The sequence below is a fragment of the Pleurodeles waltl genome, unplaced genomic scaffold (assembly GCF_031143425.1).
Source record: "Pleurodeles waltl isolate 20211129_DDA unplaced genomic scaffold, aPleWal1.hap1.20221129 scaffold_37, whole genome shotgun sequence".
NCBI lineage: Eukaryota > Metazoa > Chordata > Amphibia > Caudata > Salamandridae > Pleurodeles > Pleurodeles waltl.
Genome location: NW_027150076.1, coordinates 2,059,977 through 2,131,447, shown reverse-complemented (window position 1 = coordinate 2,131,447; position 71,471 = coordinate 2,059,977).

Sequence of the window (71,471 nt, the reverse complement as noted above, 5' to 3'; positions counted from 1 at the left end):
TGCACCGTGAGAGCTCCGCAGGTGTCTCACAATAGAGACAGTGAAGCAGAGTGTAGTTCAGGAATAAGGATGCATCTTGGCAGCTCTGCAGATGTCTCACAATAGAGACAGTGAGGCAGAGTGTAGTTCAGGAATAAGGATGCACTGTGAGAGCTCCGCAGGTGTCTCACAAGAGAGAGAGTGAGGCAGAGTGTATCAGCAATAAGGTGCAACGTGAGAGCTCTGCAGGTGTCTCACAATAGAGACAGTGAGGCAGAGTGTAGTTCAGGAATAAGGATGCACCGTGAGAGCTCCGCAGGTGTCTCACAAGAGAGACAGTGAGACAGAGTGTAGATCTGGAATAAGGATGCACCGTGAGAGCTCCGCAGGTGTCTCACAAGAGAGACAGTGAGACAGAGTGTAGATCAGGAATAAGGATGCATCTTGCAAGCTCTGCAGAAGGCTCACAATAGAGACAGTGAGACAGAGTGTAGATCAGGAATAAGGATGCATCTTGGGAGCTCTGCAGATGTCTCACAATAGAGACAGTGAGGTAGAGTGTAGTTCAGGAATAAGATTGCACCGTGAGAGCTCCGCAGGTGTCTCACAAGAGAGACTATGGGGCAGAGTGTAGTTCAGGTATATGGATGCACCGTGAGAGCTCCGCAGGTGTCTCACAAGAGAGACAGTGAGGCAGAGTGTAGTTGAGGAATAAGATTGCACCGTGAGAGCTCCACAGGTGTCTCACAAGAGAGACAGTGAGGCAGAGTGTAGTTCAGGAAGAAGGATGCACTGTGAGAGCTCCGCAGGTGTCTCACAAGAGAGAGAGTGAGGCAGAGTGTAGTTCAGGAATAAGGTGCAACGTGAGTGCTCTGCAGGTGTCTCACAATAGAGACAGTGAGGCATAGTGTAGTTCAGGAATAAGGATGCACCGTGAGAGCCCCGCAGGTGTCTCACAATAGAGACAGTGAAGCAGAGTGTAGTTCAGGAATAAGGATGCACCGTGAGAGCTCCGCAGGTGTCTCACAACAGAGACAGTGAGGCATAGTGTAGTTCAGGAATAAGGATGCACCGTGAGAGCTCCGCAGGTGTCTAACAATAGAGACAGTGAAGCAGAGTGTAGTTCAGGAATAAGGATGCACCGTGAGAGCTCCGCAGGTGTCTCACAAGAGAGACAGTGAGACAGAGTGTAGATCTGGAATAAGGATGCACCGTGAGAGCTCCGCAGGTGTCTCACAAGAGAGACAGTGAGACAGAGTGTAGATCAGGAATAGGGATGCACCTTGGGAGCTCCGCAGATGTCTCACAATAGAGAAAGTGAGACAGAGTGTAGATCAGGAATAAGGATGCATCTTGGGAGCTCTGCAGATGTCTCACAATAGAGACAGTGAGGTAGAGTGTAGTTCAGGAATAAGATTGCACCGTGAGAGCTCTGCAGGTGTCTCACAATAGAGACAGTGAGGCAGAGTGTAGTTCAGGAATAAGGATGCACCGTGAGAGCTCCGCCAGTGTCTCACAAGAGAGACAGTGAGGCAGAGTGTAGTTCAGGAATAAGGATGCACCGTGAGAGCTCCACAGGTGTCTTACAAGAAAGACAGTCAGGCAGAGTGTAGTTCAGGAATGAGGATGCACATTGAGAGCTCCGCAGGTGTCTCACAATAGAGACAGTGAGGCAGAGTGTAGTTCAGGAATAAGATGCATCTTGGGAGCTCTGCAGATGTCTCACAAGAGAGACAGTGAGGCAGATTGTGGTTCAGGAATAAGGATGCACCGTGAGAGCTCCGCAGGTGTCTCACAATAGAGACAGTCAGACAGAGTGTAGTTCAGGAATAAGGATGCACCGTGAGAGCTCCGCCGGTGTCTCACAATAGAGACAGTGAGGCTGAGTGTAGTTCAGGAATAAGGATGCACCGTGAGAGCTCCGCAGGTGTCTCACAAGAGAGACAGTGAGGCTGAGTGTAGATCAGGAATAAGGATGCACCGTGAGAGCTCTGCCGGGGTCTCACAATAGAGACAGTGAGGCAGAGTGTAGTTCAGGAATAAGAATGCACTGTGAGAGCTCCGCCGGTGTCTCACAATTTAGACAGTGAGGCAGAGTGTAGTTCAGGAATAAGGATGCACCGTGAGAGCTCCGCAGGTGTCTCACAATAGAGACAGTGAAGCAGAGTGTAGTTCAGGAATAAGGATGCATCTTGGCAGCTCTGCAGATGTCTCACAATAGAGACAGTGAGGCAGAGTGTAGTTCAGGAATAAGGATGCACTGTGAGAGCTCCGCAGGTGTCTCACAAGAGAGAGAGTGAGGCAGAGTGTATCAGCAATAAGGTGCAACGTGAGAGCTCTGCAGGTGTCTCACAATAGAGACAGTGAGGCAGAGTGTAGTTCAGGAATAAGGATGCACCGTGAGAGCTCCGCAGGTGTCTCACAAGAGAGACAGTGAGACAGAGTGTAGATCTGGAATAAGGATGCACCGTGAGAGCTCCGCAGGTGTCTCACAAGAGAGACAGTGAGACAGAGTGTAGATCAGGAATAAGGATGCATCTTGCGAGCTCTGCAGAAGGCTCACAATAGAGACAGTGAGACAGAGTGTAGATCAGGAATAAGGATGCATCTTGGGAGCTCTGCAGATGTCTCACAATAGAGACAGTGAGGTAGAGTGTAGTTCAGGAATAAGATTGCACCGTGAGAGCTCCGCAGGTGTCTCACAAGAGAGACTATGGGGCAGAGTGTAGTTCAGGTATATGGATGCACCGTGAGAGCTCCGCAGGTGTCTCACAAGAGAGACAGTGAGGCAGAGTGTAGTTGAGGAATAAGATTGCACCGTGAGAGCTCCACAGGTGTCTCACAAGAGAGACAGTGAGGCAGAGTGTAGTTCAGGAAGAAGGATGCACTGTGAGAGCTCCGCATGTGTCTCACAAGAGAGAGAGTGAGGCAGAGTGTAGTTCAGGAATAAGGTGCAACGTGAGTGCTCTGCAGGTGTCTCACAATAGAGACAGTGAGGCATAGTGTAGTTCAGGAATAAGGATGCACCGTGAGAGCCCCGCAGGTGTCTCACAATAGAGACAGTGAAGCAGAGTGTAGTTCAGGAATAAGGATGCACCGTGAGAGCTCCGCAGGTGTCTCACAATAGAGACAGTGAAGCAGAGTGTAGTTCAGGAATAAGGATGCAACTTGGCAGCTCTGCAGATGTCTCACAATAGAGACAGTGAAGCAGAGTGTAGTTCAGGAATAAGGATGCACTGTGAGAGCTCCGCAGGTGTCTCACAAGAGAGAGAGTGAGGCAGAGTGTATCAGCAATAAGGTGCAACGTGAGAGCTCTGCAGGTGTCTTACAATAGAGACAGTGAGGCAGAGTGTAGTTCAGGAATAAGGATGCACCGTGAGAGCTCCGCAGGTATCTCACAAGAGAGACAGTGAGACAGAGTGTAGATCTGGAATAAGGATGCACCGTGAGAGCTCCGCAGGTGTCTCACAAGAGAGACAGTGAGACAGAGTGTAGATCAGGAATAAGGATGCATCTTGGGAGCTCTGCAGATGTCTCACAATAGAGACAGTGAGACAGAGTGTAGATCAGGAATAAGGATGCATCTTGGGAGCTCTGCAGATGTCTCACAATAGAGACAGTGAGGTAGAGTGTAGTTCAGGAATAAGATTGCACCGTGAGAGCTCCGCAGGTGTCTCACAAGAGAGACTATGGGGCAGAGTGTAGTTCAGGTATATGGATGCACCGTGAGAGCTCCGCAGGTGTCTCACAAGAGAGACAGTGAGGCAGAGTGTAGTTGAGGAATAAGATTGCACCGTGAGAGCTCCACAGGTGTCTCACAAGAGAGACAGTGAGGCAGAGTGTAGTTCAGGAAGAAGGATGCACTGTGAGAGCTCCGCAGGTGTCTCACAAGAGAGAGAGTGAGGCAGAGTGTAGTTCAGGAATAAGGTGCAACGTGAGTGCTCTGCAGGTGTCTCACAATAGAGACAGTGAGGCAGAGTGTAGTTCAGGAATAAGGATGCACCGTGAGAGCTCCGCAGGTGTCTCACACGAGAGACAGTGAGACAGAGTGTAGATCAGGAATAAGAATGCATCTTGGGAGCTCTGCAGATGTCTCACAATAGAGACTGTGAGGCAGAGTGTACTTCAGGAAAAAGGATGCACCGTGAGAGCTCCGCAGGTGTCTCACATAGAGACTGTGAGGCGGAGTGTAGTTCAGGAATAAGGATGCACATTGAGAGCTCCGCAGGTGTCTCACAAGAGAGACAGTGAGGTAGAGTGTAGTTCAGGAATAAGGATGCCCTGTGAGAGCTCCGCAGGTGTCTCACAATAGAGACAGTGAGGCAGAGTGTAGATCAGGAATAAAGATGCACCGTGAGAGCTCCGCAGGAGTCTCACAAGAGAGACAGTGAGGCAGAGTGTAGTTCAGGAATAAGGATGCACCGTGAGAGCTCCGCCGGTGTCTCACAATAGAGACAGTGAGGCTGTGTGTAGTTCAGGAATAAGGATTCACCGTGAGAGCTCCGCCGGTGTCTCACAAGAGAGACAGTGAGGCAGAGTGCAGTTCAGGAATAAGGATGCACCGTGAAAGCTCCGCAGGTGACTCACAAGAGAGACAGTGAGCCAGAGTGCAGTTCAGGAATAAGAATGCACTGTGAGAGCTCTGCAGGTGTCTCACAATAGAGACAGTGAGGTAGAGTGTAGTTCAGGAATAAGGATGCACTTTGAGAGCTCCGCAGGTGTCTCACAATAGAGACAATGAGGCAGAGTGTAGTTCAGGAATAAGAATGCACTGTGAGATATCCGCAGGCGTCTCACAAGAGAGACAGTGATGCAGAGTGTAGTTCAGGAATAAGGATGCCCTGTGAGAGCTCCGCAGGTGTCTCACAAAAGAGACTGTGAGGCAGAGTGTAGTTCAGGAATAAGATTGCACCGTGAGAGCTCCGCAGGTGTCTCACAAGAGAGACAGTGAGACAGAGTGTAGTTCATGAATAAGAATGCATCTTGGAAGCTCTGCAGGTGTCTCACAATAGAGACAGTGAGGTAGAGTGTAGTTCAGGAATAAGGATGCACTTTGAGAGCTCCGCAGGTGTCTCACAATAGAGACAATGAGGCAGAGTGTAGTTCAGGAATAAGAATGCACTGTGAGATATCCGCAGGCGTCTCACAAGAGAGACGGTGATGCAGAGTATAGTTCAGGAATAAGGATGCCCTGTGAGAGCTCCGCAGGCGTCTCACAAGAGAGACGGTGAGGCTGAGTGTAATTCAGGAATAATAATGCACTGTGAGAGCTCCGCAGGTGTCTCACAAAAGAGACAGTGAGGCAGAGTGTAGTTCAGGAATAGGGATGCAACGTGAGAGCTCCACCGGTGTCTCATAAGAGAGACAGTGAGGCAGAGTGTAGTACAGGAATAAAGATGCGCCGTGAGAGCTTTGCAGGTGTCTCACAAGGGAGACAGTGAGGCAGAGTGTAGTTCAGGAATAAGGATGCACCGTGAGAGCTCTGCAGGTGTCAAACAATAGAGACAGTGAGGCAGAGTGTAGTTCAGGAATAAGGATGCACCGTGAGAGCTCCGCAGTTGTCTCACAAGAGAGACAGTGAGGCAGAGTGTAGTTCAGGAATAAGGATGCACCGTGAGAGCTCCGCAGGTGTTTCACAAGAGAGACAGTGAGGCAGAGTGTAGTTCAGGAATAAGGATGCACCGTGAGAGCTCCGCAGGTGTCTCACAATAGAGACAGTGAGGCAGAGTGTAGTTCAGTAATAAGAATGCACTGTGAGATATCCTCAGGCGTCTCACAAGAGAGAAAGTGAGGCAGAGTGTACTTCAGGAATAAAGTGCACCGTGAGAGCTCCGCCGGTGTCTCACAAGAGAGACAGTGAGGCAGACTGTCGTTCAAGAATAAGGATGCACTGTGAGAGCTCCGCAGGTGTCTCACAAGAGAGACAGTGAGGCAGAGTGTAGATCAGGAATAAGGATGCACTTGGGAGTTCTGCAGATGTCTCACAATAGAGACAGTGAGGCAGACTGTAGATCAGGAATAAGGATGCATCTTGGGAGCTCTGCAGATGTCTCACAATAGAGACAGTGAGGCAGAGTGTAGTTCAGGAATAAGGATGCACCGTGAGAGCTCCGCCGGTGTCTCACAAGAGAGACAGTGAGACAGAGTGTAGTTCAGGAACAAGGATGCACCGTGAGAGCTCCGCAGGTGTCTCACAAAAGAGACAGTGAGGCAGAGTGCAGTTCAGGAATAAGGATGCACCGTGAGAGCTCCTCAGGTGACTCACAAGAGAGTAGAGTGCAGTTCAGGAATAAGGATGCACCGTGAGAGCTCCGCAGGTGACTCACAATAGAGACGGTGAGGCAGAGTGTAGTTCAGGAATAAGGATGCACCGTGAGAGCTCTGCAGGTGTCTCACAATAGAGACAGTGAGGCAGAGTGTAGTTCAGGAATAAGGATGCACCGTGAGAGCTCTGCAGGTGTCTCATAAGAGACACAGTGAGTCAGAGTGTAGATCAGGAATAAGGATGAATCTTGGGTGCTCTGCAGATGTCTCACAATAGAGACAGTGAGGCAGAGTGTAGTTCAGGAATAAGGATGCACCGTGAGAGCTCCGCAGGTGTCTCACAATAGAGACTGTGAGAAAGAGTGTAGTTCAGGAATAAGGATGCACCGTGAGAGCTCCCCAGGTGTCTCACAACAGAGACAGTGAGGCATAGTGTAGTTCAGGAATAAGGATGCACCGTGAGAGCTCCGCAGGTGTCTCACAATAGAGACAGTGAAGCAGAGTGTAGTTCAGGAATAAGGATGCACCGTGAGAGCTCCGCAGGTGTCTCACAAGAGAGACAGTGAGGCAGAGTGTAGTTCAGGAATAAGGATGCACTGTGAGAGCTCCGCAGGTGTCTCACAAGAGAGAGAGTGAGGCAGAGTGTATCAGCAATTAGGTGCAACGTGAGAGCTCTGCAGGTGTCTCACAATAGAGACAGTGAGGCAGAGTGTAGTTCAGGAATAAGGATGCACTGTGAGAGCTCCGCAGGTGTCTCAAAAGAGAGACAGTGAGACAGAGTGTAGATCTGGAATAAGGATGCACCGTGAGAGCTCCGCAGGTGTCTCACAAGAGAGACAGTGAAACAGAGTGTAGATAAGGAATAAGGATGCATCTTGGGAGCTCCGCAGATGTCTCACAATAGAGAAAGTGAGACAGAGTGTAGATCAGGAATAAGGATGCATCTTGGGAGCTCTGCAGATGTCTCACAATAGAGACAGTGAGGTAGAGTGTAGTTCAGGAATAATATTGCACCGTGAGAGCTCTGCAGGTGTCTCACAATAGAGACAGTGAGGCAGAGTGTAGTTCAGGAATAAGGATGCACCGTGAGAGCTCCGCCGGTGTCTCACAATAGAGACAGTGAGGCAGAGTGTAGTTCAGGAATAAGGATGCACCGTGAGAGCTCCGCCGGTGTCTCACAAGAGAGACAGTGAGGCAGAGTGTAGTTCAGGAATAAGGATGCACCGTGAGAGCTCCACAGGTGTCTTACAAGAAAGACAGTCAGGCAGAGTGTAGTTCAGGAATGAGGATGCACATTGAGAGCTCCGCAGGTGTCTCACAATACAGAAAGTGAGACAGAGTGTAGATCAGGAATAAGGATGCATCTTGGGAGCTCTGCAGATGTCTCACAATAGAGACAGTGAGGTAGAGTGTAGTTCAGGAATAATATTGCACCGTGAGAGCTCTGCAGGTGTCTCACAATAGAGACAGTGAGGCAGAGTGTAGTTCAGGAATAAGGATGCACCGTGAGAGCTCCGCCGGTGTCTCACAAGAGAGACAGTGAGGCAGAGTGTAGTTCAGGAATAAGGATGCACCGTGAGAGCTCCACAGGTGTCTTACAAGAAAGACAGTCAGGCAGAGTGTAGTTCAGGAATGAGGATGCACATTGAGAGCTCCGCAGGTGTCTCACAAGAGAGACAGTGAGGCAGATTGTGGTTCAGGAATAAGGATGCACCGTGAGAGCTCCGCAGGTGTCTCACAATAGAGACAGTCAGGCAGAGTGTAGTTCAGGAATAAGGATGCACCGTGAGAGCTCCGCCGGTGTCTCACAATAGAGACAGTGAGGCTGAGTGTAGTTCAGGAATAAGGATGCACCGTGAGAGCTCCGCAGGTGTCTCACAAGAGAGACAGTGAGGCTGAGTGTAGATCAGGAATAAGGATGCACCGTGAGAGCTCCGCCGGGGTCTCACAATAGAGACAGTGAGGCAGAGTGTAGTTCAGGAATAAGAATGCACCGTGAGAGCTCCGCCGGTGTCTCACAATTTAGACAGTGAGGCAGAGTGTAGTTCAGGAATAAGGATGCACCGTGAGAGCTCCGCAGGTGTCTCACAATAGAGACAGTGAGGCATAGTGTAGTTCAGGAATAAGAATGCACCGTGAGAGCCCCTCAGGTGTCTCACAATAGAGACAGTGAAGCAGAGTGTAGTTCAGGAATAAGGATGCACCGTGAGAGCTCCGCAGGTGTCTCACAATAGAGACAGTGAAGCAGAGTGTAGTTCAGGAAAAGGTTGCATCTTGGCAGCTCTGTAGATGTCTCACAATAGAGACAGTGAGGCAGAGTGTAGTTCAGGAATAAGGATGCACTGTGAGAGCTCCGCAGGTGTCTCACAAGAGAGAGAGTGAGGCAGAGTGTATCAGCAATCAGGTGCAACGTGAGAGCTCTGCAGGTGTCTCACAATAGAGACAGTGAGGCAGAGTGCAGTTCAGGAATAAGGATGCACCGTGAGAGCTCCGCAGGTGTCTCACAAGAGAGACAGTGAGACAGAGTGTAGGTCTGGAATAAGGATGCACAGTGAGAGCTCCGCAGGTGTCTCACAAGAGAGACAGTGAGACAGAGTGTAGATCAGGAATAAGGATGCATCTTGGGAGCTCTGCAGAAGGCTCACAATAGAGACAGTGAGACAGAGTGTAGATCAGGAATAAGGATGCATCTTGGGAGCTCTGCAGATGTCTCACAATAGAGACAGTGAGGTAGAGTGTAGTTCAGGAATAAGATTGCACCGTGAGAGCTCCGCAGGTGTCTCACAAGAGAGACTATGGGGCAGAGTGTAGTTCAGGTATATGGATGCACCGTGAGAGCTCCGCAGGTGTCTCACAAGAGAGACAGTGAGGCAGAGTGTAGTTGAGGAATAAGATTGCACCGTGAGAGCTCCACAGGTGTCTCACAAGAGAGACAGTGAGGCAGAGTGTAGTTCAGGAAGAAGGATGCACTGTGAGAGCTCCGCAGGTGTCTCACAAGAGAGAGAGTGAGGCAGAGTGTAGTTCAGGAATAAGGTGCAACGTGAGTGCTCTGCAGGTGTCTCACAATAGAGACAGTGAGGCAGAGTGTAGTTCAGGAATAAGGATGCACTGTGAGAGCTCCGCAGGTGTCTCACACGAGAGACAGTGAGACAGAGTGTAGATCAGGAATAAGAATGCATCTTGGGAGCTCTGCAGATGTCTCACAATAGAGACTGTGAGGCAGAGTGTACTTCAGGAATAACGATGCACCGTGAGAGCTCCGCAGGTGTCTCACAATAGAGACTGTGAGGCAGAGTGTAGTTCAGGAATAAGGATGCACATTGAGAGCTCCGCAGGTGTCTCACAAGAGAGACAGTGAGGTAGAGTGTAGTTCAGGAATAAGGATGCCCTGTGAGAGCTCCGCAGGTGTCTCACAATAGAGACAGTGAGGCAGAGTGTAGATCAGGAATAAAGATGCAACGTGAGAGCTCCACCGGTGTCTCACAAGAGAGACAGTGAGGCAGAGTGTAGTACAGGAATAAGGATGCACCGTGAGAGCTCCGCAGGTGTTTCACAAGAGAGACAGTGAGGCAGAGTGTAGTTCAGGAATAAGGATGCACCGTGAGAGCTCCGCAGGTGTCTCACAATAGAGACAGTGAGGCAGAGTGTAGTTCAGGAATAAGGTGCACCGTGAGAGCTCCGCCGGTGTCTCACAAGAGAGACAGTGAGGCAGAGTGTAGATCAGGAATAAGGATGCACTGTGAGAGCTCCGCAGGTGTCTAACAAGAGAGACAGTGAGGCAGAGTGTAGATCAGGAATAAGGATGCACTTGGGTGCTCTGCAGATGTCTCACAATAGAGACTGTCAGGCAGAGTGTAGTTCAGGAATAAGGATGCACTGTGAGAGCTCTGCCGGCGTCTCACAAGAGAGACAGTGAGGCAGAGTGTTGTTCAAGAATAAGGATACATCTTGGGAGTTCTGCAGATGTCTCACAATAGAGACAGTGAGGCAGACTGTAGATCAGGAATAAGGATGCATCTTGGGAGCTCTGCAGATGTCTCACAATAGAGACAGTGAGGCAGAGTGTAGTTCAGGAATAAGGATGCACTGTGAGAGCTCCGCAGGTGTCTCACAAGAGAGAGAGTGAGCTAGAGTGTAGTTCAGGAATAAGGTGCAACGTGAGTGCTCTGCAGGTGTCTCACAATAGAGACAGTGAGGCAGAGTGTAGTTCACGAATAAGGATGCACCGTGAGAGCTCCGCAGGTGTCTCACACGAGAGACAGTGAGACAGAGTGTAGATCAGGAATAAGAATGCATCTTGGGAGCTCTGCAGATGTCTCACAATAGAGACTGTGAGGCAAAGTGTACTTCAGGAATAAGGATGGACCGTGAGAGCTCCGCAGGTGTCTCACAATAGAGACTGTGAGGCAGAGTGTAGTTCAGGAAAAAGGATGCACTGTGAGAGCTTTGCCGGTGTCTCACTAGAGAGGCAGTGAGGCAGAGTGCAGTTCAGGAATAAGGATGCACCGTGAGAGCTCCGCCGGTGTCTCACAAGAGAGACAGTGAGGCAGAGTGTAGATCAGGAATAAGATGCACAATGAGAGCTCCGCCGGTGTCTCACAAGAGAGACAGTCAGGCAGAGTGTAGTTCAGGAATAAGGATGCACTGTGAGAGCTTTGCCGGTGTCTCACTAGAGAGACAGTGAGGCAGAGTGCAGTTCAGGAATAAGGATGCACCGTGAGAGCTCCGCAGGTGACTCACAACAGAGACGGTGAGGCAGAGTGTAGTTCAGGAATAAGGATGCACCGTGAGAGCTCTGCAGTTGTCTCACAATAGAGACAGTGAGGCAGAGTGTAGTTCAGGAATAAGGATGCACCGTGAGAGCTCTGCAGGTGTCTCATAAGAGACACAGTGAGTCAGAGTGTAGATCAGGAATAAGGATGAATCTTGGGTGCTCTGCAGATGTCTCACAATAGAGACAGTGAGGCAGAGTGTAGTTCAGGAATAAGGATGCACCGTGAGAGCTCCGCAGGTGTCTCACAATAGAGACTGTGAGGCAGAGTGTAGTTCAGGAATAAGGATGCACCGTGAGCGCTCCCCAGGTGTCTCACAACAGAGACAGTGAGGCATAGTGTAGTTCAGGAATAAGGATGCACCGTGAGAGCTCCGCAGGTGTCTCACAATAGAGACAGTGAAGCAGAGTGTAGTTCAGGAATAAGGATGCACCGTGAGAGCTCGGCAGGTGTCTCACAAGAGAGACAGTGAGGCAGAGTGTAGTTCAGGAATAAGGATGCACTGTGAGAGCTCCGCAGGTGTCTCACAAGAGAGAGAGTGAGGCAGAGTGTATCAGCAATAAGGATGCACCGTGAGAGCTCCGCAGGTGTCTCACAAGAGAGACAGTGAGACAGAGTGTAGATCTGGAATAAGGATGCACCGTGAGAGCTCCGCAGGTGTCTCACAAGAGAGACAGTGAGACAGAGTGTAGATCAGGAATAAGGATGCATCTTGGGAGCTCTGCAGATGTCTCACAATAGAGAAAGTGAGACAGAGTGTAGATCAGGAATAAGGATGCATCTTGAGAGCTCTGCAGATGTCTCACAATAGAGACAGTGAGGTAGAGTGTAGTTCAGGAATAAGATTGCACCGTGAGAGCTCTGCAGGTGTCTCACAATAGAGACAGTGAGGCAGAGTGTAGTTCAGGAATAAGGATGCACCGTGAGAGCTCCACAGGTGTCTTACAAGAAAGACAGTCAGGCAGAGTGTAGTTCAGGAATGAGGATGCACATTGAGAGCTCCGCAGGGGTCTCACAATAGAGACAGTGAGGCAGAGTGTAGTTCAGGAATAAGATGCATCTTGGGAGCTCTGCAGATGTCTCACAAGAGAGACGGTGAGGCAGATTGTGGTTCAGGAATAAGGATGCACCGTGAGAGCTCCGCAGGTGTCTCACAATAGAGACAGTCAGGCAGAGTGTAGTTCAGGAATAAGGATGCACCGTGAGAGTTCCGCCGGTGTCTCACAATAGAGACAGTGAGGCTGAGTGTAGTTCAGGAATAAGGATGCACCGTGAGAGCTCCACAGGTGTCTCATAAGAGAGACAGTGAGGCTGAGTGTAGATCAGGAATAAGGATGCACCGTGAGAGCTCCGCCAGGGTCTCACAATAGAGACAGTGTGGCAGAGTGTAGTTCAGGAATAAGAATGCGCCGTGAGAGCTCCGCCGGTGTCTCACAATTTAGACAGTGAGGCAGAGTGTAGTTCAGGAATAAGGATGCGCCGTGAGAGCTCCGCCGGTGTCTCACAAGAGAGACAGTGAGGCAGAGTGTCGTTCATGAATAAGAATGCGCCGTGAGAGCTCCGCCGGTGTCTCACAAGAGAGACAGTGAGGCAGAGTGTAGTTCAGGAATAAGATGCATCTTGGGAGCTCTGCAGATGTCTCACAAGAGAGACGGTGAGGCAGATTGTGGTTCAGGAATAAGGATGCACCGTGAGAGCTCCGCAGGTGTCTCACAATAGAGACAGTCAGGCAGAGTGTAGTTCAGGAATAAGGATGCACCGTGAGAGTTCCGCCGGTGTCTCACAATAGAGACAGTGAGGCTGAGTGTAGTTCAGGAATAAGGATGCACCGTGAGAGCTCCACAGGTGTCTCATAAGAGAGACAGTGAGGCTGAGTGTAGATCAGGAATAAGGATGCACCGTGAGAGCTCCGCCAGGGTCTCACAATAGAGACAGTGTGGCAGAGTGTAGTTCAGGAATAAGAATGCGCCGTGAGAGCTCCGCCGGTGTCTCACAATTTAGACAGTGAGGCAGAGTGTAGTTCAGGAATAAGGATGCGCCGTGAGAGTTCCGCCGGTGTCTCACAAGAGAGACAGTGAGGCAGAGTGTCGTTCATGAATAAGAATGCGCCGTGAGAGCTCCGCCGGTGTCTCACAAGAGAGACAGTGAGGCAGAGTGTAGATCAGGAATAAGGATGCACCGTGAGAGCTCCGCAGGTGTCTCACAAGAGAGACAGTGAGGCAGAGTGTAGATCAGGAATAAGGATGCACCGTGAGAGCTCCGCCGGTGTCTCACAATAGAGACAGTGAGTCTGAGTGTAGTTCAGGAATAAGGATGCACCGTGAGAGCTCCGCAGGTGTCTCACAAGAGAGACAGTGAGGCTGAGTGTAGATCAGGAATAAGGATGCACCGTGAGAGCTCCGCCGGTGTCTCACAATAGAGACAGTGAGGCAGAGTGTAGTTCAGGAATAATGATGCACCGTGAGATCTCCGCCGGTGTCTCACAAGAGAGACAGTGAGGCAGTGTGTAGTTCAGGAATAAGGATGCACCGTGAGACCTCCGCCGGTGTCTCACAATAGAGACAGTGAGGCAGTGTGTAGTTCAGGAATAAGGATGCACCTTGAGAGCTCCACAGGTGTCTCACAATAGAGACAGTGAGGTTGAGTGTAGTTCAGGAATAAGGATGCACTGTGAGAGCTCCGCAGGTGACTCACAAGAGAGACAGTGAGGCAGAGTGTAGTTCAGGAATAAGGATGCATCTTGGAAGCTCTGCCGATGTCTCACAATGGAGACTGTCAGGCAGAGTGTAGTTCAGGAATAAGAATGCACCGTGAGAGCTCCGCCGGTGTCTCACAAGAGAGACAGTGAGGCAGAGTGTAGATCAGGAATAAGGATGAATCTTGGGTGCTCTGCAGATGTCTCACAATAGAGACAGTGAGGCAGAGTGTAGTTCAGGAATAAGGATGCACCGTGAGAGCTCCGCAGGTGTCTCACAATAGAGACTGTGAGGCAGAGTGTAGTTCAGGAATAAGGATGCACCGTGAGAGCTCCCCAGGTGTCTCACAACAGAGACAGTGAGGCATAGTGTAGTTCAGGAATAAGGATGCACCGTGAGAGCTCCGCAGGTGTCTCACAATAGAGACAGTGAAGCAGAGTGTAGTTCAGGAATAAGGATGCACCGTGAGAGCTCCGCAGGTGTCTCACAAGAGAGACAGTGAGGCAGAGTGTAGTTCAGGAATAAGGATGCACTGTGAGAGCTCCGCAGGTGTCTCACAAGAGAGAGAGTGAGGCAGAGTGTATCAGCAATAAGGATGCACCGTGAGAGCTCCGCAGGTGTCTCACAAGAGAGACAGTGAGACAGAGTGTAGATCTGGAATAAGGATGCACCGTGAGAGCTCCGCAGGTGTCTCACAAGAGAGACAGTGAGACAGAGTGTAGATCAGGAATAAGGATGCATCTTGGGAGCTCTGCAGATGTCTCACAATAGAGAAAGTGAGACAGAGTGTAGATCAGGAATAAGGATGCATCTTGAGAGCTCTGCAGATGTCTCACAATAGAGACAGTGAGGTAGAGTGTAGTTCAGGAATAAGATTGCACCGTGAGAGCTCTGCAGGTGTCTCACAATAGAGACAGTGAGGCAGAGTGTAGTTCAGGAATAAGGATGCACCGTGAGAGCTCCACAGGTGTCTTACAAGAAAGACAGTCAGGCAGAGTGTAGTTCAGCAATGAGGATGCACATTGAGAGCTCCGCAGGGGTCTCACAATAGAGACAGTGAGGCAGAGTGTAGTTCAGGAATAAGATGCATCTTGGGATCTCTGCAGATGTCTCACAAGAGAGACAGTGAGGCAGATTGTGGTTCAGGAATAAGGATGCACTGTGAGAGCTCCGCAGGTGTCTCACAATAGAGACAGTCAGGCAGAGTGTAGTTCAGGAATAAGGATGCACCGTGAGAGCTCCGCCGGTGTCTCACAATAGAGACAGTGAGGCTGAGTGTAGTTCAGGAATAAGGATGCACCGTGAGAGCTCCGCAGGTGTCTCACAAGAGAGACAGTGAGGCTGAGTGTAGATCAGGAATAAGGATGCACCGTGAGAGCTCCGCCGGGGTCTCACAAGAGAGACAGTGAGGCAGAGTGTAGTTCAGGAATAAGAATGCACCGTGAGAGCTCCGCCGGTGTCTCACAATTTAGACAGTGAGGCAGAGTGTAGTTCAGGAATAAGGATACACCGTGAGAGCTCCGCCGGTGTCTCACAAGAGAGACAGTGAGGCAGAGTGTCGTTCGTGAATAAGAATGCGCCGTGAGAGCTCCGCCGGTGTCTCACAAGAGAGACAGTGAGGCAGAGTGTAGATCAGGAATAAGGATGCACCGTGAGAGCTCCGCAGGTGTATCACAAGAGAGACAGTGAGGCAGAGTGTAGATCAGGAATAAGGATGCACCGTGAGAGCTCCGCCGGTGTCTCACAATAGAGACAGTGAGGCTGAGTGTAGTTCAGGAATAAGGATGCACCGTGGGAGCTCCGCAGGTGTCTCACAAGAGAGACAGTGAGGCTGAGTGTAGATCAGGAATAAGGATGCACCGAGAGAGCTCCGCCGGTGTCTCACAATAGAGACAGTGAGGCAGAGTGTAGTTCAGGAATAATGATGCACCGTGAGATCTCCGCCGGTGTCTCACAAGAGAGACAGTGAGGCAGTGTGTAGTTCAGGAATAAGGATGCACCGTGAGAGCTCCGCCGGTGTCTCACAATAGAGACAGTGAGGCAGTGTGTAGTTCAGGAATAAGGATGCACCTTGAGAGCTCCACAGGTGTCTCACAATAGAGACAGTGAGGTTGAGTGTAGTTCAGGAATAAGGATGCACTGTGAGAGCTCCGCAGGTGACTCACAAGAGAGACAGTGAGGCAGAGTGTAGTTCAGGAATAAGGATGCATCTTGGAAGCTCTGCCGATGTCTCACAATGGAGACTGTCAGGCAGAGTGTAGTTCAGGAATAAGAATGCACCATGAGAGCTCCGCCGGTGTCTCACAAGAGAGACAGTGAGGCAGAGTGTAGATCAGGAATAAGGATGCACCGTGAGAGCTCTGCAGGTGTCTCACAAGAGAGACAGTGAGGCAGAGTGTAGTTCAGGAATAAGGATGCACCGTGAGAGCTCCACAGGTGTCTCACAAGAGAGACAGTGAGGCTGAGTGTATATCAGGAACAAGGATGCACCGTCAGAGCTCCGCCGGTGTGTCACAAGAGAGATAGTGAGGCAGAGTGTAGTTCAGGAATAAGGATGCACCGTGAGAGCTCCGCAGGTGTCTCACAAGAGAGACAGTGAGGCAGAGTGTAGTTCAGGAATAAGGATGCACTGTGAGAGCTCCGCAGGTGTCTCACAAGAGAGAGAGTGAGGCAGAGTGTATCAGCAATAAGGATGCACCGTGAGAGCTCCGCAGGTGTCTCACAAGAGAGACAGTGAGACAGAGTGTAGATCTGGAATAAGGATGCACCGTGAGAGCTCCGCAGGTGTCTCACAAGAGAGACAGTGAGACAGAGTGTAGATCAGGAATAAGGATGCATCTTGGGAGCTCTGCAGATGTCTCACAATAGAGAAAGTGAGACAGAGTGTAGATCAGGAATAAGGATGCATCTTGAGAGCTCTGCAGATGTCTCACAATAGAGACAGTGAGGTAGAGTGTAGTTCAGGAATAAGATTGCACCGTGAGAGCTCTGCAGGTGTCTCACAATAGAGACAGTGAGGCAGAGTGTATTTCAGGAATAAGGATGCACCGTGAGAGCTCCACAGGTGTCTTACAAGAAAGACAGTCAGGCAGAGTGTAGTTCAGGAATGGGGATGCACATTGAGAGCTCCGCAGGTGTCTCACAAGAGAGACAGTGAGGCTGAGTGTAGATCAGGAATAAGGATGCACCGTGAGAGCTCCGCCGGGGTCTCACAATAGAGACAGTGAGGCAGAGTGTAGTTCAGGAATAAGAATGCACCGTGAGAGCTCCGCCGGTGTCTCACAAGAGAGACAGTCAGGCAGAGTGTAGTTCAGGAATAAGGATGCACTGTGAGAGCTTTGCCGGTGTCTCACTAGAGAGACAGTGAGGCAGAGTGCAGTTCAGGAATAAGGATGCACCGTGAGAGCTCCGCAGGTGACTCACAACAGAGACGGTGAGGCAGAGTGTAGTTCAGGAATAAGGATGCACCGTGAGAGCTCTGCAGTTGTCTCACAATAGAGACAGTGAGGCAGAGTGTAGTTCAGGAATAAGGATGCACCGTGAGAGCTCTGCAGGTGTCTCATAAGAGACACAGTGAGTCAGAGTGTAGATCAGGAATAAGATGCATCTTGGGATCTCTGCAGATGTCTCACAAGAGAGACAGTGAGGCAGATTGTGGTTCAGGAATAAGGATGCACTGTGAGAGCTCCGCAGGTGTCTCACAATAGAGACAGTCAGGCAGAGTGTAGTTCAGGAATAAGGATGCACCGTGAGAGCTCCGCCGGTGTCTCACAATAGAGACAGTGAGGCTGAGTGTAGTTCAGGAATAAGGATGCACCGTGAGAGCTCCGCAGGTGTCTCACAAGAGAGACAGTGAGGCTGAGTGTAGATCAGGAATAAGGATGCACCGTGAGAGCTCCGCCGGGGTCTCACAATAGAGACAGTGAGGCAGAGTGTAGCTCAGGAATAAGATGCATCTTGGGATCTCTGCAGATGTCTCACAAGAGAGACAGTGAGGCAGATTGTGGTTCAGGAATAAGGATGCACTGTGAGAGCTCCGCAGGTGTCTCACAATAGAGACAGTCAGGCAGAGTGTAGTTCAGGAATAAGGATGCACCGTGAGAGCTCCGCCGGTGTCTCACAATAGAGACAGTGAGGCTGAGTGTAGTTCAGGAATAAGGATGCACCGTGAGAGCTCCGCAGGTGTCTCACAAGAGAGACAGTGAGGCTGAGTGTAGATCAGGAATAAGGATGCACCGTGAGAGCTCCGCCGGGGTCTCACAATAGAGACAGTGAGGCAGAGTGTAGCTCAGGAATAAGATGCATCTTGGGATCTCTGCAGATGTCTCACAAGAGAGACAGTGAGGCAGATTGTGGTTCAGGAATAAGGATGCACTGTGAGAGCTCCGCAGGTGTCTCACAATAGAGACAGTCAGGCAGAGTGTAGTTCAGGAATAAGGATGCACCGTGAGAGCTCCGCCGGTGTCTCACAATAGAGACAGTGAGGCTGAGTGTAGTTCAGGAATAAGGATGCACCGTGAGAGCTCCGCAGGTGTCTCACAAGAGAGACAGTGAGGCTGAGTGTAGATCAGGAATAAGGATGCACCGTGAGAGCTCCGCCGGTGTCTCACAATAGAGACAGTGAGGCTGAGTGTAGTTCAGGAATAAGGATGCACCGTGGGAGCTCCGCAGGTGTCTCACAAGAGAGACAGTGAGGCTGAGTGTAGATCAGGAATAAGGATGCACCGAGAGAGCTCCGCCGGTGTCTCACAATAGAGACAGTGAGGCAGAGTGTAGTTCAGGAATAATGATGCACCGTGAGATCTCCGCCGGTGTCTCACAAGAGAGACAGTGAGGCAGTGTGTAGTTCAGGAATAAGGATGCACCGTGAGAGCTCCGCCGGTGTCTCACAATAGAGACAGTGAGGCAGTGTGTAGTTCAGGAATAAGGATGCACCTTGAGAGCTCCACAGGTGTCTCACAATAGAGACAGTGAGGTTGAGTGTAGTTCAGGAATAAGGATGCACTGTGAGAGCTCCGCAGGTGACTCACAAGAGAGACAGTGAGGCAGAGTGTAGTTCAGGAATAAGGATGCATCTTGGAAGCTCTGCCGATGTCTCACAATGGAGACTGTCAGGCAGAGTGTAGTTCAGGAATAAGAATGCACCATGAGAGCTCCGCCGGTGTCTCACAAGAGAGACAGTGAGGCAGAGTGTAGATCAGGAATAAGGATGCACCGTGAGAGCTCTGCAGGTGTCTCACAAGAGAGACAGTGAGGCAGAGTGTAGTTCAGGAATAAGGATGCACCGTGAGAGCTCCACAGGTGTCTCACAAGAGAGACAGTGAGGCTGAGTGTATATCAGGAACAAGGATGCACCGTCAGAGCTCCGCCGGTGTGTCACAAGAGAGATAGTGAGGCAGAGTGTAGTTCAGGAATAAGGATGCACCGTGAGAGCTCCGCAGGTGTCTCACAAGAGAGACAGTGAGGCAGAGTGTAGTTCAGGAATAAGGATGCACTGTGAGAGCTCCGCAGGTGTCTCACAAGAGAGAGAGTGAGGCAGAGTGTATCAGCAATAAGGATGCACCGTGAGAGCTCCGCAGGTGTCTCACAAGAGAGACAGTGAGACAGAGTGTAGATCTGGAATAAGGATGCACCGTGAGAGCTCCGCAGGTGTCTCACAAGAGAGACAGTGAGACAGAGTGTAGATCAGGAATAAGGATGCATCTTGGGAGCTCTGCAGATGTCTCACAATAGAGAAAGTGAGACAGAGTGTAGATCAGGAATAAGGATGCATCTTGAGAGCTCTGCAGATGTCTCACAATAGAGACAGTGAGGTAGAGTGTAGTTCAGGAATAAGATTGCACCGTGAGAGCTCTGCAGGTGTCTCACAATAGAGACAGTGAGGCAGAGTGTATTTCAGGAATAAGGATGCACCGTGAGAGCTCCACAGGTGTCTTACAAGAAAGACAGTCAGGCAGAGTGTAGTTCAGGAATGGGGATGCACATTGAGAGCTCCGCAGGTGTCTCACAAGAGAGACAGTGAGGCTGAGTGTAGATCAGGAATAAGGATGCACCGTGAGAGCTCCGCCGGGGTCTCACAATAGAGACAGTGAGGCAGAGTGTAGTTCAGGAATAAGAATGCACCGTGAGAGCTCCGCCGGTGTCTCACAAGAGAGACAGTCAGGCAGAGTGTAGTTCAGGAATAAGGATGCACTGTGAGAGCTTTGCCGGTGTCTCACTAGAGAGACAGTGAGGCAGAGTGCAGTTCAGGAATAAGGATGCACCGTGAGAGCTCCGCAGGTGACTCACAACAGAGACGGTGAGGCAGAGTGTAGTTCAGGAATAAGGATGCACCGTGAGAGCTCTGCAGTTGTCTCACAATAGAGACAGTGAGGCAGAGTGTAGTTCAGGAATAAGGATGCACCGTGAGAGCTCTGCAGGTGTCTCATAAGAGACACAGTGAGTCAGAGTGTAGATCAGGAATAAGATGCATCTTGGGATCTCTGCAGATGTCTCACAAGAGAGACAGTGAGGCAGATTGTGGTTCAGGAATAAGGATGCACTGTGAGAGCTCCGCAGGTGTCTCACAATAGAGACAGTCAGGCAGAGTGTAGTTCAGGAATAAGGATGCACCGTGAGAGCTCCGCCGGTGTCTCACAATAGAGACAGTGAGGCTGAGTGTAGTTCAGGAATAAGGATGCACCGTGAGAGCTCCGCAGGTGTCTCACAAGAGAGACAGTGAGGCTGAGTGTAGATCAGGAATAAGGATGCACCGTGAGAGCTCCGCCGGGGTCTCACAATAGAGACAGTGAGGCAGAGTGTAGCTCAGGAATAAGATGCATCTTGGGATCTCTGCAGATGTCTCACAAGAGAGACAGTGAGGCAGATTGTGGTTCAGGAATAAGGATGCACTGTGAGAGCTCCGCAGGTGTCTCACAATAGAGACAGTCAGGCAGAGTGTAGTTCAGGAATAAGGATGCACCGTGAGAGCTCCGCCGGTGTCTCACAATAGAGACAGTGAGGCTGAGTGTAGTTCAGGATTAAGGATGCACCGTGAGAGCTCCGCAGGTGTCTCACAAGAGAGACAGTGAGGCTGAGTGTAGATCAGGAATAAGGATGCACCGTGAGAGCTCCGCCGGGGTCTCACAATAGAGACAGTGAGGCAGAGTGTAGTTCAGGAATAAGAATGCACCGTGAGAGCTCCGCCGGTGTCTCACAATTTAGACAGTGAGGCAGAGTGTAGTTCAGGAATAAGGATACACCGTGAGAGCTCCGCCGGTGTCTCACAAGAGAGACAGTGAGGCAGAGTGTCGTTCATGAATAAGAATGCGCCGTGAGAGCTCCGCCGGTGTCTCACAAGAGAGACAGTGAGGCAGAGTGTAGATCAGGAATAAGGATGCACCGTGAGAGCTCCGCAGGTGTCTCACAAGAGAGACAGTGAGGCAGAGTGTAGATCAGGAATAAGGATGCACCGTGAGAGCTCCGCCGGTGTCTCACAATAGAGACAGTGAGGCTGAGTGTAGTTCAGGAATAAGGATGCACCGTGGGAGCTCCGCAGGTGTCTCACAAGAGAGACAGTGAGGCTGAGTGTAGATCAGGAATAAGGATGCACCGAGAGAGCTCCGCCGGTGTCTCACAATAGAGACAGTGAGGCAGAGTGTAGTTCAGGAATAATAATGCACCGTGAGATCTCCGCCGGTGTCTCACAAGAGAGACAGTGAGGCAGTGTGTAGTTCAGGAATAAGGATGCACCGTGAGAGCTCCGCCGGTGTCTCACAATAGAGACAGTGAGGCAGTGTGTAGTTCAGGAATAAGGATGCACCTTGAGAGCTCCACAGGTGTCTCACAATAGAGACAGTGAGGTTGAGTGTAGTTCAGGAATAAGGATGCACTGTGAGAGCTCCGCAGGTGACTCACAAGAGAGACAGTGAGGCAGAGTGTAGTTCAGGAATAAGGATGCATCTTGGAAGCTCTGCCGATGTCTCACAATGGAGACTGTCAGGCAGAGTGTAGTTCAGGAATAAGAATGCACCATGAGAGCTCCGCCGGTGTCTCACAAGAGAGACAGTGAGGCAGAGTGTAGATCAGGAATAAGGATGCACCGTGAGAGCTCTGCAGGTGTCTCACAAGAGAGACAGTGAGGCAGAGTGTAGTTCAGGAATAAGGATGCACCGTGAGAGCTCCACAGGTGTCTCACAAGAGAGACAGTGAGGCTGAGTGTATATCAGGAACAAGGATGCACCGTCAGAGCTCCGCCGGTGTGTCACAAGAGAGATAGTGAGGCAGAGTGTAGTTCAGGAATAAGAATGCACCGTTAGAGCTCCGCCGGTGTCTCACAAGAGAGACAGTGAGGCAGAGTGTAGATCAGGAATAAGGATGCACTGTGAGTGCTCTGCAGGTGTCTCACAATAGAGACAGTGAGACAGAGTGTAGATCAGGAATAAGGATGCACCGTGAGAGCTCCGCAGGTGTCTCACAATAGAGACAGTGAGGCAGAGTGTAGTTCAGGAATAAGGATGCATCTTGGGAGCTCTGCAGATTTCTCACAATAGAGACTGTCAGGCAGAGTGTAGTTCAGGAATAAGAATGCATTGTGTGAGCTCCGCCGGTGTCTCACAAGAGAGACAGTGAGGCAGAGTGTCGTTCAAGAATAAGGATGTACTGTGAGAGCTCCGCAGGTGTCTCACAAGAGAGACAGTAAGGCAGAGTGTAGATCAGGAATAAGGATGCACCGTGAGAGCTCTGCAGATGTCTCACAATAGGACAGTGAGGCAGAGTGTAGCTCAGGAATGAGGATGCACTGTGAGAGCTCCGCAGGTGTCTCACAAGAGAGACAGTGAGGACGAGTGTAGTTCAAGAATAAGGATTCACAGTGAGAGCTCCGCCGGTGTCTCACTAGAGAGACAGTGAGGTAGAGTGTAGTTCAGGAATGAGGTGCAACGTGAGAGCACCGCCGGTGTCTCACAATAGAGACAGTGAGACAGAGTGTAGTTCAGGAATAAGGATTCATCTTGGGAGCTCTGCAGATGTCTCACAATAGAGACTGTCAGAAAGAGTGTAGTTCAGGAATAAGGATGCATTGTGAGAGCTCCACCGGTGTCTCACAAGAGAGACAGTGAGGCAGAGTGTAGATCAGGAATAAGGATGCACCGTGAGAGCTCAGCAGGTGTCTCACAAGAGAGACAGTGAGGTTGCGTGTAGTTCAGGAATAAGGATGCACCGTGAGAGTTCCGCAGGTGTCTCACAAGAGAGACAGTGAGGTTGAGTGTAGTTCAGGAATAAGGATGCACCGTGAGAGCTCCGCAGATGTTTCACAATAGAGACAGTGAGGCTGAGTGTAGTTCAGGAATAAGAATGCACGGTGAGAGCTCCGCAGGTGTCTCACAAGAGAGACAGTGAGGCAGAGTGTAGTTCAGGAATGAGGATGCACTGTGAGAGCTCCGCAGGTGTCTCACAAGAGAGACAGTGATGCAGAGTGTAGTTCAGGAATAAGGATGCACCGTGAGAGCTCCGCAGGTGTCTCACAAAAGAGACAATGAGGCAGAGTGTAGTTCAGGAATAAGGATGCACCGTGAGAGCTCCGCAGGTGTCTCACAAAAGAGACATTGAGGCAGAGTGTAGTTCAGGAATAAGGATGCACCGTGAGAGCTCCGCAGGTGTCTCACAAGAGAGACAGTGAATCAGAGTGTAGTTCATGAATAAGGATGCACCGTGAGAGCTCTGCAGGTGTCTCACAATAGAGACAGTGAGGTAGAGTGTAGTTCAGGAATAAGGATGCTCATTGAGAGCCCCGCTGGTGTCTCACAAGAGAGACAGTGAGGCAGAGTGTTGTTCAAGAATAAGGATGCACTGTGAGAGCTCTGCAAGTGTCTCACAAGAGAGACAGTGAGGCAGAGTGTAGATCAGGAATAAGGATGTATCTTGGGAGCTCTGCAGATGTCTCACAATAGAGACAGTTAGGCAGAGTGTAGTTGAGGAATAAGGATGCACCGTGAGAGCTCCGCAGGTGTCTCACAAGAGAGACAGTGAGGCAGAGTGTAGTTCAGGAATAAGGTGCAACGTGAGAGCTCCGCAGGTGTCTCACAATAGAGACAGTGAGGCAGAGTGTAGTTTAGGAATAAGGATGCCCTGTGAGAGATCCGCAGGTGTCTCACAAGAGAGACTGTCAGGCAGAGTGTAGTTCAGGAATAAGGATGCACAGTGAGAGCTCTGCAGGTGTCTCACAATAGAGACAGTGAGGCAGAGTGTAGTTCAGGAATAAGGATGCACTGTGAGAGCTCCGCAGGTGTCTCACAAGAGAGATATTGAGGCAGAGTGTCGTTCAAGTATAAGGATGCACCGTGAGAGCTCCGCCGGTGTCTCACAAGAGAGACAGTGAGGTAGAGTGTAGTTTAGGAATGAGGTGCAACGTGAGAGCTCCGCAGGTGTCTCACAAGAGAGACAGTGAGGCAGAGTGTAGTTCAGGAATAATGATTCATCTTGGGAGCTCTGCAGATGTCTCACAATAGAGACTGTCAGAGTGTAGTTCAGGAATAAGGATGCATTGTGAGAGCTCCGCCGGTGTCTCACAAGAGAGACAGTGAGGCAGAGTGTAGATCAGGAATAAGGATGCACCGTGAGAGCTCCGCAGGTGTCTCACAAGAGAGACAGTGAGGTTGAGTGTAGTTCAGGAATAAGGATGCACCGTGAGAGCTCCGCAGGTGTTTCACAAGAGAGACAGTGAGGTTGAGTGTAGTTCAGGAATAAGGTTGTACCATGAGAGCTCCGAGTCTGCCAACCCCTCAGACAGGTTTCTGCCCTCCTGGGGTCCAGCCAGGCTTGGCCCAGGAAGGCAGAACAAAGGACTTCCTCAGAGAGAGGGTGTTACTCCATCTCCCTTTGGAAAATGGTGACAGGGCTGGGGAGGAGTAGCCTCCCCCAGCTTCTGGAAATGCTTTGATGAGCACAGATGGTGCCCATCTCTGCATAAGCCAGTCTACACCAGATCAGGGATCCCCCAGCCCTGCTCTGGCGCGAAACTAGACAAAGGAAAGGGGAGTGACCACTCCCCTGACATGCACCTCCCAGGGGAGGTGCCCAGAGCTCCTACAGCGTGCCCCAGACCTCTGCCATCTTGGATTCAGAGGTGTGCTGGCACACTGGACTGCTCTGAGTGGCCAGGGCCAGCAGGTGACGTCAGAGACTCCTTCTGATAGGCTCTTATCTGTCTTACAAGCCTATCCTCCTTCCTAGGTAGCCAAACCTCCTTTTCTGGCTATTTAGGGTCTCTGCTTTGGGGGATTCTTCAGATACTGAATGCAAGAGCTCACCAGAGTTCCTCTGCATCTCCCTCTTCACCTTCTGCCAAAGGATCGACCGCTGACTGCTCAGGACGCCTGCAAAACTGCAACAAAGAAGCAAAGACGACTACTGCAACCTTGTATCGCTTCATCCTGCCGGCTTTCTCACCTGTTTCCTGGTGGTGCATGCTCTGGGGGTAGCCTGCCTCCTTCTTGCACCAGGAGCTCTGAAGAAATCTCCCGTGGGTCGACGGAATCTTCCCCCTGCAACCGCAGGCAACAAAAGACTGCATCACCAGTCCTCTGGGTCCCCTCTCAGCACAACGAGCATGGTCCCTGGAACTCAGCAACTCTGTCCAAGTGACTCCCACAGTCCAGTGACTCTTCAGTCCAAGTTTGGTGGAGGTAAGTCCTTGCCTCCCCACGCTAGACTGCATTGCTGGGTACTGCGTGATTTTCAGCTGCTCCGGCTCCTGTGCACTCTTCCAGGATTTCCTTCATGCACAGCCAAGCCTGGGTCCCTGTCACTCTAATCTGCAGTGCACACCCTTCTGAGTTGTCTTCCGGAATCGTGGGACTCCCTTTTGTGACTTCCGGTGGACTCCGGTTCACTCCTCTTCCAAGTGCCTGTTCCGGTACTTCTGCAGGTGCTGCCTGCTTCTGTGAGGGCTTCCTGACTTGCTGGGCGCCCCCTCTGTCTCCTCATCCAAGTGGCGACATCCTGGTCCGTCCTGGGCCACAGCAGCATCCAAAAACCCTAACTGCGACCCTTGCAGCTAGCAAGGCTTGTTTGCAGTCTTTCTGCGTGGGAACACCTCTGCAAGCTTCTGGGACATCCATCCTCCAAAGGGGAAGTTCCTAGTCCTCTTTGTTGTTGCAGAACACAAAGCTTCTTCCATCCAGTGGCAGCTTTTTTGCACCCTCAGCTGGCATTTCCTGGGCATCTGCCCACTCTCAACACTGTCGCGACTCTTGGACTTTGTCCCCTTGTCTTACAGGTACTCAGGTCCGGAAATCCACTGTTGTTGCATTGCTGGTGTTGGTCTTCCTTGCAGAATCCCCCGTGCACCGTGAGAGCTCCGCAGGTGTCTCTCAAGAGAGACAGTGAGGTAGAGTGTAGTTCAGGAATAAGGATGCATCGTGAGAGGTCCGCAGGTGTCTCACAATAGAGACTGTCAGGCAGAGTGTAGTTCAGGAATAAGGATGCTCCGTGAGAGCTCCGCAGATGTCTCACAATAGAGACAGTGAGGCAGAGTGTAGTTATTTAAAGAAATATATCCTTGTCTCTAAGTGTTACGCTAAAATCCAGCACCAAACGCCAGACTTGCATTTTGCGTAATTACCTGTTATTTCATGTAGTTTTTCCAAAATGTTATGTAACTACACAAAAGCAAATGCTACGTTTTTGCCTTGATACACTTTATGGGGCCTTCATATACTACAACAATTAATGACAATGAATTCTCATTTGTTGCTTTCTCCTCTCCGCCGAGTAAACCCCACAGGCGGGAGCAGCATCTGCGGTTCATTCTTTGTTGTCCTTGCACAATCTCTGCATGGGTGTGTAAGGAGCCCCTTCTATGGTGGGAAGACTGGGCCCCCTCCACAATGTGGGCGCTGTGGGGCCTTGTGTGACCCCCCTAGGGTGGGGCTGTCACAAGGGGCCGCTCTTCATGACACAACAGCTAGTGGGGTGCATGCCCCCCCACCTTGTTAGCCAGCTCTCTCTTTCCTACTGCCTCTCAGCCCACGTTAGCACCTTTCGCCCGCCCCCCTTGCACTGACACCTTCCATGTATGCATTCACACAGGCATCACTCATGCATCACACAAGCATCACAAGTGCAGCCCTAGTCGGGGCAGTGGGGTCCTGCTCCCTTCCGGTCCTCCCGACACACTGTCGGACCCTGTGGATGACATATGCACCCACTTTTCCAGCTCTTCTTGGTGAGCTAAGTTAGGCTATAAAAGCCAAGGGTCAGATTTATCAATATTTCTCACAACGCAGCAAGGTGACATGCTGCAGTGCGTCAGAGGGAGAGGACTGTAATGCGCCATATTTAACAGTATGCGTTGGTTTCCTATCCTCTCCTTGAGCTGCCTCACCTCTTGCCGCCCAGCGCAAAGTCAGGCACCTTAAGTCATTATTCAAGGGTGCCAACTTTGCAGGCTAGATTGTTTTTGTTCAGAGAAGCCCCCTTTTCTTGCACAAAACAACCATCTTAGGTTTTTCCTCTTTCTATGTGTGCTGCACAATGTACCATGCCTAGAAAGAGGAAAGAAAGAGGAGAGATAAAGATATTACATCTCTTTGCGCCTCCCCTGGGAAGGCAGAGTAATTTGACACATTCCCACTCATGGTAAATCTGGAAATCAGGGAAATCTGGAAATGCACCAAAATCCATGGGTGAATCTGTGGGAACACCCACTCTCCATACATGGAACGCCTCTCTGGGGCAGAGCAGCGCAACGCAGCAAATTGTGCTGCCTCGAGTTACTCCAGATTCACTATCATTACTCCAGATTTACCAAGCAACACAGGGCCATGCAAGTTGGCTTTGCGTGACCTGGTAACTCTGACTTTAGTGTTGCGTTAGTCTTGCGTGACGCAAGGAAACACAAACAGTTGATAAATCTAGCCCCAAATGGCCAAACCAGAAACTCTCCTTTCATGAGGCTTGTGTGGATCTCACTGGCCAGTAAGGCAGCATCCAGGAAAAAAGAACGGCACCCCTACAATTCATTCTCTACTCACCTTTCTTCACTATTATTATCTCTCCTTTTCAACACTCTGTCCCACCAGAAATATGCAGGCAGAGACTTCTCAATTTTTCTCAATTTAATGTGAAATGTTGTGTTGGTTCTGCCTCTTTTGGCCTCCTATTTCAGCATTGTAGTACTTTCAGGGTATATATTTCTACGATTTAAGGATTCTAGTGTCAAAGAGCAAGGGTAATGGAGCCAGAATTTAAAGCACTAGTGAACATCTCACTCTTGAAGCTCGAGCCCTTATGAGCGCTAGTGAACATCTCACACTTGAAGCTAAAGATCGTAAGAGTCCTGGTGAACATCTCAGATTTAAAGCTAAAGATCGTAAGAGCGCTTCCCTTTTCCAAAAAATATCTTGTTTAATAATTTTAATCAGGTTATTGTACTACATAGTGGCAGATAAATATGGGTGTGTACCAGATGGGGCATCTGATACTAAAGGATGACTTAAGGAACAAGCATGCCCAGTGACAATAGGGAGTAAAGAAGGTATAGATAATTCGAACATACAAACATTTTGGAAATTGCAGCAATTATTTATATTTTTCCATACTTTAGCCTTATCTCCTGAATTCTCTATATATTCAAACCAAAGCTTCTTAAATTCAACAGAGAACTGATACTTAATGCTGAGGGAATCTGTAAAATTAACTCTCCTTTGAATTTTGGAAACTTAAGTTTCTCTAAAGAGATCCTTGCTTTCTTCTTATTCCATAAAATGTTTGATAACATTCCATCTAACTACTTAAAGACAATACAGGGACAGCCAGTGGGCAGCATAAATAATGAAAAATTAATTATCAATAGAAATATCATCTTAATGGTGTCTAGTCTACCGCACTAGAATATAAAGACACCGCCTTTCAAACATAAAGGTCAGGGTTTCGTGAATGGATGGGTAAGGGGAATCACAGGAAGGGAGGGACAAACAAACACAACATTCATCCGGTTGAGGTGGACCGCATTGCATCTCTTCTGTAAGGAGGATGACAGTTCAGGTAACAAATGCAAACAGTCCTTAAGCCACCAGACCAATGTTATTTAATTGGGTTGTTTGTATGTGGGCTTGAAAAATGAAAATTAGGGAGGACACACAGTTGAAAAAATAGTTATAAAAAGAAAACATATATTCTATACAGATGGGTCCAGGTATCTGCATTCTTCAGATGTTGTCCATCTTGGGAGCAGGGCTGAACCTCAAAGTTGAACAGCTATGGAGCATTCTTGTGACAGAGAAGATGGCCTGGTGAATGCAAAAATAAAATGTCAATGTTGTAGGAGGCTGGCCTGGTGTGTAATAGGTACCTATGGTACGTACAACTTATACCAGGTCCAGTTATCCCTTATTTGTGAAATGTAGGCAGTGTCTACAAGCCAGGCTCTCTAGAGGTAGCTGTAGCTGAGCAGCCAAGGCTTATCTAGGAGACATACAAAGCTCATGCAATACCACTGTAGTCACACAGTACTCACACACATGAAAGAAAATACTTTGTGTTACAAGAATAACGATATTTTATTTTGGTGACACAAATGCCAAAAATCCCATAGAGACTATACTCCCTTAGGAGGTAAGTAATACACGAGTATGCAAACAGGTACTAGAAAACAGTGCAAATAGTGAAAATCACAATAATTATAAAGGGGACTAGGGGGAACACAAACCATATACTAAGAAAGTGAAATGCGGGTGTCAGTGTCCCACCTAGGCAAGTGTAGTGTAGTGTGTAGAGGGGTGCTGGGAGTATTAGAAAACACCAAAGGTAAGTAATAGAACCCACCCCAGAGCCCAGGAAAGCAGAAGTAAATCATAGAACACACAAGAAAAGAGATTATGCAAGAACCAGAAGACATTGCAAGACACCAACAGTGGATTCCTTGACCTGAAGACCTGTGAAAGAAGGGGACCAAGTCCAAGAAGAGTTCAGGGAGAACAGGAGCCCCTGCTAACCCAGATGAAGGTGCAAAAGAAGAACTACCAGTGAGGAACAACAGTCAGTACTGCATCCAAGAAGATGGATGCAGGTTCCTGGTTGATGCAATTGATGTCCCACGCCAGATGGAAGATTGCAGTCTAGTTTGCATTGCTGGATTCTGCCACAAGATTTGGCTCACGCAAAGCTCACAGTTAGCGGAAAATGGCGCTGTCCGGGACCAGGAGGGACCAGGTCGACTCTACCCAGGAGGAGGAGTCAGAGACGTCTCTCAGCAACTCAGAGAGCCCATAGAAGGCCAATAGCACGGGGATAAAGGAGGTTCAAAGGGCCCCTGACACTAGCCTGGACGATGAACTGCCCACCACCTCCGCCTGCGCTAGTGGACAGGAGGCACCGTCACAGGACCACCACACCAGCACCCCACCCCCTGCAGAGGGAGAACCACCCCGCAAACGATCCCTGAGATCCAGGACAAAGACAGAGAACAATGCCAAGATCCCCGCCAAGAAATGAGACAACCCTGAATGTCATCCTTCTGTCCCACTTTGTCACCCTGTCCATCCTTAAACTGCCCCAGCTCCACTTCCTATGCCCATTTGGGCAATGCACCTGTGAGACTAATAGACTGGACTCTGCTATGGACATTCCTTCAACATCACCCCTCACCATTTTGCAACCCCCTCCAATATTGAGCACTAAAATAAATACCCTTGAAGCACAAAACAATCTGGAGTCAGTCTGTGATGTCGGAATAGTGTATTAGCAGTTACTGTGGCAAAAAGCTCTTTCAATTGTAATGTCAACATACCTATGTCACACAGCTCTAGTCCATGAGGAATCAAAGCAGATGTCACACAGTGGGACCCACTTCTGTGAAATCGTAAGGGAAAGTGACAACTCAGTGACCATACAATAGGTAAAATACGACAGACAGTAGAGAGGTAGTAGTGTTAAAGTACATGTAGTAGGCAGGTTTTGTATTCTTACCTGTGTCTCACTGGAAATATTGCAGGATCACTGAGTCCCTGTTGTCCATGTCTTCTTCTTCTGCTTCCTCGTCTTCACTGTCCACAGGCTCCACAGCTGCAACAACACCACCATCTGGACCATCCTCCTACAGAAAAGGCACCTGTCATCGCAAAGCTAAGTTGTGAAGCATACAGCAGGCCATGATGATCTGGCACACCTTCTTTGGTGAGTAGAATAGGGATCCACCTGTCATATGGAGGCACCTGAACCTGGCCTTCAGGAGGCCGAAGGTCCGCTCGATTATCCGCCGTGTTCGCCCATGGGCCTCATGTAGGAGGCTGGACTGGCTTGTAGTGAGTACCAAGGGGTACTTGCACCTTGCACCAGGCCCAGTTATCCCTTATTAGTGTATAGGGTGTCTAGCAGCATAGGCTGATAGATAATGGTTGCTTAGCAGAGCAGCTTAGGCTGAACTAGGAGACGTGTGAAGCTACTACAGTACCACGAGTGTCACTTGCACAATAGCATAAGAAAACACAATACACAGTTATACTAAAAATAAAGGTACTTTATTTTTATGACAATATGCCAAAGTATCTTAGAGTGTACCCTCAGTAAGAGGATAGCAAATATACACAAGTTATATGTACACAATACCAAAAATATGCAGTATAGTCTTAGAAAACAGTGCAAACAATGTATAGTTACAATAGGATGCAATGGGGACACATAGGGATAGGGGCAACACAAACCATATACTCCAAAAGTGGAATGTGAACCACGAATGGACCCCAAACCTATGTGACCTTGTAGAGGGTCGCTGGGACTATTAGAAAATAGTGAGAGTTAGAAAAATAGCCCTCCCCAAGACCCTGAAAAGTGAGTGCAAAGTGCACTGAAGTTCCCCAAAAGACAAAGAAGTCGTGATAGAGGAATAATGCAGGAAAGACACAAACCAACAATGCAACAACTGTGGATTTCCAATCTAGGGTACCTGTGGAACAAGGGGACCAAGTCCAAAAGTCACAAGCAAGTCGGAGATGGGCAAATGCCCAGGAAATGCCAGCTGTGGGTGCAAAGAAGCTTCTACTGGACAGAAGAAGCTGAGGTTTCTGCAGGAACAAAAAGGGCTAGAGACGTTCCCTTTGGTGGACGGATTCCACTCGCCGTGGAGAGTTGTGCAAAAGTGATTCCCCGCCGAAAGAACGCCAACAAGCTTTGCTAGCTGCAAATCGTGCGGTTATTGTTTTTGGATGCTGCTGTGGCCCAGGAGGGACCAGGAGGTTGCAAATTGGACCAGGAGATAGAGGGGACATCGAGCAAGACAAAGAGCTCTCTTAGCAGCAAGTAGCACCCAGAGAAGTGCCAGAAACAGGCACTACAAGGATGCGTGAAACGGTGCTCGCTGAAGTTGCACAAAGGAGTCCCACGTCGCCGGAGACCAACTTAGAAAGTCGTGCAATGCAGGTTAGAGTGCAGTGGAACTAAGCTTGGCTGTGCACAAAGGATTTCCGCCGGAAGTGCACGGAAGCCGGAGTATTTGCAAAAGACACAGTTTCCAACAATGCAGTCTGGCGTGGGGAGGCAAGGACTTACCTCCACCAAACTTGGACTGAAGAGTCACTGGACTGTGGGAGTCACTTGGACAGAGTTGCTGGATTCGAGGGACCTCGCTCGTCGTGCTGAGAGGAGACCCAAGGGACCGGTAATGCAGCTTTTTGGTGCCTGCGGTAGCAGGGGGAAGATTCCGTCGACCCACGGGAGATTTCTTCGGAGCTTCTAGTGCAGAGAGGAGGCAGACTACCCCCACAGCATGCACCACCAGGAAAACAGTCGAGAAGGCGGCAGGATCAGCGTTACAGAGTTGCAGTAGTCGTCTTTGCTACTATGTTGCAGTTTTGCAGGCTTCCAGCGCGGTCAGCAGTCGATTCCTTGGCAGAAGGTGAAGAGAGAGATGCAGAGGAACTCTGATGAGCTCTTGCATTCGTTATCTAAAGTTTCCCCAGAGACAGAGACCCTAAATAGCCAGAAAAGAGGGTTTGGCTACCTAGGAGAGAGGATAGGCTACTAACACCTGAAGGAGCCTATCAGAAGGAGTCTCTGACGTCACCTGGTGGCACTGGCCACTCAGAGCAGTCCAGTGTGCTGGCAGCACCTCTGTTTCCAAGATGGCAGAGGTCTGGAGCACACTGGAGGAGCTCTGGACACCTCCCAGGGGAGGTGCAGGTCAGGGGAGTGGTCACTCCCCTTTCCTTTGTCCAGTTTCGCGCCAGAGCAGGGCTAAGGGGTCCCCTGAACCGGTGTAGACTGGCTTATGCAGAATTGGGCACATCTGTGCCCAAGAAAGCATTTCCAGAGGCTGGGGGAGGCTACTCCTCCCCTGCCTTCACACCATTTTCCAAAGGGAGAGGGTGTAACACCCGCTCTCAGAGGAAGTCCTTTGTTCTGCCATCCTGGGACAAGCCTGGCTTGACCCCAGGGGGGCAGAAACCTGTCTGAGCGGTTGGCAGCAGCAGCAGCTGCAGTGAAACCCCAGGAAAGGCAGTTTGGCAGTACCAGGGTCTGTTCTAAAGACCACTGGGATCATGGAATTGTGCCAACAATGCCAGAATGGCATAGAGGGGGCAATTCCATGATCTTAGACATGTTACATGGCCATATTCGGAGTTACCATTGTGAAGCTACATATAGGTAGTGACCTATATGTAGTGCACGCGTGTAATGGTGTCCCTGCACTCACAAAGTTCAGGGAATTGGCCCTGAACAATGTGGGTGCACCTTGGCTAGTGAGGGAAAAGAGACAGTGAGGCAGAGTGCAGTTCAGGAATAAGGATGCACCGTGAGAGCTCCGCAGGTGTCTCACAATAGAGACTGTGAGGCAGAGTGTAGTTCAGGAATAAGGATGCACCGTGAGAGCTCCGCAGGTGTCTCACAATAGAGACAGTGAGGCATAGTGTAGTTCAGGAATAAGGATGCACCGTGAGAGCCCAGCAGGTGTCTCACAACAGAGACAGTGAAGCAGAGTGTAGTTCAGGAATAAGGATGCACCGTGAGAGCTCCGCAGGTGTCTCACAATAGAGACAGTGAAGCAGAGTGTAGTTCAGGAATAAGGATGCATCTTGGCAGCTCTGCAGATGTCTCACAATAGAGACAGTGAGGCAGAGTGTAGTTCAGGAATAAGGATGCACTGTGAGAGCTCCGCAGGTGTCTCACAAGAGAGAGAGTGAGGCAGAGTGTATCAGCAATAAGGTGCAACGTGAGAGCTCTGCAGGTGTCTTACAATAGAGACAGTGAGGCAGAGTGTAGTTCAGGAATAAGGATGCACCGTGAGAGCTCCGCAGGTGTCTCACAAGAGAGACAGTGAGACAGAGTGTAGATCTGGAATAAGAATGCACCGCAAGATATCCGCAGGTGTCTCACAAGAGAGACAGTGAGGTAGAGTGTAGTTCAGGAATAAGGATGCACCGTGAGAGCTCTGCAGGTGTCTCACAAGAGAGACAGTGAGGCAGAGTGTTGTTCAGGAATAAGAATGCACTGTGAGATATCCGCAGGCGTCTCACAAGAGAGACAGTGAGGCAGAGTGTAGTTCAGGAATAAGGATGCCCTGTGGGAGCTCCGCAGGTGTCTCACAGGAGAGACAGTGAGGCTGAGTGTAATTCAGGAATAATAATGCACCGTGATAGCTCCGCAGGTGTCTCACAATAGAGACAGTGAGGCAGAGTGTAGTTCAGGAACAAGGATGCAACGTGAGAGCTCCACCGGTGTCTCACAAGAGAGACAGTGAGGCAGAGTGTAGTACAGGAATAAGGATGCGCCGTGAGAGCTTCGCAGGTGTCTCACAAGAGATTCAGTGAGGCAGAGTGTAGTACAGGAATAAGGATGCACCGTGAGAGCTTCGCAGGTGTCTCACAAGAGAGACAGTGAGGCAGAGTGTAGTTCAGGAATAAGGATGCACCGTGAGAGCTTCGCAGGTGTCTCACAAGAGAGACAGTGAGGCAGAGTGTAGTTCAGGAATAAGGATGCACCGTGAGAGCTCTGCAGGTGTCTCACAAGAGAGACAGCGAGGCAGAGTGTAGTTCAGGAATAAGGATGCAACGTGAGAGCTCCGCAGGTGTCTCACAATAGAGACAGTGAGGCAGAGTGTAGTTCAGGAATAAGAATGCACTGTGAGATATCCGCAGGCGTCTCACAAGAGAGACAGTGAGGCAGAGTGTACTTCAGGAATAAGGTGCACCGTGAGAGCTCCGCCGGTGTCTCACAAGAGAGACAGGGAGGCAGACTGTCGTTCAAGAATAAGGATGCACTGTGAGAGCTCTGCAGGTGTCTTACAAGAGAGACAGTGAGGCAGAGTGTAGTTCAGGCATAAGGATGCACAGTGAGAGCTCCGCAGGTGACTCACAATAGAGACAGTGAGGCTGCGTGTAGTTGAGGAATAAGGATGCACCGTGAGAGCTCCGCAGGTGTCTCTCAAGAAAGACAGTGAGACAGAGTGTAGATCAGGAATAAGAATGCATCTTGGGAGCTCTGCAGATGTCTCACAATAGAGAATGTGATGCAGAGTGTACTTCAGGAATAAGGATGCACCGCGAGAGCTCCGCAGGTGTCTCACAATAGAGACTGTGAGGCAGAGTGTAGTTCAGGAATAAGGATGCACATTGAGAGCTCCGCAGGTGTCTCACAAGAGAGACAGTGAGGTAGAGTGTAGTTCAGGAATAAGGATGCCCTGTGAGAGCTCCGCAGGTGTCTCACAATAGAGACAGTGAGGCAGAGTGTAGTTCAGGAATAAGGATGCACCGTGAGAGCTCCGCAGGTGTGTCACAAGAGAGACTATGAGGCAGAGTGTAGTTCAGGAATAAGGATGCACATTGAGAGCTCCGCAGGTGTCTCACAAGAGAGACAGTGAGGTAGAGTGTAGTTCAGGAATAAGGATGCCCTGTGAGAGCTCTGCAGGTGACTCACAATAGAGACAGTGAGGCTGCGTGTAGTTCAGGAATAAGGATGCACCGTGAGAGCTCCGCAGGTGTCTCACAAGAGAGACAGTGAGGCAGAGTGTAGATCAGGAATAAGGATGCATCTTGGGTGCTCTGCAGATGTCTCACAATAGAGACTGTCAGGCAGAGTGTACTTCAGGAATAAGGATGCACCGTGAGAGCTCTGCCGGTGTCTCACAAGAGAGACAGTGAGGCAGAGTGTCGTTCAAGAATAAGGATGCATCTTGGGAGCTCTGCAGATGTCTCACAATAGAGACAGTGAGGCAGAGTGTATATCAGGAATAAGGATGCATCTTGGGAACTCTGCAGATGTCTCACAATAGAGACAGTGAGGCAGAGTGTAGTTCAGGAATAAGGATGCACTGTGAGAGCTCCGCAGGTGTCTCACAAGAGAGAGAGTGAGGCAGAGTATAGTTCAGGAATAAGGATGCGCCGTGAGAGCTCCGCAGGTGTCTCACAAGAGAGACAGTGAGGCTGAGTGTAGTTCAGGAATATGGATGCACCGTGAGAGCTCCGCAGGTGTCTCACAAGAGAGACTGTCAGGCAGAGTGTAGTTCAGGAATAAGGATGCACCGTGAGAGCTCCGCCGGTGTCTCACAATAGAGACAGTGAGGCAGAGTGTCGTTCAGGAATAAGGATGCACAGTGAGAGCTCCGCAGTTGTCTCACAAGAGAGACAGTGAGGTAGAGTGTAGTTCAGGAATAAGGATGCACCGTGAGTGCTCCGTAGGTGTCTCACAAGAGAGACAGTGAGGCAGAGTGTAGTTCAGGAATAAGAATGCACTGTGAGATATCCGCAGGCGTCTCACAAGAGAGACAGTGAGGCAGAGTGTAGTTCAGGAATAAGGATGCCCTGTGGGAGCTCCACAGGTGTCTCACAAGAGAGACAGTGAGGCTGAGTGTAATTCAGGAATAATAATGCACCGTGATAGCTCCGCAGGTGTCTCACAATAGAGACAGTGAGGCAGAGTGTAGTTCAGGAATAAGGATGCAACGTGAGAGCTCCACCGGTGTCTCACAAGAGAGACAGTGAGGCAGAGTGTAGTTCAGGAATAAGGATGCACCGTGAGAGTTCCACAGGTGTCTCACAAGAGAGACAGTGAGGCAGAGTGTAGTTCAGGAATAAGGATGCACCGTGAGAGCTCCGCAGGTGTCTCACAATAGAGACAGTGAGGCAGAGTGTAGTTCAGGAATAAGAATGCACTGTGAGATATCCGCAGGCGTCTCACAAGAGAGACAGTGAGGTAGAGTGTACTTCAGGAATAAGGTGCACCGTGAGAGCTCCGCCGGTGTCTCACAAGAGAGACAGTGAGGCAGACTGTCGTTCAAGAATAAGGATGCACTGTGAGAGCTCTGCAGGTGTCTTACAAGAGAGACAGTGAGGCAGAGTGTAGGTCAGGAATAAGGATGCACCGTGAGAGCTCCGCAGGTGACTCACAATAGAGACAGTGAGGCTGCGTGTAGTTCAGGAATAAGGATGCACCGTGAGAGCTCCGCAGGTGTCTCACAAGAGAGACAGTGAGGCAGAGTGTAGATCAGGAATAAGGATGCATCTTGGGTGCTCTGCAGATGTCTCACAATAGAGACTGTCAGGCAGAGTGTACTTCAGGAATAAGGATGCACCGTGAGAGCTCTGCCGGTGTCTCACAAGAGAGACAGTGAGGCAGAGTGTCGTTCAAAAATAAGGATGCATCTTGGGAGCATTGCAGATGTCTCACAATAGAGACAGTGATGCAGAGTGTAGATCAGGAATAAGGATGCATCTTGGGAGCTCTGCAGATGTCTCACAATAGAGACAGTGAGGCAGAGTGTAGTTCAGGAATAAGGATGCACTGTGAGACCTCCGCAGGTGTCTCACAAGAGAGAGAGTGAGGCAGAGTGTAGTTCAGGAATAAGGATGCACCGTGAGAGCTCCGCAGGTGTCTCACAAGAGAGACAGTGAGAAAGAGTGTAGATCAGGAATAAGAATGCATCTTGGGAGCTCTGCAGATGTCTCACAATAGAGAATGTGATGCAGAGTGTACTTCAGGAATAAGGATGCACCGCGAGAGCTCCGCAGGTGTCTCACAATAGAGACTGTGAGGCAGAGTGTAGTTCAGGAATAAGGATGCACATTGAGAGCTCCGTAGGTGTCTCACAAGAGAGACAGTGAGGTAGAGGGTAGTTCAGGAATAAGGATGCCCTGTGAGAGCTCCGCAGGTGTCTCACAATAGAGACAGTGAGGCAGAGTGTAGTTCAGGAATAAGGATGCACCGTGAGAGCTCCGCAGGTGTGTCACAAGAGAGACTATGAGGCAGAGTGTAGTTCAGGAATAAGGATGCACATTGAGAGCTCAGCAGGTGTCTCACAAGAGAGACAGTGAGGTAGAGTGTAGTTCAGGAATAAGGATGCCCTGTGAGAGCTCTGCAGGTGACTCACAATAGAGACAGTGAGGCTGCGTGTAGTTCAGGAATAAGGATGCACCGTGAGAGCTCCGCAGGTGTCTCACAAGAGAGACAGTGAGGCAGAGTGTAGATCAGGAATAAGGATGCATCTTGGGTGCTCTGCAGATGTCTCACAATAGAGACTGTCAGGCAGAGTGTACTTCAGGAATAAGGATGCACCGTGAGAGCTCTGCCGGTGTCTCACAAGAGAGACAGTGAGGCAGAGTGTCGTTCAAGAATAAGGATGCATCTTGGGAGCTCTGCAGATGTCTCACAACAGAGACAGTGAGGCAGAGTGTAGATCAGGAATAAGGATGCATCTTGGGAACTCTGCAGATGTCTCACAATAGAGACAGTGAGGCAGAGTGTAGTTCAGGAATAAGGATGCACTGTGAGAGCTCCGCAGGTGTCTCACAAGAGAGAGAGTGAGGCAGAGTGTAGTTCAGGAATAAGGATGCACCGTGAGAGCTCCGCAGGTGTCTCACAAGAGAGACGCTGAGGGTAGTTCAGGAATAAGGATGCCCTGTGAGAGCTCCGCAGGTGTCTCACAATAGAGACAGTGAGGCAGAGTGTAGTTCAGGAATAAGGATGCACCGTGAGAGCTCCGCAGGTGTGTCACAAGAGAGACTATGAGGCAGAGTGTAGTTCAGGAATAAGGATGCACATTGAGAGCTCAGCAGGTGTCTCACAAGAGAGACAGTGAGGTAGAGTGTAGTTCAGGAATAAGGATGCCCTGTGAGAGCTCTGCAGGTGACTCACAATAGAGACAGTGAGGCTGCGTGTAGTTCAGGAATAAGGATGCACCGTGAGAGCTCCGCAGGTGTCTCACAAGAGAGACAGTGAGGCAGAGTGTAGATCAGGAATAAGGATGCATCTTGGGTGCTCTGCAGATGTCTCACAATAGAGACTGTCAGGCAGAGTGTACTTCAGGAATAAGGATGCACCGTGAGAGCTCTGCCGGTGTCTCACAAGAGAGACAGTGAGGCAGAGTGTCGTTCAAGAATAAGGATGCATCTTGGGAGCTCTGCAGATGTCTCACAACAGAGACAGTGAGGCAGAGTGTAGATCAGGAATAAGGATGCATCTTGGGAACTCTGCAGATGTCTCACAATAGAGACAGTGAGGCAGAGTGTAGTTCAGGAATAAGGATGCACCGTGAGAGCTTCGCAGGTGTCTCACAAGAGAGACAGTGAGGCAGAGTGTAGTTCAGGAATAAGGATGCACCGTGAGAGCTCTGCAGGTGTCTCACAAGAGAGACAGCGAGGCAGAGTGTAGTTCAGGAATAAGGATGCAACGTGAGAGCTCCGCAGGTGTCTCACAATAGAGACAGTGAGGCAGAGTGTAGTTCAGGAATAAGAATGCACTGTGAGATATCCGCAGGCGTCTCACAAGAGAGACAGTGAGGCAGAGTGTACTTCAGGAATAAGGTGCACCGTGAGAGCTCCGCCGGTGTCTCACAAGAGAGACAGGGAGGCAGACTGTCGTTCAAGAATAAGGATGCACTGTGAGAGCTCTGCAGGTGTCTTACAAGAGAGACAGTGAGGCAGAGTGTAGTTCAGGCATAAGGATGCACAGTGAGAGCTCCGCAGGTGACTCACAATAGAGACAGTGAGGCTGCGTGTAGTTGAGGAATAAGGATGCACCGTGAGAGCTCCGCAGGTGTCTCTCAAGAAAGACAGTGAGACAGAGTGTAGATCAGGAATAAGAATGCATCTTGGGAGCTCTGCAGATGTCTCACAATAGAGAATGTGATGCAGAGTGTACTTCAGGAATAAGGATGCACCGCGAGAGCTCCGCAGGTGTCTCACAATAGAGACTGTGAGGCAGAGTGTAGTTCAGGAATAAGGATGCACATTGAGAGCTCCGCAGGTGTCTCACAAGAGAGACAGTGAGGTAGAGTGTAGTTCAGGAATAAGGATGCCCTGTGAGAGCTCCGCAGGTGTCTCACAATAGAGACAGTGAGGCAGAGTGTAGTTCAGGAATAAGGATGCACCGTGAGAGCTCCGCAGGTGTGTCACAAGAGAGACTATGAGGCAGAGTGTAGTTCAGGAATAAGGATGCACATTGAGAGCTCCGCAGGTGTCTCACAAGAGAGACAGTGAGGTAGAGTGTAGTTCAGGAATAAGGATGCCCTGTGAGAGCTCTGCAGGTGACTCACAATAGAGACAGTGAGGCTGCGTGTAGTTCAGGAATAAGGATGCACCGTGAGAGCTCCGCAGGTGTCTCACAAGAGAGACAGTGAGGCAGAGTGTAGATCAGGAATAAGGATGCATCTTGGGTGCTCTGCAGATGTCTCACAATAGAGACTGTCAGGCAGAGTGTACTTCAGGAATAAGGATGCACCGTGAGAGCTCTGCCGGTGTCTCACAAGAGAGACAGTGAGGCAGAGTGTCGTTCAAGAATAAGGATGCATCTTGGGAGCTCTGCAGATGTCTCACAATAGAGACAGTGAGGCAGAGTGTATATCAGGAATAAGGATGCATCTTGGGAACTCTGCAGATGTCTCACAATAGAGACAGTGAGGCAGAGTGTAGTTCAGGAATAAGGATGCACTGTGAGAGCTCCGCAGGTGTCTCACAAGAGAGAGAGTGAGGCAGAGTATAGTTCAGGAATAAGGATGCGCCGTGAGAGCTCCGCAGGTGTCTCACAAGAGAGACAGTGAGGCTGAGTGTAGTTCAGGAATATGGATGCACCGTGAGAGCTCCGCAGGTGTCTCACAAGAGAGACTGTCAGGCAGAGTGTAGTTCAGGAATAAGGATGCACCGTGAGAGCTCCGCCGGTGTCTCACAATAGAGACAGTGAGGCAGAGTGTCGTTCAGGAATAAGGATGCACCGTGAGAGCTCCGCAGTTGTCTCACAAGAGAGACAGTGAGGTAGAGTGTAGTTCAGGAATAAGGATGCACCGTGAGTGCTCCGTAGGTGTCTCACAAGAGAGACAGTGAGGCAGAGTGTAGTTCAGGAATAAGAATGCACTGTGAGATATCCGCAGGCGTCTCACAAGAGAGACAGTGAGGCAGAGTGTAGTTCAGGAATAAGGATGCCCTGTGGGAGCTCCACAGGTGTCTCACAAGAGAGACAGTGAGGCTGAGTGTAATTCAGGAATAATAATGCACCGTGATAGCTCCGCAGGTGTCTCACAATAGAGACAGTGAGGCAGAGTGTAGTTCAGGAATAAGGATGCAACGTGAGAGCTCCACCGGTGTCTCACAAGAGAGACAGTGAGGCAGAGTGTAGTACAGGAATAAGGATGCGCCGTGAGAGCTCTGCAGCTGTCTCACAAGAGAGACAGTGAGGCAGAGTGTAGTTCAGGAATAAGGATGCACCGTGAGAGTTCCACAGGTGTCTCACAAGAGAGACAGTGAGGCAGAGTGTAGTTCAGGAATAAGGATGCACCGTGAGAGCTCCGCAGGTGTCTCACAATAGAGACAGTGAGGCAGAGTGTAGTTCAGGAATAAGAATGCACTGTGAGATATCCGCAGGCGTCTCACAAGAGAGACAGTGAGGTAGAGTGTACTTCAGGAATAAGGTGCACCGTGAGAGCTCCGCCGGTGTCTCACAAGAGAGACAGTGAGGCAGACTGTCGTTCAAGAATAAGGATGCACTGTGAGAGCTCTGCAGGTGTCTTACAAGAGAGACAGTGAGGCAGAGTGTAGGTCAGGAATAAGGATGCACCGTGAGAGCTCCGCAGGTGACTCACAATAGAGACAGTGAGGCTGCGTGTAGTTCAGGAATAAGGATGCACCGTGAGAGCTCCGCAGGTGTCTCACAAGAGAGACAGTGAGGCAGAGTGTAGATCAGGAATAAGGATGCATCTTGGGTGCTCTGCAGATGTCTCACAATAGAGACTGTCAGGCAGAGTGTACTTCAGGAATAAGGATGCACCGTGAGAGCTCTGCCGGTGTCTCACAAGAGAGACAGTGAGGCAGAGTGTCGTTCAAAAATAAGGATGCATCTTGGGAGCATTGCAGATGTCTGACAATAGAGACAGTGATGCAGAGTGTAGATCAGGAATAAGGATGCATCTTGGGAGCTCTGCAGATGTCTCACAATAGAGACAGTGAGGCAGAGTGTAGTTCAGGAATAAGGATGCACTGTGAGACCTCCGCAGGTGTCTCACAAGAGAGAGAGTGAGGCAGAGTGTAGTTCAGGAATAAGGATGCACCGTGAGAGCTCCGCAGGTGTCTCACAAGAGAGACAGTGAGAAAGAGTGTAGATCAGGAATAAGAATGCATCTTGGGAGCTCTGCAGATGTCTCACAATAGAGAATGTGATGCAGAGTGTACTTCAGGAATAAGGATGCACCGCGAGAGCTCCGCAGGTGTCTCACAATAGAGACTGTGAGGCAGAGTGTAGTTCAGGAATAAGGATGCACATTGAGAGCTCCGCAGGTGTCTCACAAGAGAGACAGTGAGGTAGAGGGTAGTTCAGGAATAAGGATGCCCTGTGAGAGCTCCGCAGGTGTCTCACAATAGAGACAGTGAGGCAGAGTGTAGTTCAGGAATAAGGATGCACCGTGAGAGCTCCGCAGGTGTGTCACAAGAGAGACTATGAGGCAGAGTGTAGTTCAGGAATAAGGATGCACATTGAGAGCTCAGCAGGTGTCTCACAAGAGAGACAGTGAGGTAGAGTGTAGTTCAGGAATAAGGATGCCCTGTGAGAGCTCTGCAGGTGACTCACAATAGAGACAGTGAGGCTGCGTGTAGTTCAGGAATAAGGATGCACCGTGAGAGCTCCGCAGGTGTCTCACAAGAGAGACAGTGAGGCAGAGTGTAGATCAGGAATAAGGATGCATCTTGGGTGCTCTGCAGATGTCTCACAATAGAGACTGTCAGGCAGAGTGTACTTCAGGAATAAGGATGCACCGTGAGAGCTCTGCCGGTGTCTCACAAGAGAGACAGTGAGGCAGAGTGTCGTTCAAGAATAAGGATGCATCTTGGGAGCTCTGCAGATGTCTCACAACAGAGACAGTGAGGCAGAGTGTAGATCAGGAATAAGGATGCATCTTGGGAACTCTGCAGATGTCTCACAATAGAGACAGTGAGGCAGAGTGTAGTTCAGGAATAAGGATGCACTGTGAGAGCTCCGCAGGTGTCTCACAAGAGAGAGAGTGAGGCAGAGTGTAGTTCAGGAATAAGGATGCACCGTGAGAGCTCCGCAGGTGTCTCACAAGAGAGACGCTGAGTGTAGTTCAGGAATATGGATGCACCGTGAGAGCTCCGCAGGTGTCTCACAAGAGAGACTGTCAGGCAGAGTGTAGTTCAGGAATAAGGATGCACCGTGAGAGCTCCGCCGGTGTCTCACAATAGAGACAGTGAGGCAGAGTGTAGTTCAGGAATAAGGATGCACAGTGAGAGCTCTGCAGGTGTCTCACAAGAGAGACAGGGGGTCATTCTAAGTCTGGCGGGCGGCGGAGGCCGCCCGCCAGACTTCCCCCTCCGAAATACCGCTCTGCGGTCGAAAGACCGCGGACGGTATTCTAAGTTTTTCCCTGGGCTGGCGGGCGGTCGCCAAAAGACCGCCCGCCAGCCCAGGGAAAAACTCCCTTCCCACGAGGATGCCGGCTCGTAATCGAGCCGGCGGAGTGGGAAGGTGCGACGGGTGCTGTTGCACCCATCGCGTATTTCACTGTCTGCCAAGCAGACAGTGAAATACTTGTAGGGGCCCTCTTACAGGGGCCCCTGCAGTGCCCATCCAGTGGCATGGGCACTGCAGGGGCCCCCAGGGGCCCCGCGACCCCCCCTACCGCCATCCGGTTCCCGGCGGGCGGACCGCCGGGAACTGGATGGCAGTAGGGGGGGTCGGAATCCCTTCGGCGGCGCAGCTAGCTGCGCCGCCTTGGAGGATTCAATAGGGCGGCGGTACACTGGCGGGAGACCGCCAGTGTTGCCGGTCTGACCGCGGCTTTACCGCCGCGGTCAGAATGCCCTGCGGGGCACCGCCGGCCTGTCGGCGGTGCTCCCGCCGACCCTGGCCCCGGCGGTCTAAGACCGTCGGGGTCAGAATGACCCCCACAGTGAGGTACAGTGTAGTTCAGGAATAAGGATGCACCGTGAGAGCTCCGCAGGTGTCTCACAAGAGAGACAGTGAGGCAGAGTGTAGTTCAGGAATAAGAATGCACTGTGAGATATCCGCAGGCGTCTCACAAGAGAGACAGTGAGGCAGAGTGTAGTTCAGGAATAAGGATGCCCTGTGGGAGCTCCACAGGTGTCTCACAAGAGAGACAGTGAGGCTGAGTGTAATTCAGGAATAATAATGCACCGTGATAGCTCCGCAGGTGTCTCACAATAGAGACAGTGAGGCAGAGTGTAGTTCAGGAATAAGGATGCAACGTGAGAGCTCCACCGGTGTCTCACAAGAGAGACAGTGAGGCAGAGTGTAGTACAGGAATAAGGATGCGCCGTGAGAGCTTCGCAGGTGTCTCACAAGAGAGACAGTGAGGCAGAGTGTAGTTCAGGAATAAGGATGCACCGTGAGAGTTCCGCAGGTGTCTCACAAGAGAGACAGTGAGGCAGAGTGTAGTTCAGGAATAAGGATGCACCGTGAGAGCTCCGCAGGTGTCTCACAATAGAGAAAGTGAGGCAGAGTGTAGTTCAGGAATAAGAATGCACTGTGTGATATCCGCAGGCGTCTCACAAGAGAGACAGTGAGGCGGAGTGTACTTCAGGAATAAGGTGCACCGTGAGAGTTCCGCCGGTGTCTCACAAGAGAGACAGTGAGGCAGACTGTCGTTCAAGAATAAGGATGCACTGTGAGAGCTCTGCAGGTGTCTTACAAGAGAGACAGTGAGGCAGAGTGTAGTTCAGGAATAAGGATGCACCGTGAGAGCTCCGCAGGTGACTCACAATAGAGACAGTGAGGCTGCGTGTAGTTCAGGAATAAGGATGCACCGTGAGAGCTCCGCAGGTGTCTCACAAGAGAGACAGTGAGGCAGAGTGTAGATCAGGAATAAGGATGCATCTTGGGTGCTCTGCAGATGTCTCACAATAGAGACTGTCAGGCAGAGTGTACTTCAGGAATAAGGATGCACCGTGAGAGCTCTGCCGGTGTCTCACAAGAGAGACAGTGAGGCAGAGTGTCGTTCAAGAATAAGGATGCATCTTGGGAGCTCTGCAGATGTCTCACAATAGAGACAGTGAGGCAGAGTGTAGATCAGGAATAAGGATGCATCTTGGGAACTCTGCAGATGTCTCACAATAGAGACAGTGAGGCAGAGTGTAGTTCAGGAATAAGGATGCACTGTGAGAGCTCCGCAGGTGTCTCACAAGAGAGAGAGTGAGGCAGAGTGTAGTTCAGGAATAAGGATGCGCCGTGAGAGCTCCGCAGGTGTCTCAGAAGAGAGACAGTGAGGCTGAGTGTAGTTCAGGAATAAGGATGCGCCGTGAGAGCTCCGCAGGTGTCTCACAAGAGAGACAGTGAGGCTGAGTGTAGTTCAGGAATAAGGATGCCCTGTGAGAGCTCTGCAGGAGTCTCACAAGAGAGACAGTGAGGCAGAGTGTAGTTCAGGAATAAGGATGCACAGTGAGAGCTCCGCAGGTGTCTCACAAGAGAGACAGTGAGGCAGAGTGTAGTTCAGGAATAAGGATGCATCTTGGGAGCTCTGCAGATGTCTCACAATAGAGACTGTCAGGCAGAGTGTAGTTCAGGAATAAGGATGCACTGTGAGAGCTCCGCCGGTGTCTCACAAGAGAGACAGTGAGGTAGAGTGTAGTTCAGGAATAAGAATGCACCGTGAGAGCTGCGCAGGTGTCTCACAAAAGGGACAGTGAGACAGAGTGTAGATCAGGAATAAGAATGCACTTTGAGAGCTCCGCAGGTGTCTCACAATAGAGACAGTGAGGCTGCGTGCAGTTCAGGAATAAGGATGCACCGTGAGAGCTCCGCAGGTGTCTCACAAAAGAGACTGTGAGGGAGAGTGTAGTTCAGGAATAAGGATGCAAAGTGAGAGGTCCGCAGGTGTCTCACAAGAGAGACAGTGAGACAGAGTGTAGTTCATGAATAAGGATGCACTGTGAGAGCTCTGCAGGTGTCTCACAATAGAGACAGTGAGGTAGAGTGCAGTTCAGGAATAAGGATGCACATTGAGAGCTCTGCAGGTGTCTCACAATAGAGACAGTGAGGCAGAGTGTAGTTCAGGAATAAGGATGCACCGTGAGAGCTCCGCAGGTGTCTCACAAGAGAGACAGTGAAGCAGAGTGTAGTTCAGGAATAAGAATGCACCGTGAGATATCCGCAGGCGTCTCACAAGAGAGACAGTGAGGTAGAGTGTAGTTCAGGAATAACGATGCACCGTGAGAGCTCCGCAGATGTCTCACAATAGAGACTGTGAGGCAGAGTGTAGTTCAGGAATAAGGATGCGCTGTGAGTGTAGTTCAGGAATAAGGATGCGCCGTGAGAGCTCTGCAGGTGTCTCACAATAGAGACAGTGAGGTAGAGTGTAGTTCAGGAATAAGGATGCGCCGTGAGAGCTCCGCAGATGTCTCACAATAGAGACAGTGAGGCTGAGTGTAATTCAGGAATAATAATGCACCGTGAGAGCTCCGCAGGTGTCTCACAATAGAGACAGTGAGGCAGAGTGTAGTTCAGGAATAAGGATGCAACGTGAGAGGTCCACCGGTGTCTCACAAGAGAGACAGTGAGGCAGAGTGTAGTACAGGAATAAGGATGCGCCGTGAGAGCTTCGCAGGTGTCTCACAGAGAGACAGTGAGGCAGAGTGTAGTTCAGGAATAAGGATGCACCGTGAGAGCTCCGCAGGTGTGTCACAAGAGAGACTATGAGGCAGAGTGTAGTTCAGGAATAAGGATGCACATTGAGAGCTCCGCAGGTGTCTCACAAGAGAGACAGTTAGGTAGAGTGTAGTTCAGGAATAAGGATGCCCTGTGAGAGCTCTGCAGGTGACTCACAATAGAGACAGTGAGGCAGAGTGTACTTCAGGAATAAGGATGCACCGTGAGAGCTCTGCAGGTGTCTCACAAGAGAGATACTGAGGCAGAGTGTAGATCAGGAATAAGGATGCATCTTGGGTACTCTGCAGATGTCTCACAATAAAGACTGTCGGCGGTGAGTGTACTTCAGGAATAAGGATGCACCGTGAGAGCTCCGCAGGTGACTCACAAGAGAGTAGAGTGCAGTTCAGGAATAAGAATGCACCATGAGAGCTCCGCAGGTGACTCACAAGAGAGCAGAGTGCAGTTCAGGAATAAGGATGCACCGTGAGAGCTCCGCAGGTGACTCACAATAGAGACGGTGAGGCAGAATGTAGTTCAGGAATAAGGATGCACCGTGAGAGCTCTGCAGGTGTCTCACAATAGAGACAGTGAGGTAGAGTGCAGTTCAGGAATAAGGATGCACCGTGAGAGCTCTGCAGGTGTCTCATAAGAGACACAGTGAGTCAGAGTGTAGATCAGGAATAAGGATGAATCTTAGGTGCTCTGCAGATGTCTCACAATAGAGACAGTGAGACATAGGCCCTCATTCTGACCCTGGCGGTCGGTGATAAAGCGGCGGCCAAACCGCCAACAGGCTGGCGGTCCAAAATATGCAATTCTGACCCTGGCGGGAACCGCCAACACAGCCCGCCGCATTAACACTCCGACCGCCACGGCGGAACAAACAAACAGCGCAGCGGTCCCCGCCAACAGCCAGGCGGCAGACAATGTACCGCCCACCCTATCACGACCCACCAATCCGCCACCTTTTCCGGGGCGGGAGCACCGCCGATAAAAACACGGCGGAAACAGACTACGAACGGGAAAACGCTCACCTCCACATACTCCACGCGAGATTCCGGCAGTATGGAACCCGAGTTGCAGGTCATCCCCGCACTCCTATACCTGCTCCTGTACCAGGAGCACGCCCGGCGGCGCGGAAGACATCAGTGAGTACTGCACCTACGACACAGGGGAGGGAAAAGATTACCGGCACACACCCACCCACCCACACCCACTACAACACACACATCAATGCATTCCCACAGATCACTGTCACAACCCACAAACCCCCCCTCCTAAATAATGCAAAGACCAAAAGAAGAGATCTTAAACGGGCAGATATATTGAAAAATGGACAGCAGTAATCCCAATAAATAAATAAACTATGTACAAAATATATACATCTACTAAATGTAGTCCAACCACTGTCCGTGGACCACAGGGGTCCTAAGCAAAGGGGCAAGGCCCAGTCCCACGACAAGAACTCCACGGAGAGAACACTGCAGGGGCATCAGAAAGAAAAAAGGACAGGCACCTCAGGGGGAAGGGAAGGGGGGGCACCTCAGCCACTTGAGTACACGACGCCAGATCCACGAGGGGACTCCATGACCACTGGCCCATCCTGGGGAGAGCAAAGCCACAGTCCAAACAGTCCATACAGTGGGTGGCCTGCCCACTGGGCCATCCTGGGGAGAGCAAAGCCACAGTCCATACAGTCCATACAGTGGGTGGCCTGCCCACTGGGCCATCCTGGGGAGAGCAAAGCCACAGTCCATACAGTCCATACAGTGGGTGGCCTGCCCACTGGGCCATCCTGGGGAGAGCAAAGCCACAGTCCATACAGTCCATACAGTGGGTGGCCTGCCCACTGGGCCATCCTGGGGAGAGCAAAGCCACAGTCCATACAGTCCATACAGTGGGTGGCCTGCCCACTGGGACATCCTGGGGAGAGCAAAGCCACAGTCCATACAGTCCATACAGTGGGTGGCCTGCCCACTGGGCCATCCTGGGGAGAGCAAAGCCACAGTCAAAACAGTCCATAAAAGACTCCACTGCCACTGGAGGAGGCATGTTGGCCAGAGGACATCCTGCAGCCCTGCCCGAGACAGATCCTGTCCTGCCACGTCTGCCAAAGGGCCAGCGGTTCCTGCCTGGAAGGGACCAGTTCAGCGGTTCTTGCCTTGAAGGGCCCAGTTCAGCGGTTCTTGCCTTGAAGGGCCCAGTTCAGCGGTTCTTGAGACGGCGGTCCCCAGCGGAGCGGTGCTGGAGACGGCGGGGCCCAGTTCAGCGGTTCTTGAGACGGCGGTCCCCAGCGGAGCGGTGCTGGAGACGGCGGGGCCCAGTTCAGCGGTTCTTGCCTTGAAGGGCCCAGTTCAGCGGTTCTTGCCTGGAAGGGCCCAGTTCAGCGGTCCTTGCCTTGAAGGGCCCAGTTCAGCGGTCCTTGCCTTGAAGGGCCCAGTTCAGCGGTTCTTGCCTTGAAGGGCCCAGTTCAGCGGTTCTTGCCTTGAAGGGCCCAGTTCAGCGGTCCTTGCCTTGAAGGGCCCAGTTCAGCGGTCCTTGCCTTGAAGGGCCCAGTTCAGCGGTTCTTGCCTTGAAGGGCCCAGTTCAGCGGTCCTTGCCTTGAAGGGCCCAGTTCAGCGGTCCTTGCCTTGAAGGGCCCAGTTCAGCGGTCCTTGCCTTGAAGGGCCCAGTTCAGCGGTTCTTGAGACGGCGGTCCCCAGCGGAGCGGTGCTGGAGACGGCGGAGATTCAATGGCCAACTGCTCATTGCCTGGTGGTGCCCTCCTGGGCAGCGGGGATGGTGCTCCTTCAATGCCCACCTGGGCTGTGGGAGGTGGGGCCCTCCTGGCCAGCTGGGCTGGGTCCTCCCTGGGCAGCGGCTATGGGGGTGGTGGGCTCTCCCGGGGCAGCTGTGCCGGTTCCTCCCGGGGCAGCGGCTATGGGGGTTGCGGGCTCCTCCTGGGCAGCTGTGACGGGTCCTCCATGGGCAGCAGGCCTGCTGCCTGACTTCTCCGCCTTGCTGCCCTTGCCCTCCTTAGTCGGGAGTCTGTGGCCCTTTCCTCCCTTTGGAGCTGTGGCTGTTGACGGTGGCTGGCTAGTGTCCTGGGGGGATATAGAATCCGGGCTCCGGCGGCGGCCCTTCCGCCTTCTGCTCCTCTTCCCAGGGGGTGGGCTGGCTGTCCCCTTGCTGCTGGGCGAAGATCCAGACCTGCGGGCTGGTGGGCTCCAATACCCCTGCACCCTTGTCAAGGGGGCTGCAGGGCTGGTGGTGGCTGAGGTGCTCTTCTTACCCCGACGAGAAGGAGGGGGGGCTCAGGGTCAGGAAAGAAGGTAGCAGTAGAGAGATAGATTTTCTTGGGACAATGGATAGTGGTAGGTACAGTGGGTATGGGAGTGGAGGGAGAGGATGTGGTTGTAGGCGAGACAAGTTTGCTGTCTTTGGGTGCAGGTGCAGGAGCGGGAGGCTGTCGTGAGGTGGATGGCTGTTGGGTGGGTGGGTGGCTGCGTTTGTGTGGTGTGGAAGAGGGGGTGACAGACACAGTGGGAGAGGACACAGGGGACGTGTAAATGGCAGTGGGGGTGGTGACTGCACGTGTGCGGACTGTACTGGAGGGTGTGCTGGTGATGGAAACACTGGCTGATGGTGAGGTGAATGAAGGTGTGAGTGTAGACGTCACAGGGAGGGAGGAGGGAGACGAGGAGGTGGGGGTCACAGAGGTGGTAGTGACTGTTGGCATGTCTGCATCGGAATGTTGCTTGTGTGAATGTCTGCGTGATCTGTGGTGCTTATGTTTGGATGAGCTGCTCTTGGGTGTTGAGGTGTGTGCAGGCTGGTCTGATGGTGTGGGTGGGACAGGCAGAGGAACAGGAGACTGGGAGGAGGGAGTTAGTAGAGGGAGGCAGGAGACAGGGACAATGGCTGCCGTCAGTGCTGAGGCCAGAGCCTGGAACGATCGCTGATGGGCAGCCTGACCCGAATGAATGCCCTCCAGGTACGCATTGCTGCGATGAACCTCCCTCTCCACCCCCTGGATGGCATTCAAAAGGGTAGTCTGCCCAACAATGAGCATTCGGAGGAGGTCAATGACCTCCTCACTGAGGGCAGCGGGGGTAACAGGGGCAGGGCCTGAGGTGCCTGGGGCGAAGGAGATGCCCGGCTTCCTGGCAGAGCGGGCACGGGGCGAACGCTGAGGGGCTGCTGGGAGGGCGGAGATGGTGCGCTGGGTGGCGGCTGTACCTGTAATGGCGGGGGCACGGGTGGTGCCACCCCCGCAAGGGAGCTCCCTTCCGAGGACGTGTCCGTGTCGCTGCAGGGTCCAGTCGTCCCCGTTGTGGAGCTCCCCTCGCCCTCCGTCTCACTGGTCCAGTCAGACTCTGGTGGTCATTCTGACCTCGGCGGTAAAAGGCGCCTACCGCCGGTCAGAAATCCTCCATAATTCCGCCGCGGTCGCGGTAACCCGCCACGGTCATTCTGACCCGCAGCAGCCAAACCTCCGAAAATCCGACAGCCACAACAGACCGCCAGACCAGCGGTCGGCGGAAAAGTGGAGGTGACCAAACCTCCACCGTCACGCCAACAGAAATACGCCCATGCCATTACGACCCACGAATCCACGCGGCGGTCTTTCAAACGCGGTTTTCCATTGGCGGTACACACCGCCGCGGTCAGAATACACACAAACGAACAAAACTCAGCCACATTGGACGATTTGAATTCCACACACCTGATACACATACACACACCACTCCCACACACACAATACAATATAAAACACACACCCACATCACCCACAAACCCCTACGACCAAAAATTCAGAAAGAAGCACTGAGAGACACATCAGCGATCACAGAATACCATCACACAGAGGCACACTACACCATCACCCACACAATATCCACACACAAAACAACACACACCACCACACTCAACACACTTAACTACACATACTCCACCCCACACATCATACACACCACTCCATGGCACCCCAAAGACACCCCCGCTTCTCAGACGAAGAACTCAGGGTCATGGTGGAGGAAATCGTTCGGGTAGAGCCCCAGCTCTTCGGCACACAGGTCCAATACACCAGCATTGCCCGGAGGAAGGAGCTATGGCAGAGGATTGTCGACAGGGTCAACGCTGTGGGACAGCACCCCAGAAATCGGGAAGACATCAGGAAGCGATGGAACGACCTACGGGGGAAGGTGCGTTCCATGGTATCCAGGCACAACATCGCCGTGCAGAAGACTGGCGGAGGACCCCCACCTCAACCCCCACAATTTACAACATGGGAGGAGGAAGTCTTGAACATCCTGCATCCTGACGGCCTCGCAGGAGTCGCCGGAGGAATGGATTCTGGTAAGTTGAAGGTTCAATACTGCTTCCCCCCCACCTGCATGCCAAATCATACCCCAACCCTCACCCCCATCCTCGAACCCCACCCTCACCCCCACCCCCATCCTCACCCCCACCCTCACCCCCACCACCATCCTCACCCCCACCCCCAGCACACCTATTCCCTGCCAATGTCTCACCATCACAACCCACACATCCCAAAACCTAGGCCTGCATGCGTCCACTAAGCATGGACACCCATCACCAAAGCATGCCCAATGCATATACACATCCCCCCCACAAGCCACCCTCACCAAAGCACCCACACACGAATGCCAGCACTTGGGGACACGGGAACCCACAGATACACCCATATGCCACACATTGAAACTATAACCATACCTCTATACCCCTGCAGGACCCGACCGTCAACACACCGCCACGGAGGGCCCAGAATTCTCCACACCCCCCACCCAAGAGGCCGTCAGCGATGACAGCAGCTCTGTCGACCTGGACACTGATGACCAGCCCGGACCATCGGGGACCTCTGGACAGTCGGTTCCCCTCACACAGGCACAGGCCACTACAGACCCAAACCCCTCTGGGAACACCAGCACAGCTCCCACCCAGCGGGCCCATGCCTCTGTCTCCAGGGCGCGTCAATCTGCGGTGTGTCTACCACTACAGGGCACCCAGGATAACCCACCACCCCAACAACAACAGGGACCTGGGGGCAGTGGTAGTGGGCACACTGGCCAGGGGGCAGAGGCCCAGGGAAACAGGGCAACTCGGAGGGCAGCTGTGCGACAGGGGGGGACGGGCCCAGGGAACCCACTCTCCACGAGGCCCTCACCACCATCATGGGAGCATACAACCGCTCCCAGGAGACGATGGCGACGGTACTGGCCCGGTTCCAGGAGATCCAGGTACTGCAGGAGGAACACTATCAGGGGTACAGGGAGGACATCAGAGCCCTCACCTCCACCCTGGTTACCATGGTAGGGCTGCTGCAGGACCTCATCAACACCAGGACGGACACTCAACAACAACAAAGGGCCCCTGCCACTAGCCTGGACCAAGAACAGCCAACCACCTCCGCCGGCGCTAGTGGACAGGAGGCCCCCGCACAACAGCAGCCCACCAGACCCCCACCTCCTGCAGAAGAAGAACCACCCCGCAAGAGGGCCCTGAGATCTCGCAAGAAGACAGAGTAGGATGTCAAGACCCCCGCCAGCAAAGGATACCACCTGATGTCATCCCACTGTCCCACATTGTCACCCTGTCCATCCTTGAACTGCCCATGCTCCATCTCTCCACAGGCCTATGGACAATGCACCTGTGTGACTGTTACTCTGGACTCTGCCATGGACATTCCTTCACCATAGCCCCCACCCACTTGAAACCACCCATCCCATTTTGAGCACTGAAATAAACACCTATTTTGCACAAAACTATCTGGAGTCTGGCTTTGATTTCAAAATAATGTAATTGACATGACAGTGCAAATATGTCCTTGTACATAGTGAAGTCAACAAACAGCTGCCACAAAGCTGTAGTCCATGGGGAAACGAAGCACAGGACTCGTAGTGGGGACCCCAGATCTGAAATAGGGAGGGAAAAGCCACAACTCAGTCATCATACACTGGGGCAAATAGACAGGCAGCAGAGTGTAGTTCAGGAATAAGGATGCACCGTGAGAGCTCCGCAGGTGTCTCACAATACAGACAGTGAGGCAGAGTGTAGTTCAGGAATAAGGATGCACCGTGAGAGCTACGCAGGTGTTTCACAAGAGAGACAGTGAGGCACAGTGTAGTTCAGGAATAAGGATGCACCGTGAGAGCTCCGCAGGTGTCTCACAATAGAGACAGTGAGGCAGAGTGTAGTTCAGTAATAAGAATGCACTGTGAGATATCCGCAGGCGTCTCATAAGAGAGACAGTGAGGCAGAGGGTACTTCAGGAATAAGGTGCACCGTGAGAGCTCCGCCGGTGACTCACAAGAGAGACAGTGAGGCTGACTGTCGTTCAAGAATAAGGATGCACTGTGAGAGCTCTGCAGGTGTCTCACAAGAGAGACAGTGAGGCAGAGTGTAGATCAGGAATAAGGATGCACTTGGGTGCTCTGCAGATGTCTCACAATAGAGACTGTCAGGCAGAGTGTACTTCAGGAATAAGGATGCACCGTGAGAGCTCCGCAGGTGTCTCACAAGAGAGACAGTGAGGCAGAGTGTAGATCAGGAATAAGGATGCATCTTGGGTGCTCTGCAGATGTCTCACAATAGAGACTGTCAGGCAGAGTGTACTTCAGGAATAAGGATGCACCGTGAGAGCTCTGCCGGTGTCTCACAAGAGAGACAGTGAGGCAGAGTGTTGTTCAAGAATAAGGATACATCTTGGGAGCTCTGCAGATGTCTCACAATAGAGACAGTGAGGCAGAGTGTAGATCAGGAATAAGGATGCATCTTGGGAGCTCTACAGATGTCTCACAATAGAGACAGTGAGGCAGAGTGTAGTTCAGGAATAAGGATGCACTGTGAGAGCTCCGCAGGTGTCTCACAAGAGAGAGAGTGAGGCAGAGTGTAGTACAGGAATAAGGATGCGCCGTGAGAGCTTCGCAGGTGTCTCACAGAGAGACAGTGAGGCAGAGTGTAGTTCAGGAATAAGGATGCACCGTGAGAGCTCCGCAGGTGTGTCACAAGAGAGACTATGAGGCAGAGTGTAGTTCAGGAATAAGGATGCACATTGAGAGCTCCGCAGGTGTCTCACAAGAGAGACAGTTAGGTAGAGTGTAGTTCAGGAATAAGGATGCCCTGTGAGAGCTCTGCAGGTGACTCACAATAGAGACAGTGAGGCTGCGTGTAGTTCAGGAATAAGGATGCACCGTGAGAGCTCCGCAGGTGTCTCACAAGAGAGATGCTGAGGCAGAGTGTAGATCAGGAATAAGGATGCATCTTGGGTGCTCTGCAGATGTCTCACAATAAAGACTGTCAGGCAGAGTGTACTTCAGGAATAAGGATGCACCGTGAGAGCTCCGCAGGTGACTCACAAGAGAGCAGAGTGCAGTTCAGGAATAAGGATGCACCGTGAGAGCTCCGCAGGTGACTCACAATAGAGACGGTGAGGCAGAATGTAGTTCAGGAATAAGGATGCACCGTGAGAGCTCTGCAGGTGTCTCACAATAGAGACAGTGAGGTAGAGTGCAGTTCAGGAATAAGGATGCACCGTGAGAGCTCTGCAGGTGTCTCATAAGAGACACAGTGAGTCAGAGTGTAGATCAGGAATAAGGATTAATCTTGGGTGCTCTGCAGATGTCTCACAATAGAGACAGTGAGACATAGTGTAGTTCAGGAATAAGGATGCACCGTGAGAGCTACGCAGGTGTTTCACAAGAGAGACAGTGAGGCACAGTGTAGTTCAGGAATAAGGATGCACCGTGAGAGCTACGCAGGTGTTTCACAAGAGAGACAGTGAGGCACAGTGTAGTTCAGGAATAAGGATGCACCGTGAGAGCTCCGCAGGTGTCTCACAATAGAGACAGTGAGGCAGAGTGTAGTTCAGTAATAAGAATGCACTGTGAGATATCCGCAGGCGTCTCATAAGAGAGACAGTGAGGCAGAGGGCACTTCAGGAATAAGGTGCACCGTGAGAGCTCCGCCGGTGTCTCACAAGAGAGACAGTGAGGCTGACTGTCGTTCAAGAATAAGGATGCACTGTGAGAGCTCTGCAGGTGTCTCACAAGAGAGACAGTGAGGCAGAGTGTAGATCAGGAATAAGGATGCACTTGGGTGCTCTGCAGATGTCTCACAATAGAGACTGTCAGGCAGAGTGTACTTCAGGAATAAGGATGCACCGTGAGAGCTTCGCAGGTGTCTCACAAGAGAGACAGTGAGGCAGAGTGTAGATCAGGAATAAGGATGCATCTTGGGTGCTCTGCAGATGTCTCACAATAGAGACTGTCAGGCAGAGTGTACTTCAGGAATAAGGATGCACCGTGAGAGCTCTGCCGGTGTCTCACAAGAGAGACAGTGAGGCAGAGTGTTGTTCAAGAATAAGGATACATCTTGGGAGCTCTGCAGATGTCTCACAATAGGGACAGTGAGGCAGAGTGTAGATCAGGAATAAGGATGCATCTTGGGAGCTCTGCAGATGTCTCACAATAGAGACAGTGAGGCAGAGTGTAGTTCAGGAATAAGGATGCACTGTGAGAGCTCCGCAGGTGTCTCACAAGAGAGAGAGTGAGGCAGAGTGTAGTTCAGGAATAAGGATGCACCGTGAGAGCTCTGCAGGTGTCTCACACGAGAGACAGTGAGACAGAGTGTAGATCAGGAATAAGGATGCACATTGAGAGCTCTGCAGATGTCTCACAATAGAGACTGTGAGGCAGAGTGTACTTCAGGAATAAGGATGCACCGTGAGAGCTCCGCAGGTGTCTCACAATAGAGACTGTGAGGCAGAGTGTACTTCAGGAATAAGGATGCACATTGAGAGCTCCGCAGGTGTCTCACAAGAGAGACAGTGAGGTAGAGTGTAGTTCAGGAATAAGGATGCCCTGTGAGAGCTCCGCAGCTGTCTCACAATAGAGACAGTGAGACAGAGTGTAGATAAGGAATAATGATGCACCGTGAGAGCTCCGCAGGTGTCTCACAATACAGACAGTGAGGCAGAGTGTAGTTCAGGAATAAGGATGCACCGTGAGAGCTCCGCCGGTGTCTCACAATAGAGACAATGAGGCAGAGTGTAGTTCAGGAATAAGGATGCACTGTGAGAGCTCTGCCGGTGTCTCACTAGAGAGACAGTGAGGCAGAGTGTAGTTCAGGAATAAGGATGAACCGTGAGAGCTCCGCCGGTGTCTCACAAGAGAGACAGTGAGGCAGAGTGTAGATCAGGAATAAGATGCACAATGAGAGCTCCGCCGGTGTCTCACAAGAGAGACAGTCAGGCAGAGTGTAGTTCAGGAATAAGGATGCACCGTGAGAGCTCTGCAGGTGTCTCACAAAAGAGACAGTGAGGCAGAGTGCAGTTCAGGAATAAGGATGCACCGTGAGAGCTCCGCAGGTGACTCACAATAGAGAAGGTGAGGCAGAGTGTAGTTCAGGAATAAGGATGCACCGTGAAAGCTCCGCAGGTGTCTCACAATAGAGACAGTGAGGCAGAGTGTAGTTCAGGAATAAGGATGCACCGTGAGAGCTCTGCAGGTGTCTCATAAGAGACACAGTGAGTCAGAGTGTAGATCAAGAATAAGGATGAATCTTGGGTGCTCTGCAGGTGTCTCACAATAGAGACTGTGAGGCAGAGTGTAGTTCAGGAATAAGGATGCACATTGAGAGCTACGCAGGTGTCTCACAAGAGAGACAGTGAGGTAGAGTGTAGTTCAGGAATAAGGATGCCCTGTGAGAGCTCCGCAGCTGTCTCACAATAGAGACAGTGAGACAGAGTGTAGATCAGGAATAATGATGCACCGTGAGAGCTCCGCAGGTGTCTCACAATACAGACAGTGAGGCAGAGTGTAGTTCAGGAATAAGGATGCACCGTGAGAGCTCCGCCGGTGTCTCACAATAGAGACAGTGAGGCAGAGTGTAGTTCAGGAATAAGGATGCACTGTGAGAGCTCTGCCGGTGTCTCACTAGAGAGACAGTGAGGCAGAGTGTAGTTCAGGAATAAGGATGCACCGTGAGAGCTCCGCCGGTGTCTCACAAGAGAGACAGTGAGGCAGAGTGTAGTTCAGGAATAAGGATGCACCGTCAGAGCTCTGCAGGTGTCTCACAAAAGAGACAGTGAGGCAGAGTGCAGTTCAGGAATAAGGATGCACCGTGAGAGCTCCGCGGGTGACTCACAATAGAGACGGTGAGGCAGAGTGTAGTTCAGGAATAAGGATGCACCGTGAAAGCTCCGCAGGTGTCTCACAATAGAGACAGTGAGGCAGAGTGTAGTTCAGGAATAAGGATGCACCGTGAGAGCTCTGCAGGTGTCTCATAAGAGACACAGTGAGTCAGAGTGTAGATCAAGAATAAGGATGAATCTAGGGTGCTCTGCAGATGTCTCACAATAGAGACAGTGAGGCAGAGTGTAGTTCAGGAATAAGGATGCACCGTGAGAGCTCCGCAGGTGTCTCACAATAGAGACTGTGAGGCAGAGTGTAGTTCAGGAATAAGGATGCGCCGTGAGAGCTCCGCAGTTGTCTCACAATAGAGACAGTGAGGCATAGTGTAGTTCAGGAATAAGGATGCACTGTGAGAGCCCCGCAGGTGTCTCACAATAGAGACAGTGAAGCAGAGTGTAGTTCAGGAATAAGGATGCACCGTAAGAGCTCCGCAGGTGTCTCACAATAGAGACAGTGAAGCAGAGTGTAGTTCAGGAATAGGGATGCATCTTGGCAGCTCTGCAGATGTCTCACAATAGAGACAGTGAGGCAGAGTGTAGTTCAGGAATAAGGATGCACTGTGAGAGCTCCGCAGGTGTCTCACAAGAGAGAGAGTGAGGTAGAGTGTATCAGCAATAAGGTGCAACGTGAGAGCTCTGCAGGTGTCTTACAATAGAGACAGTGAGGCAGAGTGTAGTTCAGGAATAAGGATGCACCGTGAGAGCTCCGCAGGTGTCTCACAAGAGAGACAGTGAGACAGAGTGTAGATCTGGAATAAGGATGCACCGTGAGAGCTCCGCAGGTGTCTCACAAGAGAGACAGTGAGACAGAGTGTAGATCAGGAATAAGGATGCATCTTGGGAGCTCTGCAGAAGTCTCACAATAGAGACAGTGAGACAGAGTGTAGATCAGGAATAAGGATGCATCTTAGGAGCTCTGCAGATGTCTCACAATAGAGACAGTGAGGTAGAGTGTAGTTCAGGAATAAGATTGCACCGTGAGAGCTCCGCAGGTGTCTCACAAGAGAGACTATGGGGCAGAGTGTAGTTCAGGTATATGGATGCACCGTGAGAGCTCCGCAGGTGTCTCACAAGAGAGACAGTGAGGCAGAGTGTAGTTCAGGAATAAGGATGCATCTTGGAAGCTCTGACGATGTCTCACAATGGAGACTGTCAGGCAGAGTGTAGTTCAGGAATAAGAATGCACCGTGAGTGCTCCGCCGGTGACTCACAAGAGAGACAGTGAGGCAGAGTGTAGATCAGGAATAAGGATGCACCGTGAGAGCTCTGCAGGTGTCTCACAAGAGAGACAGTGAGGCAGAGTGTAGTTCAGGAATAAGGATGCACCGTGAGAGCTCCACAGGTGTCTCACAAGAGAGACAGTGAGGCTGAGTGTAGATCAGGAACAAGGATGCACCGTCAGAGCTCCGCCGGTGTGTCACAAGAGAGATAGTGAGGCAGAGTGTAGTTCAGGAATAAGAATGCACCGTTAGAGCTCCGCCGGTGTCTCACAAGAGAGACAGTGAGGCAGAGTGTAGATCAGGAATAAGGATGCACCGTGAGTGCTCCGCAGGTGTCTCACAATAGAGACAGTGAGACAGAGTGTAGATCAGGAATAAGGATGCACCGTGAGAGCTCCGCAGGTGTCTCACAATAGAGACAGTGAGTGTAGGAAAGTACCATCTTGCCTGGCATGTTACCCCCATTTTTCACTGTATATATGTTGTTTTAGTTGTATGTGTCACTGGGACCCTGGTAACCCAGGGCCCCAGTGCTCATAAGTGTGCCTGAATGTGTTACCTGTGTAGTGACTAACTGTCTCACTGAGGCTCTGCTAACCAGAACCTCAGTGGTTATGCTCTCTCATTTCTTTCCAAATTGTCACTGACAGGCTAGTGACCATTTTTACCAATTTACATTGGCTTACTGGAACACCCTTATAATTCCCTAGTATATGGTACTGAGGTACCCAGGGTATTGGGGTTCCAGGAGATCCCTATGGGCTGCAGCATTTCTTTTGCCACCCATAGGGAGCTCTGACAATTCTTACACAGGCCTGCCACTGCAGCCTGAGTGAAATAACGTCCACGTTATTTCACAGCCATTTTACACTGCACTTAAGTAACTTATAAGTCACCTATATGTCTAACCTTTACCTGGTAAACGTTAGGTGCAAAGTTACTTAGTGTGAGGGCACCCTGGCACTAGCCAAGGTGCCCCCACATTGTTCAGAGCCAATTCCCTGAACTTTGTGAGTGCGGGGACACCATTACACGCGTGCACTACATATAGGTCACTACCTATATGTAGCTTCACAATGGTAACTCCGAATATGGCCATGTAACATGTCTATGATCATGGAATTGCCCCCTCTATGCCATCCTGGCATAGTTGGCACAATCCCATGATCCCAGTGGTCTGTAGCACAGACCCTGGTACTGCCAAACTGCCCTTCCTGGGGTTTCACTGCAGCTGCTGCCAACCCCTCAGACAGGCAGCTGCCCTCCTGGGGTCCAGCCAGGCCTGGCCCAGGATGGCAGAACAAAGAACTTCCTCTGAGAGAGGGTGTGACACCCTCTCCCTTTGGAAAATGGTGTGAAGGCAGGGGAGGAGTAGCCTCCCCCAGCCTCTGGAAATGCTTTGTTGGGCACAGATGTGCCCAATTCTGCATAAGCCAGTCTACACCGGTTCAGGGACCCCTTAGCCCCTGCTCTGGCGCGAAACTGGACAAAGGAAAGGGGAGTGACCACTCCCCTGACCTGCACCTCCCCTGGGAGGTGTCCAGAGCTCCTCCAGTGTGCTCCAGACCTCTGCCATCTTGGAAACAGAGGTGCTGCTGGCACACTGGACTGCTCTGAGTGGCCAGTGCCACCAGGTGACGTCAGAGACTCCTGCTGATAGGCTCCTTCAGGTGTTAGTAGCCTATCCTCTCTCCTAAGTAGCCAAACCCTCTTTTCTGGCTATTTAGGGTCTCTGTCTCTGGGGAAACTTTAGATAACGAATGCAAGAGCTCATCCGAGTTCCTCTGCATCTCTCTCTTCACCTTCTGATAAGGAATCGACTGCTGACCGCGCTGGAAGCCTGCAAACCTGCAACATAGTAGCAAAGACGACTACTGCAACTCTGTAACGCTGATCCTGCCGCCTTCTCGACTGTTTTCCTGCTTGTGCATGCTGTGGGGGTAGTCTGCCTCCTCTCTGCACCAGAAGCTCAGAAGAAATCTCCCGTGGGTCGACGGAATCTTCCCCCTGCAACCGCAGGCACCAAAAAGCTGCATTACCGGTCTCTTGGGTCTCCTCTCAGCACGACGAGCGAGGTCCCTCGAATCCAGCGACTCTGTCCAAGTGAACCCCACAGTCCAGTGACTCTTCAGTCCAAGTTTGGTGGAGGTAAGTCCTTGCCTCACCTCGCTGGGCTGCATTGCTGGGAACCGCGACTTTTGCAGCTACTCCGGCCCCTGTGCACTTCCGGCGGAAATCCTTTGTGCACAGCCAAGCCTGGGTCCACGGCACTCTAACCTGCATTGCACGACTTTCTAAGTTGGTCTCCGGCGACGTGGGACTCCTTTGTGCAACTTTGGCGAGCACCGTTTCACGCATCCTAGTAGTGCCTGTTTCTGGCACTTCTCCGGGTGCTACCTGCTTCAGTGAGGGCTCTTTGTCTTGCTCGACGTCCCCTCTCTCTTCACGTCCAATTAGCGACCTCCTGGTCCCTCCTGGGCCCCAGCAGCGTCCAAAAACGCCAAACGCACGATTTGCGACTAGCAAGGCTTGTTGGCGTCCTTTTGGCGGGAAAACACTTCTGCACGACTCTCCAAGGCGAGCGGGATCCGTCCACCAAAGGGGAAGTCTCTAGCCCTTTTCGTTCCTGCAGAAACCTCAGCTTCTTCTGTCCAGTAGAAGCTTCTTTGCACCGGCAGCTGGCATTTCCTGGGCATCTGCCCATCTCCGACTTGCTTGTGACTTTTGGACTTGGTCCCCTTATTCCACAGGTACCCTAGATTGGAAATCCACAGTTGTTGCATTGTTGGTTTGTGTCTTTCCTGCATTATTCCTCTAACACGACTTCTTTGTCCTCAGGGGAACTTTAGTGCACTTTGCACTCACTTTTCAGGGTCTTGGGGAGGGTTATTTTTCTAACTCTCACTATTTTCTAATAGTCCCAGCGACCCTCTACAAGGTCACATAGGTTTGGGGTCCATTCGTGGTTCGCATTCCACTTTTGGAGTATATGGTTTGTGTTGCCCCTATCCCTATGTTTCCCCATTGCATCCTATTGTAACTATACATTGTTTGCACTGTTTTCTAAGACTATACTGCATATTTTTGCTATTGTGTATATATATCTTGTGTATATTTCCTATCCTCTCACTGAGGGTACACTCTAAGATACTTTGGCATATTGTCATAAAAATAAAGTATAACTGTGTATTGTGTTTTCTTATGATACTGTGCATATGACACTAAGTGGTACTGTAGTAGCTTCACACGTCTCCTAGTTCAGCCTAAGCTGCTCTGCTAAGCTACCATTATCTATCAGCCTAAGCTGCTAGACACCCTATACACTAATAAGGGATAACTGGGCCTGGTGCAAGGTGCAAGTACCCCTTGGTACTCACTACAAGCCAGTCCAACCTCCTACATTGGTTGTGCAGTGGTGGGATAAGTGCTTGAGACTACTTACCACTCTTCTCATTGTACTTTTCATAAGAGAAAAATATACAAAACAAGGTCAGTGTATATACACATAGCCAAAAAGTTTTGCATTTCCTCTTTTCACTCTTTTCTAAGTGCTGAAAAGTACTTCAAACTTTCAAAAAGTTCTTAAAAGTTTAAAAAGTTTTTTTTCTGTCTTTCCAAAAAGTTCTGAAAACTTTTTTCTCTTTTTCTATCACTTTAACTCTCTCTAAAAATGTCTGGCACAGGCCAAAATGTTGATCTGTCCAAACTTGCATATGACAACCTTAGCTGGAAAAGAGCAAGGAGTCTCTGTATAGAGAGAGGTTTGAGTGTAGGGAAGAATCCTTTCTTGGAACTGTTACTTAACATGCTTAGAGAACAGGATAAGGCCATAGGTGCCTCATCTGTTGAAAAAGTACCGAATAGTTCTCAATCTGATTCAGGGACTCCCCCAGGAAATGATTCAGGAAAGAAACTTCCTAGCCTGCCCATTACTAGACAATCTAGCATAGATGGTAATGATGATGAGCCACACCATATAAATAGTGTTGTCTCACATCATAGCAAAAGCATTTATTCTCACCATACTGGTAGTAATGTTTCTGTAAACCAAGCTGTTAGGGTGGCTTCTGTAAGGGACAGGTCTCCTTCTGTTCATTCCCATCATAGCTCTGTTTCTAGAAATGTCCCTCCCACCAACCCTGATGACAGAATGTTAGAGAGGGAACTCAATAAGTTGAGGGTGGAACAAACCAGACTGAAGCTTAAAAAGCAACAGCTGGATTTGGATAGACAGTCTTTTGAACTAGAGAAGGAAAGACAGAAGTTGGGTTTAGAAACCCATGGTGGCAGCAGCAGTATTCCCCATAGTCATCCTGCAAAAGAGCATGATTCCAGGAATCTGCACAAGATAGTTCCCCCTTATAAGGAGGGGGATGACATTAACAAGTGGTTTGCTGCGCTTGAGAGGGCCTGTGTTGTACAGGATGTCCCTCAAAGGCAGTGGGCTGCTATCCTATGGCTATCATTTAGTGGAAAAGGTAGGGATAGGCTCCTTACTGTGAAAGAAAATGATGCTAATAATTTCCAAGTTCTTAAGAATGCACTCCTGGATGGTTATGGCTTAACCACTGAACAGTACAGGATAAAGTTCAGAGAGACCAAAAAGGAGTCTTCACAAGACTGGGTTGATTTCATTGACCATTCAGTGAAGGCCTTGGAGGGGTGGTTACATGGCAGTAAAGTTACTGATTATGACAGCCTGTATAACTTGATCCTGAGAGAGCATATTCTTAATAATTGTGTGTCTGATTTGTTGCACCAGTACTTGGTGGACTCTGATCTGACCTCTCCCCAAGAATTGGGAAAGAAGGCAGACAAATGGGTCAGAACAAGAGTGAACAGAAAAGTTCATACAGGGGGTGACAAAGATGGCAACAAAAAGAAGGATGGTAAGTCTTCTGACAAGGGTGGGGACAAATCTAAAAATGAGTCTTCATCAGGCCCACAAAAACACTCTGGTGGGGGTGGTGGGCCCAAATCCTCTTTTAATCAGAACAAGGAAAAGAAACTGTGAGAAGGTAGCCTCTTTCTAGCCTTGTTACCCCCACTTTTGGCCTGTTTGTGAGTGTATGTCAGGGTGTTTGTCACTGTTTTCACTGTCTCACTGGGATCCTGATAGCCAGGCCTCAGTGCTCATAGTGAAAACACTATGGTTTCAGTATGGTTGTTATGTGTCACTGGGATCCTGCTGGTCAGGACCCCAGTGCTCATAGGTTTGTGGCCTATATGTATGTGTCACTGGGACCCTGTCACACAGGGCCCCAGTGCTCATAGGTGTGCATGTATATGTTCCCTGTGTGGTGCCTAACTGTCTCACTGAGGCTCTGCTAATCAGAACCTCAGTGGTTATGCTCTCTCATTTCTTTCCAAATTGTCACTGACAGGCTAGTGACCATTTTTTACCAATTTACATTGGCTTACTGGAACACCCTTATAATCCCCTAGTATATGGTACTGAGGTACCCAGGGTATTGGGGTTCCAGGAGATCCCTATGGGCTGCAGCATTTCTTTTGCCACCCATAGGGAGCTCTGACAATTCTTACACAGGCCTGCCACTGCAGCCTGAGTGAAATAACGTCCACGTTATTTCACAGCCATTTTACACTGCACTTAAGTAACTTATAAGTCACCTATATGTCTAACCTTTACCTGGTCAAGGTTAGGTGCAAAGTTACTTAGTGTGAGGGCACCCTGGCACTAGCCAAGGTGCCCCCACATTGTTCAGAGCCAATTCACTGAACTTTGTGAGTGCGGGGACACCATTACACGCGTGCACTACATATAGGTCACTACCTATATGTAGCTTCACCATGGTAACTCCGAATATGGCCATGTAACATGTCTATGATCATGGAATTGCCCCCTCTATGCCATCCTGGCATTGTTGGTACAATTCCATGATCCCAGTGGTCTGTAGCACAGACCCTGGTACTGCCAGACTGCCCTTCCTGGGGTTTCTCTGCAGCTGCTGCTGCTGCCAACCCCTCAGACAGGCATCTGCCCTCCTGGGGTCCAGCCAGGCCTGGCCCAGGATGGCAGAACAAAGAACTTCCTCTGAGAGAGGGTGTGACACCCTCTCCCTTTGGAAAATGGTGTGAAGGCAGGGGAGGAGTAGCCTCCCCCAGCCTCTGGAAATGCTTTGTTGGGCACAGAGGTGCCCAATTCTGCATAAGCCAGTCTACACCGGTTCAGGGACCCCTTAGCCCCTGCTCTGGCGCGAAACTGGACAAAGGAAAGGGGAGTGACCACTCCCCTGACCTGCACCTCCCCTGGGAGGTGTCCAGAGCTCCTCCAGTGTGCTCCAGACCTCTGCCATCTTGGAAACAGAGGTGCTGCTGGCACACTGGACTGCTCTGAGTGGCCAGTGCCACCAGGTGACGTCAGAGACTCCTGCTGATAGGCTCCTTCAGGTGTTAGTAGCCTTTCCTCTCTCCTAGGTAGCCAAACCCTCTTTTCTGGCTATTTAGGGTCTCTGTCTCTGGGGAAACTTTAGATAACGAATGCATGAGCTCAGCCGAGTTCCTCTGCATCTCCCTCTTCACCTTCTGATAAGGAATCGACCGCTGACCGCGCTGGAAGCCTGCAAACCTGCAACATAGTAGCAAAGACGACTACTGCAACTCTGTAACGCTGATCCTGCCGCCTTCTCGACTGTTTTCCTGCTTGTGCATGCTGTGGGGGTAGTCTGCCTCCTCTCTGCACCAGAAGCTCCGAAGAAATCTCCCGTGGGTCGACGGAATCTTCCCCCTGCAACCGCAGGCACCAAAAAGCTGCATCTCCAGTCCCTTGGGTCTCCTCTCAGCACGACGAGCGAGGTCCCTCGAATCCAGCGACACCGTCCAAGTGACCCCCACAGTCCAGTGACTCTTCAGCCCAAGTTTGGTGGAGGTAAGTCCTTGCCTCACCTCGCTGGGCTGCATTGCTGGGAACCGCGACTTTGCAAGCTTCTCCGGCCCCTGTGCACTTCCGGCGGAAATCCTGTGTGCACAGCCAAGCCTGGGTCCACGGCACTCTAGCCTGCATTGCACGACTTTCTAAGTTGGTCTCCGGCGACGTGGGACTCCTTTGTGCAACTTCGGCGAGCACCGTTTCACGCATCCTCGTAGTGCCTGTTTCTGGCACTTCTCCGGGTGCTACCTGCTTCAGTGAGGGCTCTTTGTCTTGCTCGACGTCCCCTCTCTCTGCAAGTCCAATTTGCGACCTCCTGGTCCCTCCTGGGCCCCAGCAGCGTCCAAAAACGCCAAACGCACGATTTGCGTGTAGCAAGGCTTGTTGGCGTCCATCAGGCGGGAAAACACTTCTGCACGACTCTCCAAGGCGTGGGGGATCCATCCTCCAAAGGGGAAGTCTCTAGCCCTTGTCGTTCCTGCAGTATTCACAGTTCTTCAGCCTAGTAAGAGCTTCTTTGCACCAACCGCTGGCATTTCTTGGGCATCTGCGCATCTCCGAGCTGCTTGTGACTTTTGGACTTGGTCCCCTTGTTCCACAGGTACCTTCAGACAGGAATCCATCGTTGTTGCATTGCTGATTTGTGTTTTCCTTGCATTCTCCCTCTAACACGACTATTTTGTCCTTAGGGGAACTTTGGTGCACTTTGCACTCACTTTTCAGGGTCTTGGGGAGGGTTATTTTTCTAACTCTCACTATTTTCTAATAGTCCCAGCGACCCTCTACAAGGTCACATAGGTTTGGGGTCCATTCGTGGTTCGCATTCCACTTCTGGAGTATATGGTTTGTGTTGCCCCTATCCCTATGTTTCCCCATTGCATCCTATTGTAACTATACATTGTTTGCACTGTTTTCTAAGACTATACTGCATATTTTTGCTATTGTGTATATATATCTTGTGTATATTTCCTATCCTCTCACTGAGGGTACACTCTAAGATACTTTGGCATATTGTCATAAAAATAAAGTACCTTTATTTTTAGTATAACTGTGTATTGTGTTTTCTTATGATATTGTGCATATGACACTAAGTGGTACTGTAGTAGCTTCACACGTCTCCTAGTTCAGCCTGAGCTGCTTTGCTAAGCTACCATTATCTATCAGCCTAAGCTGCTAGACACCCTATACACTAATAAGGGATAACTGGGCCTGGTGCAAGGTGCAAGTACCCCTTGGTACTCACTACAAGCCAGTCCAGCCTCCTACATTGGTTGTGCAGTGGTGGGATAAGTGCTTGAGACTACTTACCACTCTTGTCATTGTACTTTTCATAAGAGAAAAATATACAAAACAAGGTCAGTGTATATACACATAGCCAAAAAGATTTGCATTTCCTCTTTTCACTCTTTTCTAAGTGCTGAAAAGTACTTCTAAACTTTCAAAAAGTTCTTAAAAGTTTAAAAAGTTTTTTTTCTGTCTTTCCAAAAAGTTCTGAAAACTTTTTTCTCTTTGTCTATCACTTTAACTCTCTCTAAAAAATGTCTGGCACAGGCCAAAAAGTTGAACTGTCCAAACTTGCATATGATCACCTTAGCTGGAAAGGAGCAAGGAGTCTCTGCATAGAGAGAGGTTTGAGTGTAGGGAAAAATCCTTCCTTAGAACTGTTAATTAACATGCTTAGAGTACAGGATAAGGCCATAAGTGCCCAATCTGTTGAAAAAGTAGCTAATGGTTCTCAATCTGATCCAGGGACTCCCCCAGGAAAAGGTTCAGGAAAGAAACTTCTCAGCCTGCCCATTACTAGACAGTCTAGCATAGTTGGTACAGAGGTTGAATCACATCATACTGATGATGTGCTCTCACATTATACTGGTAGCCAAGCTGTTAGGGTGCCCTCTGTAAGGGACAGGTCTCCTTCTGTTCATTCCCATCATACCTCTGTATCTAGAAATATCCCTCCCACCCACCCTGATGACAGATTGTTAGAAAGGGAGCTCAATAGATTGAGAGTGGAGCAAACCAGACTGAAGCTCAAGAAGCAACAGCTGGATTTGGATAGACAGTCTTTAGAAATAGAGAGGGAAAGACAGAAAATGGGTTTAGATACCCATGGTGGCAGCAGCAGTATTCCCCATAGTCATCCTGCAAAAGAGCATGATTCCAGGAATCTGCACAAGATAGTTCCCCCTTATAAGGAGGGGGATGACATTAACAAGTGGTTTGCTGCACTTGAGAGGGCCTGTGCTGTACAGGATGTCCCTCAAAAGCAGTGGGCTGCTATCCTATGGCTATCATTTAGTGGAAAGGGTAGGGATAGACTCCTTACTGTGAAAGAAAGTGATGCCAATAATTTTACAGTTCTTAAGAATGCACTCCTGGATGGTTATGGCTTAACCACTGAACAGTACAGGATAAAGTTCAGAGAGACCAAAAAGGAGTCTTCACAAGACTGGGTTGATTTCATTGACCATTCAGTGAAGGCCTTGGAGGGGTGGTTACATGGCAGTAAAGTTACTGATTATGAAAGCCTGTATAACACAATCCTGAGAGAGCATATACTTAATAATTGTGTGTCTGATTTGTTGCACCAGTACCTGGTAGACTCTGATCTGACCTCTCCCCAAGAATTGGGAAAGAAGGCAGACAAATGGGTCAGAACAAGGGTGAACAGAAAAGTTCATACAGGGGGTGACAAAGATGGCAATAAGAAGAAAGATGGTGAAAAATCTCAAGATAAGCATGGGGATAAGGGTAAAACCAAAGATCCCACTTCAAATCTTAAACACTCTTCAGAGGGTGGGGATAAAACAAATTCTTCCTCTTCTTCCCAACCTGCACACATTAAAAAGCCTTGGTGCTTTGTGTGTAAAAACAGAGGCCATAGGCCAGGGGATAAGTCCTGTCCAGGTAAACCCCCTGAGCCTACCACCACTAATACATCAAGCTCTAGTGCCCCTAGCAGTAGTGGTACTAGTGGTGGGACTGCTGGCAACAGTCAAGCAAAGGGTGTAGTTGGGTTCACTTATGGGTCCATAGTGGAAACTGATGTAATCAGCCCCAAGACAGTTTCTGTCACACCTAGTGGCACTGGCCTTGCCACACTGGCTGCTTGTCCCCTTACAATGGATAAGTACAGGCAGACAGTTTCAATAAATGGTGTTGAGGCCTTGGCCTACAGGGACACAGGTGCCAGTTTCACTTTGGTGACTGAAAACCTAGTGCCTCCTGAACAACACATCATTGGACAACAGTATAAGATTATTGATGTCCATAACTCCACTAAGTTTCTTCCCTTAGCTATAATTCAGTTTAGTTGGGGTGGAGTTACTGGCCCTAAGCAGGTGGTGGTATCACCTAGCTTACCTGTAGACTGTCTCTTAGGTAATGACCTAGAGGCCTCAGGTTGGGCTGATGTAGAGTTTTATGCCCATGCAGCCATGCTGGGCATCCCTGAGGAATTGTTCCCTCTCATTTCAAGTGAAATGAAAAAGCAAAGGAGAGAAGGCCTGAAAACTCAGGATCCCTCTCCAGCAACAGGTAAAAAGGGTATCACAGTATCCCCTAACCACCCTACCATTCAGGATACTATTCCTGTGGTGGGAGAAACCTCTCCTGGGGTGGCACCTGTTCCAAGGGAATCATCAGCTGGCAAAGCTGGACTCCCTGAGGTGGAAGTACCTCTCTGTGGGATAACTAACATTGGTGAGAAAAAGAGCACCATTTTAGTTAACATGGAGCATCCCTCCAACCCTCCCAGAGAAACTTTAGTGCAGAAACTCTGCACTGCCTCACAACACTTAGGACAGCATCCCTGCCCTAGTGTGGAGCTGATAGGACAGCATCCCTGCCCTGCTCCAACCCAAGAGAAACAGCATCCCTGTTCTCTCTTCCAGCCATATGGACAAAGTTTTTGCCCAGCTATGGCTTTTCTGAGACAGCATCCCTGTCTGGCATTTCCATCACTACAAATAGGTTCAGTGGACAATTCCCACTGCTCTAAACTAAAACTTACTGATAGAAACTCTGAAAATACATCTTCACATTGTTGCTTAGCTAAAAAACTTCAAACAGGGTGGTTTACATCCCCACAGGGAAGTAACCATATAGTGGATGATAAAGGGAGTAACCAGTCTATTGCAGAGCTACTCTCTACTTATCACCACTTAGACAATAAAGTCTCAACTGGCCAAGGTTAGCCTTATTGTCCTTCGTTTGGGGGGGGTTGTGTGAGAAGGTAGCCTCTTTCTAGCCTTGTTACCCCCACTTTTGGCCTGTTTGTGAGTGTATGTCAGGGTGTTTGTCACTGTTTTCACTGTCTCACTGGGATCCTGATAGCCAGGCCTCAGTGCTCATAGTGAAAACACTATGGTTTCAGTATGGTTGTTATGTGTCACTGGGATCCTGCTGGTCAGGACCCCAGTGCTCATAGGTTTGTGGCCTATATGTATGTGTCACTGGGACCCTGTCACACAGGGCCCCAGTGCTCATAGGTGTGCATGTATATGTTCCCTGTGTGGTGCCTAACTGTCTCACTGAGGCTCTGCTAATCAGAACCTCAGTGGTTATGCTCTCTCATTTCTTTCCAAATTGTCACTGACAGGCTAGTGACCATTTTTTACCAATTTACATTGGCTTACTGGAACACCCTTATAATCCCCTAGTATATGGTACTGAGGTACCCAGGGTATTGGGGTTCCAGGAGATCCCTATGGGCTGCAGCATTTCTTTTGCCACCCATAGGGAGCTCTGACAATTCTTACACAGGCCTGCCACTGCAGCCTGAGTGAAATAACGTCCACGTTATTTCACAGCCATTTTACACTGCACTTAAGTAACTTATAAGTCACCTATATGTCTAACCTTTACCTGGTAAAGGTTAGGTGCAAAGTTACTTAGTGTGAGGGCACCCTGGCACTAGCCAAGGTGCCCCCACATTGTTCAGAGCCAATTCACTGAACTTTGTGAGTGCGGGGACACCATTACACGCGTGCACTACATATAGGTCACTACCTATATGTAGCTTCACCATGGTAACTCCGAATATGGCCATGTAACATGTCTATGATCATGGAATTGCCCCCTCTATGCCATCCTGGCATTGTTGGTACAATTCCATGATCCCAGTGGTCTGTAGCACAGACCCTGGTACTGCCAGACTGCCCTTCCTGGGGTTTCTCTGCAGCTGCTGCTGCTGCCAACCCCTCAGACAGGCATCTGCCCTCCTGGGGTCCAGCCAGGCCTGGCCCAGGATGGCAGAACAAAGAACTTCCTCTGAGAGAGGGTGTGACACCCTCTCCCTTTGGAAAATGGTGTGAAGGCAGGGGAGGAGTAGCCTCCCCCAGCCTCTGGAAATGCTTTGTTGGGCACAGAGGTGCCCAATTCTGCATAAGC